At 43.9% G+C, this 72089-nt stretch overlaps 1 protein-coding gene across 1 annotated transcript; it reads right to left on the bottom strand.

Annotated features, from left to right (window-relative positions):
- Positions 1 to 1209: 1209 nt before the first annotated feature.
- LOC147455581 (uncharacterized) lies at positions 1210 to 56410 on the bottom strand. The gene is made up of 3 exons (XM_086515285.1): positions 55008 to 56410; positions 1729 to 1897; positions 1210 to 1608 (listed from the first exon to the last, which is right to left on the bottom strand). The coding sequence occupies exons 1-2, from the start codon at positions 56336 to 56338 to the stop codon at positions 1753 to 1755; spliced, it is 1476 nt and encodes a 491-aa protein (XP_086371411.1). The 5' UTR covers positions 56339 to 56410; the 3' UTR covers positions 1210 to 1608; positions 1729 to 1752.
- Positions 56411 to 72089: the final 15679 nt, after the last annotated feature.

A 72089-nucleotide genomic window follows, 5' to 3' on the forward strand; every position in this document is an offset into this window, starting at 1 on the left:
ATCTGTGTTTTCATCCCTTCATTCCTCTCATATCGAGAGTGCAAATCAACCCTTTGTGGCCATCTGCAATCCCACATCAAGAAGGATCCAAGGTGCATCAAATCAACCCCGGAGGTGCCTCTTTTTGAGGAGTTACCGCGGCAATTGTCATCATTCGAGTCAATAGAGTCTACATTGAGATATTGCATTGTGTGTACATTCCATTTATGCCATCAATAGCAAATACCACATTGACAACAATGTATGGGCCCTTGAGAGGGTTGGTTGGGACCCCATCGAGTGTCGCTCTTCTTCTTCCTCTTTCTCTCTCCCTCTACACATCTCTATTGCAATCTCTTATCCCCTCTCTTCAAGGGAAAGTAAAAAGAACCATCATTCAAGCACAAAGCAATCACTAACGCAAGGAAAGAAGGAAAGGATTTTGTGGAAATGTAAAACTAGATCTTCACCATTTCGATTCCACTATACCTGAAACTGGCATACCTTTTGGTCAATATTTCTAGCATTTTAGAGTGCTTCCACCACTCCTTAAGCCATATGCATACTTTTTCAACTAGATTAGATTCTGTGCACTATAGACAGTGTGGAGAGCACGAAATTTCTTTTGTTTCAATTGATTCAAGTGGAGTTTGTACCCTTCTTCAAAACATCTCTTCGATTGTCTCTTAAAGTTGCCTATGACATGGATGAGCTTTCCTCTCTTCATTATGAGCTCTACTTTGACTGTTTCTGATTTACTGCTTGTAATATTTTCTATGGGTTTTCCTCGATTTCAGATTTCCCATTAGTAATTCAATCCAACATTACTATACAAATAAGATTGTGTGTGTGTGTGTGTGCACGCGCGCGCGTGCGTGTGCCCGCAGTATTGACCAATAATTGGTAAATATGGCATGCTGAATATTGAATTCAAAAAGACCAAAACTTGCATACATAATATAGTAAGACACTAGCAATACATGATTCCTACCTTGGATTGCTTGTAAGGAAAATTGTTTCTTCCCACTTCATGTTTAGCATATGCCTTATCAAAGCCAGAACCCTTATCATTTAAAGCACGTGCGGAAACAGTCAAAGTTACGATCCACTAATGCACCCAAAGAGCACAGCTCGCTCAGTTGAGGGTATTATGGGAGCTACCAACTTCTCCATTGGGGGAGTTGCTCCCACGGTATAACCCGTTGTGGGTGTGGTGTATAACAAGTCCGGTTGTAAATTCACATATATATACACAAGAACAATGTTGTACAATGTAATATTATAACCTATCTTATCTACATCAAGGGACAGCGATTATAACACCATAATATGATGGCAAAGCGGAGCAAAAACTGCCTTCTACAACACCATTGGTCTATTGACAGGCTCTATCACAAAATTCTGGTAGAATGAACATAATAATGACCTTTTGAACTTCATACAATATCAAGCATAACAATCAAAGGAAGCATTGAAGGCTTGATCAAATCCATCTCTCCACCTTACGTTATTGTAACGTTCTTCTAAAGGACAATGGGTGGATGGTTGTAACTGCTGAGCTTTGTCTGCAGTTAGATGACCACCCTGAAAGTCGTCGACATATTTTTGAGCAGACTCCAAAGAAACATGCTAAAACATAGAAAAAACACTCAGTGTCAGCTGGTAATGATCCTGTCTACGAGCACATGAAAGAACCTCACAGCAGCATCCTAATCTCTACACATTACTTCACAAAGCTAAATCACTTGCCTTGAGAACAATTCGACATCGAAGTTATCGCGTTTGATTTACTTGTTGCATCATTTCATGTAAAGTCTCCTCAGCTGCATCTAGATGAAATGGAGTTTGTATGTTGTCCTTCATGTTCTGTTTAATTATCACAATCAACCTCTTTTGTGCCGTTATTGCATCATCAAACCTGCACCCAAACGGTCACTAGGTTCAACATTCGTACTGGAAACATTTCAAACTGTGAAGCATCGACAAGTAACAATCAACTTTTGGCAATATGAAATAGCAATAGCATCCTAAGAACAGAAAATATGGTCAAGCTTGACCTTATTCTTCTGTGGCACACTGTCAATCCTCATATGATGACTATGATGACTTACCTACATCAATTTCAAGAATTGTTTTGAGTTGCCATCCTTGATCAAAGACACCTTTATTGAGAGCCTTGCTTACTAAGTCACCGGTCCCTCTATGCAGAAACTCTCTTGATAGCTAAGGTCTAAATGTTGGGCAGTAGAAAGAGAATAGAAAACATCTAGCAACCACACAATCACAATCCTAATGTTCCCCGAGGCTTGACCTTTAACATGGAGATCTGAAGAGAGATGAATCTGCTATTGAAATCCATCTGTGTGGAAATGATAGACCTGAATATTAGAGAGACAGAAAGATGGGAGCAAAGGAGCTGTGCAAGCTCTGCCTCCATTCAGCCCTAGTGCATGCAGTCCCCACAGCGGCCTTGACCCCACTCCCCACCTGTCGGCGCCCTCCTCTGCTGCTTGCTTGTCTCTCTGCATTCCCCACTGGCCAACCCTCGTTGTCCCCGCCCCCCCCTCGCAGCGATGACATTCGCATGGTGTTGATCATTTTCATAGCACAGCATCTTCTCCTTTTGTGTTGCAGCAGAAAGCTTTCAGACTGTTTGATTCTTCAAGGGTTTTCTGTTGAGAAGACATCAGCTGGTGGCAATCCTGAGGCATAGAAGGGCATAGTCTATGGGCCCCATCCAGTAACTTGCCAAAGTCGTGTCTCCTTGGCAGTTTTATGAATTCTGGGACCTCGGTCCTCAGCTGATTGCGACAGATTCTCTCCAGACACTCTTCATATAATCCATGATTCAATGACTTCATTGGAGGCTTGCTATTTGGTTTGTGAGGTGGTTGATTATAGGCCGTTGGTTGTAGGCTGTCGAACGGGGAAGCTTAGAGACTATCTTAAGGCTTCTTTGGTCAGCAAGCCTCATATAAGGATTGTGGGCCAGTGGGGAAAGGCTGTTTTAGAGCTGGACTCGGAGTCCTTTGGATTGGAGTTGAAATTTCTGCTATATACATAGATGGAGAGAGGGAATGGATCAGTCATATCTGGGAGAGGGTCTTGCACCTATTCACCCAAAGGACGAGTCCATACATGAGGGGCATGACTAATCTCATGTGTCATCTCCTCTTTGGAGTCCTGTCTAACAAGTTCAATCAGTCAGTTCATCCAAGTTCTCAATCTCTGAAGGCTCTTTCTTGTGAGTCTTGATCTTCGAGTTCTGAGTTTTCGAGTCATCGAGTGTTGGTTAAATAGAGGATTAACCCAAATCCTTTCGTTGATATCCAAGAAAGTTTTTTGCTTACCCATGGGCTGTGGTTCCCTCGTCCTCTCCATTGTTATCTCTCCAACCACCCTATCCCCGAGTTGATGAAACCAAAAGAAAGGTAATATTGATGGCTTTAAACCCTTTTCGTATAGCCACATGCAGATGGCTCTTTGTGCCACATGGACATGCTACATCAACTTCCAAAGCCAATCCTGTACATAGCAGTGTCTTAGAGCCTAGGGAATTTAGTACGTGCAATTTTGTGAACATGTTTGCAAGATCCGCATGTCCGGACGAGTCCAGTAGATTAGGTTTCCAAGTTTGGGAACCCTCTTGCATAAATAATTTGTACAAGCTATTGTGCTTCAGTGGGCATCTGGTAAGATGAGTATGTAGATTAGGTCTAGAGGAATGTCTCAGTCCAATCCTCAGGTCAAATGCATCACCGGTTAGTGAGATACAGCAAGAACACTGCAAGAAACTCGGTGTGTGCATTGCACGCACTTCACTTACTAGATGGCCGTTGGCACCAAAACTCAAGGTCACTATTCCCTATCTTCCCTCCCTCATTTCACCTCAGTTTCCAGGGCACTCTGTCACAAACTGCTGGCGTGTCAAGCCACTGAAGAACGGAGCCAACCAGCAGATGCCGGCTGAGGAGCCTAAACCCTAGAAGAAGCAGCAGAAGAAGTTTACCAACTTGCGGGACCCCCTCCAATGGAGTACAAGTAACCTAAAGACATTAGAGTACAGCAGGACCCACAGACACGCGCAGAAGATGATGACGGGGCAGCCTGTATGGATTTTTGTGATTTACGCTGGGCAGCTTTTAGCGCCAGTTTTGGAACCAGATGCTTTTGAGTTTGAAAGCTTTTCATGTAACTGCTTTTCATGGCCAAGGGCCTTAAAATATGAGCCAAGGGCTCATTCTCTAGCATGCTCCGTGTGAGGTGCAGAGTATGGAGTACCGACGTTGTATTGAGTTCAAGCAATATAAAGAACTACCGAAAGGGGCGCCAAGGTTTGACGCCAGTGCTCTATCAGGGTGGAACTCCGCCGCTCCCCGCCTCGTGTGTCGTGCACACACACTCTCTCTCTCTCTCTCTCTCTCTCTCTCATTGTGCTTTACAGTGTGTGGGGTGAGTAGTGGGTGCAGGTGATCACTGCTTTAATGGAAAGCTTGCCTTCTCCCTTGTCTCATGCAACGCGATGACTTGCTCTTGTGTATCTCTCAACACAATAAAACTGATCTCTCTCTCTCTCTCTCTCTCTCTCTCTCTCTCTCTCTCTCTCTCTCTCTCTCTCCTGCTCGCGCAGCACCTCCTGCCACCCTGCCCACCACCCTGCCTGCCCGCACAGCACCTCCCGCCAGCCATCGCCCAGCCTGCACCATTCATACCACTCGCCTCCTCAGCAGCGCACCACTCGCCTCCAGCCCACCCCTCGCCTTCAGCCCACCTCTCGCCCCTGCACACCTCTCGCCTTGTGTGCTGCATTGTGCTGCAGCTCCACCATCACAGCAGCCCCAGAGACGGGCAGCCCAGGCCACCCTCATATCCATTAGTAGCTCAACATTCAAGGGGATGGGCTGTAAACACTAGGCTTCCCGTGTGCTCAGCCTCGCCTCCTCGAGCTCGACCATGGCACCTCTTGACAGGAAAGAAGTGGAGGACATGATAGCCAGAGCTATCACACAGGCAAAGAAAGATGCGGACAAGGCACTGAACACCGAAGTAAGGAGGATGACGGAAAAGATGAAGCAGATGGAGGATAACATCAGAGGCCTCACAGAAGAAAAGGAGGCCTGGAAGAAAGCATTCGAAGAACTTCGTGACACCTCCAACACGGAGATACACCGTATACAACAAAGCATCAACCACCTCCGGATCTCCAGGGAAGAGGGGGAAATCTCGAGCTTCGAAGACATAGAAGTAGAGATCAAAAATAAATGGAAAGCAGACATCAAAGAAGAGATCCAGACAGAAATGGAGGCCAAACAATCGGGATGGGTGGAAGTAGTTAAAAAGAATATCAAGGAGGAGGTATGTGAGGAGGTTCACATGGGAGAGCACTTGAGGGTTCAGCTTACTCTCGAGGAGGAGCGATTGCGCCATATGAGGAAACACAATGTTTGGATCACTGGCCTTAAAGAGGGACCTTCAGCAGAGGAGGATGCACGAGGGCTTTGTAGCCAACTAGGCTACAAAGAGACTATGCCTTTTACAAAGGCATGGCGAGCTGGCCGTGACACCACTCGAGCTCGCCCGTTGATCATGCAGTTACGAGGAGATGAGGACCGCACCACCTTTTTTCGCAAAAGGGTGCTCTTACGAGGCCTCCAGGGCGGCCATATCTTTATGGACGAGGACCTCACTAGGATGCAGATCAAGCACAGGAAATCATGCATGCCCAGGGTCCTTCAGGCACGGAAAGAAGGTAAAAAGGCCTTCTTTCGAGATGGTAGAATCTTCATCGACGGCCGGCCAATCTCATAGGGATTCGGGACCTATGAGACACATACACTAGCACAGGAGACACCACTCAGAGGGGCAGTCTAGAACTGCAATGGTTCTATATGGACACATCCGGAGCGCCTAGAGGAGATCATCAGTGAGCATGACTTTGTATGTTTTACGGAGACACATGAGAGCCCAGAGAGAGGACTACATGTAGTCACAGGATTCCAGTGGGAGTCGACTTACAGGACCATCACCAGACAGAGTACAGCTCGGGGGTCAGGAGGGGTGGCCATACTATTCAGACAGAGCTTACACAACCGGATATAGGTGATGAGTAGAGACGAGGAGGCATGCTATATGTGGGTACGGCTAGAGCTCACCCACGAGAGAGGGCTATACATTGCCATATGCTACTTTTCACCACATGGATCACGATATGCTATCCAGGACCCCTGCTCTCGACTGTCGGAGGACATTTCTCACTACACATCACTCGGGGAAGTCCTCCTCATGGGGGACTTCAACGGGAGGACACAGAGCCGACAGTGTGAGATCTATGATATGGAGCAGCCGGAGATCATGAGGGCACTTGATGCAGAGGACATGGGGGTGAGTAGAGTGTCTGCAGATGGGGGACAGGACAACACTGGATATGGCACTGGATATGGCAGACACCTTCTTGAGCTTGGCAACAGGCACCATCTCGTTATTTATAACGGGATGGCGAGGTGGCCAGATTCTGGGGGATTCACTTGCTTCCCACACAGTGGCGGAGAGAGCACAGTGGACTATTTGTTGGGCTCTACCCAGACAGCAGAGCTTATACACTCCTTCAGCGTTGCACGCACACCGATAGGGGCGGATCATACTTATCTTACATTCTCCCTTTTTGCTACACAGCTTGCTGACCCCCCCGCCTCCCCCCCTCACACTTACACTACCATTTCTTTCACTCATGAGCTCACTCCTGTTTATATACATCACCTGCATGAGCACCTTATACACTTAGACCCCACAGCACCTCTGGACACACTCACCACACACATTACATCCATCTTACACGAGTCAGCCACTCAAAGTTTCCCACATCGCATACACACACACCCTCCACGCACTGGCACTATGCCACAAAACAGGTGGTACGACGACGAATGTCGAGATCTACACAGACACCTACGTATACTGGAGATCAGAGGCGAGATTACACATCGCCAGGCTCAGCGCAAGATGCAGACACTTACCCGTCGTAAAAAGAGGAGATTATATTGCTGCTCGTGGACTTCCGCAAAGCATTTGACACAGTACCTAGAGAGAGACTTTTCAGACGTCTGGCTGCGCTTGGGATTGGAGAGGAGATGGCATGGGGGATCTATGCATTGTATGAGCATGTATCTGGCAGAGTGAGATGCCCGGGTGGATTATCTGACACCCTTGTGAGCACCATTGGTATGAAACAAGGTTGCCCCCTATCACCTACACTCTTTGGTCTATACATTGACGAGATTGTAGACTTCATCTTGCACAGGGGTGGAGAGGGTGTGGATATTGCAGGGACTACTGTACACATACTCTTATATGCAGATGATATTGTCCTGATGTCAGAGACGGCAGAGGGACTACAACTACATTTGCAGGCCCTGGATGATTTCTGCTCACAGAGAGGACTCACGGTGAACCTTGGCAAGACCAAGGTTCTCATATTTCATACATCGGCTCAGATTCGCCGACAGAGTAGATTTACAGTAGCTGGAGGGGATATAGAGGTGACAGGCTCATATGTATATCTAGGGGTTACATTCACCGCAGCATCAGGGACCTTCTCCATGACACAGGCAGCCAGAGATAGACTTACCAGAGGATACACATCACTAGCTCTGATGGAGAGACAGTGCCACCAGGCCCACTTCCAGGAGCCCCGGACGAAGGGGTGGCTCTTTGACACACTGGTCACACCTGCACTCATGTATGCCTCGGCCATTTGGGGACCGGGACTGGCAGACTCAGTATGGACACAGATAGAGAGGCCACAGATTATTATGATCTCCAGGATGATTTGCAGCAAGCCATTAGTTCCACACGACATTATTAGAGCTGAGCTGGCTGCACCACCGATGTTGGTAGAGGCACTCTTTCAGACTGTTTGCCTTCTTCTTCACAGATTCAAAGATATGGATCCAAATAGGATCTCTCATAGAGCCTTCATTGCATCTAGAGAGATGGCACAGGCAGGGGACACTAGCTCATGGTATGCCCAGACAAGAGATTGGCTAGCTCAGCACGGTTTTGATATCGATAGACTACCACCACTCGAGTATGACACCCAAGCCCCGACCTATTCCCTCTCACGCTCTGAGCGGAATAGGGTCATCAGACAGGAGATATGGCATACATATATTCAGAGGACATGGCGCAGGCCCACAGACACCCTACCTCCTAAAATGCTATATTACTATGAGCATTTTCTGAGGTTCTCAGAGCACGGATTCATTGAGATTCCATTATACATGCAGGAGTACATGCCACACCGACTTCGGGTCAGCATTGGCCAGCTACGAGTGTCATCACATCAGCTAGAGATTGAGAGTGGCAGAGCCAGAGGCATACCACGAGAGGAGAGTACATGCCGGATCTGCCAGACGGAGGTGGAGAGTGAGGAGCATTTTGTCATGAGATGCCCACCATATACAGAGCTGAGAGAGAGAGATCTGAGATATGGCATTGGAGACTCATTACAGCAACATATGATAGGCCGAGAGCAGAGGAGGTTTGGCCAGTTCCTGGTTGCGGCTTTAGAGGTTCGAGAGCAGTTGTTACAGCCACGCCAGAGTCGGTATAGCAAGACACAGACTACCATCACACAGTTTTTCCGACGAGCAGGGCCAGACCCCCCCACACTACCTACACAGAGTAGAGGGCTTACCCTTCTGCAGGCAGAGTCTCAGAGGGCACGTCGGAGACCAAGGCTCCCAGGATACAGGACACATGGGTGTCACCAGAGGGAGATCTCGAGGATACTAGCTCTACACCATCAGTATCTAGAGCAAAGTCATGTACCAGCACCAGGGGATCCAGCATTCCAAAGATACCTGAGCAGGCCACCACCGATGTACCACATTCTCTACCCTACATATGTTGCTTGTTTTTAGATACCCTCCCTATCATCTCATGGTGGTATCACCTTGCAGCCCCTAGTTGAGCCTGATGATGCGTGAGCACACCTCGACACGAGGACCCACACTATACATTGTACACCACATGCACCACCCTACCACACCCTTTTGCATAGTATAGGCTCATTTCAGTTTGTACCTTTTTTTATTTTCCGATGCCTAGAGCATCAACACATGTATATGATATTGTCTCATAGGTCGAGTTCGGCCTTTCGAAGACGTTAATAAAGCTTTTTTTCTTTCTTTCTCTCTCTCTCTCTCAGCTCAATGTTATTTGAATTGCTAAAAGTGTTCAGTCTGTTCTTTTCCGTTGGCACGTGGTTCTTGTCCCGTGACACTCTAGCAATAGCAACTCCTAGCATTTTTTGCAAGTGATCACCCTCCCCCCAGTGGCCTAGCGTTTTTGCTAAGGGCTGGTCGCCCCTATCAGCCTCAGCGTTTTCAGCCTGCTGCTTCCCTCTCTACCGTTTGGAGCCATCGATTGCAGCCATTCCTCTCCCTCTCTGTAGCGCTTCCATCGGCCCTTGAAGGAGAGCTTTTGCACCTATCATTCGGTCCCTCATTGTAACAAACTTGGACACTGCAAGTCAAGATTCTATCGCAACACAGCAGAGTTTCACTTCAAAACAGTTCACAGTTTACAATCGATTCGACACGGCCCGGCGGAGTTCCGTGCCTAGAGATATTGGCCCCAAAGACTGGCGCCCCTTTCAATATTTCTTTTTGAATTAAATCTGTGCTCAAAGTACAAGGGAGTGGGAGGGTCTCACTCTCAGACTCTGCGTCCAGATGCCCTGTAGAGTGGGAGGGTCTCACTCTCAGACTCTACGTCCAAATGCTCTCTAGAGTGGGAGCCCTGCCCACACTTATAAAGGTTTACAAGGGATGCCAAAAGCAAAGCCCCAAAAGCTGAAAATCAAAAACTTCATAAAAATAAAGCTATTCCTCTCCCAAGCCTTGCTTAATTAAAGCAACTCCAAAAAGCTTCTCAACGTAGGATTTGCGCAAAAGCTGCCTTTTCCCGTACGTTGTTGCCACGTCAGCACGTCCGTACAATCTGCCGCAAATTGCAAGGGTCCGTATGCTGCCACGTCAGCATTTCAACGCTTCAACCTGCAGCCACAGCCAGCCGGGGTGTGTGTGTGTTTCTCTTGCCCCAAAAAGGCTATGCCATGTCACCAGTTTGTGACATACCCCCTCTTGAAAGCATTGTAATCGCCGTCGATTACACCTGCAAAACAAATAGAGGCCATAAACTGTCTTAACAGACACTGACTTTTAGTACCAACGCACTAGGAATACACATCTAGCACAAGTACCAATCGACAATCACGTCACAAGACATCACTTGACATCACATGACAAATCACATTCAAAAATTTCATTCGGATCTCAGACCATGATTAATCGGCAACGTATTTAGCAATCGCATCTAGATCCACTCAGAACCTCATAGATGCCCGATTAACTAATCCTTAGTGCAATCACGTCTATCGAGATCTTTCAGACCAAAATGCTACAGTCATTTCGTCTATCAGTTCCTGCACTTATACAAGTCAAGAACAAATCAGTATCATATTATCGGGAATTCCAGTTCATAAAGTCATACAACAGAATACTGTCAACTCACAATATCCCTGAAACTCAAAAGAGACATCAGATCTGTTGACAAAGGAGCGGAGCGACTCCCCTCTCGTGCATACCCATTGCACCAAATTCTGCCTAGCTGAGTTCGGGGTTCAATTTTGGAATAGACTATGCTAAACCAAAGGCTTCAAGGTAAAGGTTCACAATCTGAGGAGTATTTGCCAGGTCCTGCTCCATCCACTTCGCATCCAATGCAGGATAGTTCTTGAATTTAACCAAGAAGTGCCTTATCATTTTACCTTTTACCTTTCTGTCTTTAGGTGCCAAAATCTGTTTTGGAACGAGTATCTCCTCGTTTTCCTCCACTTCGGGTTGCTCATCAGGCTCCCCATCATTGGGCACATTGCCTTTAAAAGGCTTCAAGAGACTCACATGAAAAGCATTGTGAATCCTCCAAGTACCAAGCAGCTACGGTTGAAAAGAGACATCATTTATCTTTTCGGAAATCTGGAAAGGTCCATAGTATCTCATGCTAAGCTTTGAAAAAAGCCGCTTCTTTCCTTTTTTCTTTCTCAGGCGTGCCTTCTCAAAACGTAAGCACCCAATCGTTCTCCTTTAGTTTCAAATTGCGACGATGTCGATCTGCTTCCTTTTTGTGTCTTTCTTGAGATTTCTGCAAAGCCTCCCGAACCTTGGCAAAAGCCGTGTCCAAGTCCCGCGTGTACTCGTCGGCTTCAAAAATCTTATCTCTTATCTTTCGTGCTTAGGAAGGGTGGAACCTTGGTAGCACCTTCAATAATCTCAAATGGCGCCTTCCCCGTCGAAGAGTGTATACGCGTATTTTATTTACAACACATGACGTCCCGTATTGAAACGTACAATATGTCTCATAAAGTTTTCTATTCTAACGTTTTTTTGCTCAAAACGTATGTCTTTTTCTAGTTGATCAATTGTGTTTTAGAGCTTCATGGTGCTTGTTTATGTATGCTATGGTTAAATATTGACGAGTCATTGAGGAGGTCCATTAACCGCTTCATTTGTTCTTATTTAAGTATCATATCTAAAAAGTTGACGTATTTTATTTTGATTCTCAAAAATACGTCTAGTACGCGTATTGTACACCGCGTATTAAACGTCCCGTCCTGTAGCGTAGCTGCTATGGTTATTGTAGGCAAATTCCACAAAAGGTAAATACTTTTCCCATTGAGTCTTCTGATCCGAATGTAATACTTCAATAAATCTAGTACCTTTGAATTAGCAATCTCTGATTGCCCGTCAGTCTGCGGGTGGAATGATGACGAGAACTGCAATCGCGTACCAATGTTCTCCCAAATAGCCTTCCGAAACAAACTCGTGAATCTGGGGTCTCTGTCGGAAACAATCGTCTCAGGCATGCCATGTAATATGAAGATTCTTTTGGGATACATTGTCTCAGCAACAGGAGTGCAAATGGACCTGGCCAAGATAGAGACTATCCGTGATTGGCCCGATCTGAAGAATGTCCATGAAGTTAGAAGCTTCTTAGGCTTACGTTCTTACTACCGGCGGTTCATTAGAAAGTTTGCAGAGGTTGCTTTCCCTTTGCATATCTTGACACATAAAGGAGTCCCTTTCTCGTGGGGACCCATAGAGGTGCCTGCCTTTCAGACATTGAAAGAGAAATTGACTACAAGACCAGTTTTGACTTTGCCGGATTTGCAGAAGTCATTCAAAGTATATTGTGATGCTTGTGGTCGTAGTCTGGGTGCGGTCTTAATGCAAGAAGGCCATGTCATTGCCTACGAGAGCCGATTGTTCTCAAGGCCGGAATTGAGAGCACAGATCTATGAGAAAGAGCTTTTGGCGGTTATCCATGCTCTTACTCAGTGGCGACATTACCTACTCGGAGCAGATTTTACTGTCTTCACAAACCATCAGAGTTTACGCTACTTCTTGTCACAGAAGCAGCTATTGGAAAAGCAGATGCGGTGGGCGAACATCTTGTCACAGTTTCACTTCCAGATTGTCCATGTGCAGGGACAAAAGAACTTGGTGGCAGATGCTTTGTCTCGGAGCCGTTGGTTCTAGCTATTTTCGTGATACAGCATAGAAGCTTGGAGGACATGGTCAATCAGTACGTCACAGATCCAGATTTTGCAGATATATTCGGTCGAATACAGAATGGGGAGGTAGTAGCGGGATATTCCATTTGGGATTGCTACTTGATGAGAAAAACGATGTTGTGCGTTACACAGCCGTTGAGGGAAAAGGTTTTAACCGAATGCCACTGTCCACCTTTTACAGTCACCGCAGCATTGCTACCCACCTTGAAAGGTGTGGAGAGATACTTCTTTTGGCCGAGACTCAAAAAGGACGTGGACTATTTTGTACGCTGTTGCTTGGTATGCCAAAAGGTCAAGTTTGACAAGCATAAAGCACAAGGATTGTTACATCTTTTACCCATACTCACCCGCCCCTGGGAAAGTATTGCAATGGATTTCATTTTTTATCTTCCGAGAACACAAAGTGGACACGATAGTATATGTTCTGTTATTGACAAATTTAGCAAGCAAGCTCATTCCATTCCAGTGAAGAAAACAGTCAAGTCGGATCACTTAGAGAGACTGTTTGTGGTAGGAAAAATTTATTTTTCTTTGCATTATTCACCAAATTGTGATCTCGTAATGCCTGAAAGACTTGTAGCAGATGTTCTCTATGTTGTGCCTCATCCTTGGAGAAGACAATAATGTCATCAAAGAAAGTACCAACAAATAGTCTGTACTCTCAAAAAATCATGTCCATCATTCGGTTAAATGTCGTTGGAGCATTGGTTAGGCCAAAAGGCATCACCAAAAACTCAAATAAACCAAAAGTCGTCCGAAAAGCTGTCTTGTAGACATCTCACGGCGCGATTTGGATCTGATGATATCCGCTCTTCAAATCGATCCTGCTGAAACAAGAGAATCCCTGTAGTCGGTCTAGAATATCATCGATCCTAGGAATCGGAAATCTGTTCTTGATGGTGATTTTGTTGAGAGCCATGCACATTCTCCAAGATCCGTCTTTCTTCAAAACCAACAACACCGGAGAGCAGTAAGGTGAAGTACTCCGCTGGATAAGACCCTTTTCCAAGAGGTCTTTCACTTGGTTAATAATTTCTTCATTCTGAGCTCGGCTCACACGGTAAGGTGGCCGGTTCGGTGGTGTGCTTCCATGTATAAGATCAATGGTATGATCCTCAGGACGAGCTGGTGGCAACTCGCCTGGCTGGCCCTCAAAAAAGCAATCGGCATGAGTGTGGAGAAAATATTGGCGTTCTTTATCAAGTTCCAACATGTTTGTCCTACGTTCATCATTCAACTCTTTCAAAAAGATCAAGTAAACAAACAGACTAGATTGCATTAATTTTGAAACGGCCAAAGCCGATACAATAGGGACAAACTCGCCCTTAAGTTTTACATCAAGTACACTGGTTCGGCCCTTTTCTGTAGTCAAAGTCGCTTTCTTTGCTCGATATTCAACCACGGCGTTGTTCTTGTGGTACCAAGGGACTCCCAGGAGGACATCACAACCTTCCAAGGGCATTATGTAGAAGTCCTCGTGCCCCAAATACCCCTGACAATGCAATCGAAGTTTGCCAATGACAGATGTAATGGCTACGTCCGTGCCGGGTGCCGCTAGAACTGCCTTTGCTTGTGGCTCCATCCGATCGGGTGTAATCTCGAGCCGCGACGCCAATTCAGGTGAAATGAAGTTGGCCTTGGCTCCTCCATCAAAGAAAATCAGGGCTTCTTAATCTTTCACTTTGCCCCAAGCTCGACAAAGTTTTGTACTCTCATCAATCGTGCTAGGGTCAGTACCCATGCAATTTGGAACCAATGCTGCTTTCATCTTGCCTTTCCGTCCACGTTCCTCAGCTGCTTTTGAACTCTCTGACCTATCTTCGTCTTGTTCTTTCTGTGTCTTATTAGGGCACTTCGTAGAGATGTGTCCTTGTTCCCCGCATCCAAAACACTTCCCCTCTTTGATATAGTTGGCTCTTTCCCGAGGAGTGAGCCGGGGTCGTGTATCCTTATCTTTTTGAGCTTGGGGGCTCTTCTTCTTTCTACTTTCATTTTTAGAAGTCTGTTCTGTTTTCTGCGTCATGATCTCATATGTGGGGTAAATCAAACTGCCTGAGTGAATGGCAAAGCCCCGTTTCGCATGACTCATCAGCTCTTGAATAGAATCTGACTTTTGCTCTAAGCAATGATCTCGGATCTCCGTAGGAAGTCCCAAGGTAAACCGCTCAATCTGTTGTTTAAACGAGATCTTCTTAAATGAAGAAGCAGGTAGAAAAGAGCTCCAAAAAATCTCTTGCAATATGCGTCCAAGATATCTTTCTTGGTCATCTGAAGATGGTTCCAAGCAGTTCGTATGACACGTTCATACTTCCGAGTCAACCAAGAAGAAATAAAAAGCCTTTTAAATTTCAGCCATTTAACAGGCGCTTTCTTGTTCAATAGAAGAGTGAACCACCATGTTCGAGCATTTCCCTTGAAGTAAGAGGTAGCCCTCCGAATCTTGGAGTGCTTTGAGTAATGCCCTCCAGAGAAAGCTATGTCAAATTGCTGTATAAAGGCCAAAGCCCTCGAAGCATCTCGGAATCCAGAAAAAGTGTCAAATTTAATTAACTCTCCACCTTCTTTAAATTCTCGAACTTTCTTGCTTTTATCCTCCAGAAAGTCATACTGGTTGGCATTATAGAAATTCTTCTTCTTTGCATAGAATCTCTGATCATCGGAGTCCGAACTATCTGAAGACGAGTCCTCTGTAGAACTGTCAGAAACTGGGCGAAACTTAGGCTTCTTTGCCTTTTTCTTGCCCTTTCCAAAGCTTTGCTTTTTGCTTCGCTTTTTCCCTTTTCTGTCTTCTTCGCTCGAGTCAGAAGAGCTAGAAGAACTGTCAGAAGAAGAAGAAGAAGAAGAAGAAGAAGAAGAAGAACTGGATACTCCTTCAAATCTGACACGCTTCTTTTGTTTTCTTGCCGAGGCAAAAGCAGATTGACGACCCAAATAACCCGGGAAGTCAGTTCCTTTCTTCTTCTTTTTGTCGTGCTTTTTGGCTTTGTTGGTTGCGTCAAAAAGCTGGGTACTCCGTGTATCAACCACCTCTTCTAATTTTTGCTCTGTAAACATCCTTGGAGTAGGAGGTTTCTTGTGTGCCGGTTTGAGGGGTGGTTCTGTGGCCTTCTGCCACTGAGAGTGCACTTCGTCGAAGGATGTTTGAGTCAAAAATTTTGCAAATTTGGGATCCTTCGCAATGTTGATCATCATCTTTGTCGTATCGTCAACCAATTGTCGACGCTTCATCTCTTTGACCTCCGCCTGAGTAGACCAAGGCGGGCCATACTCCTCGTGAGAATCTTCTTCGAGATCTCTTCACGCATCCCCAGATGCAGAGGAAGTCGACTATCCTTTGCTTCAATCCATAAGTGCCACGTAAAAAGGATTGGATTTCCCAGTAGAAGAGAAATCGGCTGTGCTCTGATACCACTGTAACAAACTTGGACACTCCAAGTCAAGATGCTACCGCAACCCAGCAGAGATTCACTTCAAAACAATTCACAGTACACAATTGATTCGACACGGCCTGGCGGAGTTCCGTGCCTAGAGATTTTGGCCCCAAAGACTGGCGCCCCTTTCGGTATTTCTTTTTGAATTAAATATGTGCTCAAAGTACAAGGGAGTGGGAGGGTCTCATTCTCAGACTCTGTGTCCAGATGCTCTGTAGAGCGGGAGCCCTGCCCACACTTATAAAGGTTCACAAGGGATGCCAAAAGCAAAGCCCCAAAAGCTGAAAATCAAAAACTTCATAAAAATAAAGCTATTCCTCACCCAAGCCTTGCTTAATTAAAGCAACTCCAAAAAGCTTCTCAGCATAGGATTTGCGCAAAAGCTGCCTTTTTCCGTACGCTACTGCCACATCAGCACTTCCGTACAATCTGCCGCAAATTGCGGGGGGTCGTACGCTGCTGCCACGTCAGCATTTCAGCACTTCAGCCTGCAGCCACAGCCAGCCGGGGGTGTGTGTGTTTCTCCTGCCCCAAAAAGGCTATGCCACGTCACTGGTTTGTGACACTCATCTGCGGAGAATTCAGCGTTGCATTGAGCACGAGACCTGCTGCACTTTTGCATCTCAGATTTACGTTTTTACAGAAAGCATTCAACCCTTGAATCCTTTCACATCAGGTGTGCAAATCAGCCCCAGATCTACCCCTCGATGGCCATCCACAACGCACATCGAGCCGGATTCCATTGGTGCATTGAATCAGCCCCAAAGGTGCTTCATTTCGAAGAGTTATCGCGGCCACATCATCCATCGAGTCGAGCAGAGTCTTGCACAGAAGTATTACAACTATGCACATTTCATTTACGCAATCTAAAGCAAATATCACATCCGTAATGGTGTGAGGGGCCCTTGAGAGGGTTGGTTAATATCCTATCACTGCATCTCCTCCTCTCTCTCGTAAGTATCTAAAAGTAACCATTAATAACACAAAGTCACATTCATTAATGCAAGGAAAGAACAAAGCATATGAAAATGTGACTGCTTGATTCTGCCTATCTCTCAATTCCACTGCATCTAAAATTGCTATCAGAGCTTGTCTTCGCATTGATCCTCTAATCCCCCAAAATCCTTTTCTCTCTTTTGTGTTTCAGGTTTTGTTTTGCACTGTTTTGGGGCACTCTTGCAACTTTTGGAGTTGCACGCCCGCCATCGTGCCAGGAGATCGTGTGCCTAGAGTGTCGGAAAAAGCAAACAATTATCTGGTGTTTCATGTGTGGTGCATCGACGAGGGGGTAGAAAAGCTGCCCCGGAGATAAGTCTACAACACTCCTTTTGCACAAGGGAAGGAATCCTTGCATGGTCAAGACTCGAAACGATATGGAATACTTTGAATATCAAGAAGGCAAGCACTCTCCACCAATGGATCATCTTAACTTCCCCTCCGGCTTCTTCAGTAACACCTCCAACAGCAGCACCCACTCCCAAGGATTCCATGATGCGAATGATGATGGACACGATGATGTGACAAGAGGAGGTTCAACAACAAGAGCATGGGAGGCGGTCGAGTGTGAAGAGCGGTGATTAGCCGTTGAGGCCAAGGGTCGTAGAAGAGAGCATGAGGCTGAGGCTAAGAAGCAAGAGCGAGAGATCATGCATGATCTCATCTTCACTCTAGCTTATCGATCCGATCCAATACCCACCAAGCCGGATTATCAGAGGCTTACCAAGACCATCATGGAGGCTACAAAAGTTATACATAGCACCAACGAATCGATTCTCGAGAAGATCGAGTTCAGTAAGTATGATGGTAAGATGGATGCGATTGTCATTTTATTCACGGTTGCATCGATTCAATTTATATGTTATTGTTTGTGAAAAAGCGATTGTCATTTTATTCACGGTTGCATCGATTCAATTTGTATGTTACTGTTGTGAAAAAGTCTAAAATAATGATGTTCTCACAACCTCGATGCATCGCACAATCACCTAAAATGATGAGTGAACAAAACAAAATCCAAACGCCCATAAAGCAGCCAATGAAGAACTTGCCTCTCAAACTTAGCTCGGGCTTCTTGCCTCCACAATACTTAAAGAGACTGAAAGATGACTTCCAGGCTTTGTCTACCACAAATTGTGATGACGTACCATCAAAATTTTGAAGAGATGCTCGGGCAGTTCGCTACAAATACAGATTTTCCAAATCTTTGACAAGGTACAGTGTGGGGAGATATTTGCAAGGTATTCTCTCAAGGAAGGTTATTTGATGTGAAAATCCATGTGTGTGGCATGTGGACAGAGGCAAAAGGTGTCGACAAAGTGCCACAATTGTCACAAAATTATGACGTGGCATGACCTAATAACAAGACCAGAAGTTATTAGTTGTTCCAGAACAACTTATAGGGGTTCCAACTTATAGGGTTGTTTCAACTTATAGGGTCCCATCCGATGGGGCCCTAGGGACACTCGATAAATAAAGAGAAAGAATTGTGTGGAGCCCCCAACTGTACGGATGTGCCGCAAATTACGCTTGCTGACGTGGCATGGCATACGAACGCTCCGTGTTTTAGGGGGTTGTACGGACAATACGAAAATTCCGCGTTTCATTCTGCCAGCTTTTGGGCCTTGAAGCTTTTGAGTTTGAAGATCTTCATGTAATTGCTTTAAATTAGACCCAAGGGCCTTTAAATTAGACCCAAGGGCCACTCTCTGGCGAAGTTGTGCTAACGAGCCTTAAGCAGAGAGGACCCGCGGGCATTGTAACTTTGCTCAAGCATTAATATAAAAATAAACACCAAAAGGGGCACAGTCTTTGGCGCTAATCTCTTTGGGCACGGAACTACACCGGGCCGGGTCGACTCAATTGAATTGTGATTTAAGTGTGAAGTATTTTTAAGTGATTCTCTTGTGTGTCGTGCCAGATTCTCGACTTGGGGTGCCCAAGTCTGTTACAGTGGTATTAAAGCTCAACCGATTTCTCTTCTACCGGGAAATCCGATCCCTTTTCCACGACACACATGGATTCTGGTGATGATTCTTGCAAGAATCAGACGAACCCTCTTGACACTTCTGGAACTGTAAGGTGCAGCGGAATGATTGTTTGCGCTTTGCTCAAGATGAGAGCTCCGAACTGTGCTCAAGGTTCCTTTTGTTCTTATGGAAGGGAGAGCCTTCCGTTCTTAATGAGAGAATGCTATGATCACAAACAAAGTGAATGGACACTGTGCGTGCAAGTGTATGAGACTGAGAGATAGAGAGAGAAGAGAGATACGACACCAGAGACGTTGTAAAACCCTCCTCCGAAGGCCCCACTCTCGTCGGCGAGAGTGCTCTACTTATGATTGCACAATCTGGTACAAATGGAATGCATGAGACTGATGCAATCTGGGACTATGCCGATGACGATGACGGTGATGACGACGACTTTAGGGCTGAAATCTGTGGTCTTCTAACTGTTGAATTTTGGGGCTGTTTCGGTGGCTGAAAATCTCTGTTTTCGCTGCGTTTTTATGGCTGAAAATGGGGGATCTTCCGCATCCAACTAGGGATGAATCTGCTGCTATGGATACTGCTGAAAAACACTGCTGCTCTGCTATCGCTAAGGCTGAAAATGAAAACGCTGGTCTGGCATGTGTCCTTAGCAAAAACGCTAGGCTTGATGGAGTCCAAAAAACGCTGATGGGCTGAAATGGAAAACGCTAGCAATTGGAGGTGCTGGCGATGGGAGGAATCTGCAAACGCTAGGATGCTGGTGGTGATGGCGATCAAGGCAATGCTGAAAACGCCAGATCTTGGAGAGGCACTGCTGGAACCAAAAACGCTAGTTACTGGAGAAGGTAGTGCCAAGGTTGGGGGGTTCTGTGGTTCTGCTGAGAAGTTGCCTGTTGAGCGGGAAGCTCCTGCTGCCTCTTCTACCATTGAGTGCTAACTTGGGTTTGCTTATATATTAACTTAGCAAAATTGCCCTACCTACTTTTGTTGGAAAGTAAAAAATACCAAAAATAGGCTAAATGCACTGGAAAATTCTCCTAACTGAATCTAATGGATTTTGAAGGGAATTCTGATGATCATGCTGTGTGCAACCAGAGGATATGCATCTATACCAAGTGACTGGGCATGCACGGTCTACGAATAGACTCACAAAAAGTGCCATATCACTTCTAATCTAGACTGACTGGACTGACTGAACCATGATCATGCTGTAGCTTGTCCACGGACACATAGGGTTGGATGTGTCACGTGACAGGAACGGGAGGCGGCATGGAAAATTCAAATGGAACAACGGATAAAGAATACGGGCCACCTCGGCCTACGGAGTGTCAACTAATGGAGATGCAGCGTCAGCAGAGCAGGTTGATGATTGCACAAAGCAGATGCTCTAGTTTTCAAAGGATCCACAGTATGCCAAATTTTTGACCCAGCACCCGATCGATGAAGTGCAGAAAGCCATCGATTCCCCACTAAAGTTTGCCCTCAAGAAACCTCCTGTCCCACGGATGTTTTCTGAAGATGAACTTGATGACGTTGTCAAAAGAAGAGTCAACCAACTTTTGGGGGCGAAGAAGCAACCGAAGAAACGCAACAAGGGAACTAACTACCCTCGTTATTTGGGCCGTCAATCTTCTTTTGCGAATGCAAGAAAACGAAAGAAGCATGTACGCTTCAAAGGATTTTCTAGTTCGTCCTCGTCTTCTTCTGACAGTTCGGATAGCTCTTCCTCTTCTGATTCGAGTGATGAGGACAGAAAGGGCAAGAAACGACGAAAGAACCAGAGCTTGCGAAAGAACAAGAAGGCGGCCAAGAAAAGCAAACCCGATCGTAGATCCCGACACTTTTTTGGCAATTTTGATGGGGATTCATCATCTTCTGAGAGTTCGGACTTCGGACCATATGTTTTATTCAAAGAGAAAGCATTTTTACAGAGCAAATCAATATGACTTTCTCGAAGACAAGAATAAGAAGACCAAAGAATTCAAGGAAGGTGGACAAGCAGTCAATTTGATACCTTTTCAGGGTTTTGAGATGCCCACAGAGTCCTTGCCTTCATTCAACAGTTTGACATAGCCTCTGTGCACTCAAAGATTAGAAGGGTGGCATCTTATCTAAAAGGAAATGCTCGGACATGGTGGTCCACTCTTTTCTTACGAAAAGAAGCACCGACCAAGTGGCTTAAATTCAAGCCACTTTTTATTTCCTCTTGGCTCACCCAGGAATACGAGCGTGATGTGATTACAGCCTGGAATCATCTTTGGATGACTAAGGGAGACACTTTGGATTCATTCTGCGAAAGGATTTGAGATGCTTTTCTACCTACCTCTTCCTTCAAAAAGATCAGCTTTAAGCAGCAAATTGAGCGGTTTTGTTGTGGACTCCCTAAGGAGATTCGAGATTACTCTTTACTACAAAGATCCGAGCCCATCCAGCAACTGATGGGACATGCTAAGCAAGGGTTTGCTATGCATTCGGGTAACTTGAGTTACCCCATAGATCACAGTTGATGCCAAGGACCGCACAAAATTCGAACAATGACAACAAAAGGAAATAAGGAGTTTCAAAAGAAGAAAGATACTTGTCCCCGCTTATTGGAGAATCAGAAATCCGAGTATCTCAAAGAAGGAAAGTGTTTCGACCGTGGCAAACAAGGGCATATTGCTGCATAGTGCCCCAAAAAGGTACACAGAGCACCATCAAAAGATAGGCCAGAGAGTTCCAGAGCAGCCGAAGAACGTGGCAGAAAAGGAAAGATGAAAGCAGGATTGGTACCACATTGTGTAAGGATCGACCCAGATCAGATGGATGAAAGCACAGAACTTTGCCTCGCATGAGGCAAAGTACGAGATCAAGAAGCCCTCATCTTCTTTGATAGAGGAGCCAAGGCGAACTTCAATTCACCCGCGACTTGGCGGCTCGACTTGGAATTACACCCGACAGAATGGGACCACAAGCAGAAGTTGTTCTCGCGGCACCCAGACGGGATGTTGCCATTACACCCGTCATTGGTAAACTTTGTTTGCATTGTCAGGGGTATTTAGGGCACGAGGACTTTTACATCATGCCTTTGGAAGGGTGTGATGTCCTCCTAGGAATCCCTTGGTTCCACAAGAACAGTACAGTGGTCGATTATAGGGCCAGGAAAGCGACTTTGCAGAATGAGAAGGGCAGAGAAATAGTACTTGATGTAAAATTGAAGGGCGAGTCCGTTCCACTTGTACCAGCTTCGGCCATTTCCAAATTAATAAAATCCAGTCTTTTTTTTTACACGATTTTCTTGAAAGAACTGAAAGATGAACAACGATCAAATATGTCTGGATTGGAAAAGGAACGACAAGAACTTCTACACATACAGCGTGATTGTTTCTCTGAAGGCCTACCAAGCGAGTTACCTCCACCTCGTCCTAAGGATCATACAATTGATTTGATTCCCAAAAGTACACCACCGAACTGGCCACTTTATCAAGTTAGCCGAGCCCAAAATGAAGAAATAATGAACCAAGTAAAAGAACATCTAGAAAAGGGTCTAATCCAACCTAGCACTTCACCTTTCTGCTCTCCGATATTGCTAGTATTACAAAAAGACGGATCTTGGAGGATGTGCATTGACCATAGAGCTCTCAATAAAATCACCATCAAGAACAAATTCCCTATCCCAAGGATCGATGATATTCTTGACAGACTACAGGGATCCTCTTGTTTTAGCAGAATTGATCTGAAGAGTGGATATCATCATATCCGAATTGCTTCGGGGGATGTCTACAAGACAGCTTTCCAGACAACCTTTGGTTTGTATGAATATTTGGTTATGCCTTTTGGACTTACGAATGCTCCAGCCACTTTCAATCGAATGATGAATAGGATTTTCAAAGAGTATCGATCTTTTGTGGGCACTTTCTTTGACGACATTATAGTTTTCTCCAAGAATGAAGCACAGCACAAACATCATCAGCTACAGGTCTTTCAAGCATTGCAGAAGCATAGATTGGTTATCAACGCGAAAAAGAGTGAATTTTTCTTGCCCGAGATACATTTCTTGGGGCACATTGTCTCAGCCAAAGGAGCACAGATGGACCCGACCAAAATTGAGACTATTCGCGATAGGGTTGACTTAAAGAATGTTCATGAAGTTTGAAGCTTTTTGGGCTTGTGCTCTTATTATCGGCGGTTCATTCGAAAATTTGCAGAGATAGCTTCTCCTTTGCATTTATTGGCTCAGAAAGGAGTCCCTTTCACATGGAGACCGACAGAGATTACCGCTTTTCAGACTCTCAAAGAGAAATTGACTACCGGACCAGTATTGGCTTTGCCAGACTTGCAAAAGCCCTTCGAAGTTTATTGTGATGCTTGTGGTCATAGTCTAGGAGCAGTTTTGATGCAAGAAGGCCATGTCATTGCTTACGAGAGTAGGTTTTCACGTCCAGAGATGGTAGCACAGATTTATAAGAAAGAGCTATTGGCAGTTATCCATGCTATTATGCAATGGCGACACTAATTACTTGGAGCCGATTTTACAGTCTTCACGGATCATGAGAGTTTACGCTACTTTTTGTGCACAAGCAGCTTTCGAAAAAGAAGATGAGGTGGGCCAACATCTTGTCATAGTTCCATTTCCAAAAAGTCCATGTACACGGACAAAAGAACTTAGTGGCAGATGTGTTATCTCGAAAGCCCTTGGTTTTGGCTATTTCCACGATCCATCATCGAAGTTTTGAGGACATGGTAGATCAGTACGCAACAGATCCTGACTTTGCATACATCTTTAGCCGGATACAAAATGGACAGAGTTATAGGTTATTCTATACGGGACGGCTACTTGATGCGAAAAACGATGTTGTGTGTTACACAACCGTTGAGGGAAAAGGTTTTGACAGAGTACCACTGTCCACTCTTTCAGGCCACCGCAGCATAGATACCACCTTAAAGGGTGTTGAGTGTTACTTCTCTTGGCCGAGGCTTAAAAAGGATGTGCACGACTTTGTTCGCAGTTGCTTAGTATGCCAAAAGGTCAAGTTTGACAGGCATAAGGCACCACGACTTCTACAGCCTTTACCCATTCCCTCCCGACCCTGGGAAAGCATTGCTATGGATTTCATTTTTTATCTTCCCAAGACTCGAAGTGGGTAAGATTGCGTTTGGACAATCATTGACAAAATTAGCAAGCAAGCTCACTTTACTCCGGTATAAAAGACGGCCAAGCCTGATTATTTGGCGAGACTATTCATTTCACAGATTTTTCAGTTACATGACATGCCTAAGTCGATAAGTCTCGGATAGAGATCCCCGGTTCACGAGTTTGTTTTGGAGGGCAATTTGGGAGAACATTGACACATAGTTGCAGTTCTCATCCTCATTCCACCCACAGACAAATAGGCAATCTGAGATAGCCAGTTCAGTGGTTTTGGATTTATTGAAGTCTTACATTTCGGATTAGAAGACTCAATGGGAAAAGTACTTGCCTTTAGGTGGAATTTGCCTACAACAACATGGGTCACTCTTCGACAGGGAAGGCGTCATTTGAGGTAATTGAAGGTGCTAAGAAAGTTCCTCCCTTTCTAAGCATCCGAGACAAGATGTTTGAAGCTGACCAATACACGAGGGATTTGGACACTAGCAAGGAAGATGATTGGGTGCTCTTACGCTTTGAGAAGGCACGCCTGAGGAAACGAAAGGGAAAGGAGCGGCTTTTTCAAAAGCTTAGCATGAGGTATTATGATCCTTTCTAGATTCAAGAAAAGATAAATGATGTTATCCTTCAGACTCAAGTTGCCAGACACTTGGAAGATTCACAATGCTTTTCATGTGAGTCACTTGAAACCTTTTAAGGGTGAGGTGCCAGTTGACAGGGAGCCTTATGAGCAACCTGAAGTGGAAGAAGAGAGCGAGGAGATAATCATTCCAGAAAAGTACTGGCTCATAAAGAAAGGAAAGTGAAAGGTAAAGTGATTCGGCGGTTCTTAGTGGAATTCAAGAACTATCCAGCATTTGATGCAAAGTGGATGGAGGGGGGGACCTAGTAGATTCTCCTCAGATATTGGAACTTTACCTTGAGGCCTTCGGTTTAGTTGCGACTATTCCGAGAGATCCCGCACATTAGTAGGGTTGAATCTAGTGCAAATGGGATTGCACCAGAGGGGAGTCACTCCACTCCTTTGTCACAGATTACCAAGATGCAATAAAGTCACTGAATTTCCTTTGAATTTCAGGGATACGTATGTGCTGAGAGTATTCTGCTGTATGTATGAATAAGAAAATTGGAAATGGGAATTCCCGAACTTAATGTAATTGATGTGTAATCTCTCATGTGATTTTGTTTAAGTGCAGGATTGAAAGGTGAAATGACTGCAACATTTCGGTCTTGAGATTCTAGAGACATGATCACAATAAGAATTAGTCAATCTGACATCAATGAGGTCAGGTGTGGATCTAGATGCGATTACTAAATACGTTTCCAGAAATCATGGTCTTGGATCTAGATGGAATTTTACGTGATTTGATTTGGATATGATCTGAATTTGCACTGACTGGGTCGTCTTTGTGCAAGTGCTAGATTTGTGTCGTCTAGTGCGTCGGTACTTAGAGTCAGTGTCTACTGAATTGGTTTATGGCTTATGTCTGTTTTTGCAGGCATAATCGAGGGCGATTACAATTCTTTCAAGAGGGGGATATGTCACAAAATTATGACGTGGCATGACCTAATAACAAGACTAGAAGTTATAAGTTGGAACAGCTTATAGGGTCCCGCCCGATGGGGCCCTAGGGACACTAGATAAATGAAGAGAGAGAGAGATTGCGTGGAGCCCCCAGCTGTACGGACCCGCTGCAAATTATGCTGGCTCACGTGGCAGGCCATATGGACGCTCTGCGTTTTATAGGGCTATATGGACAGTTTGGAAATTCCGGGATTCACGCTGCAAGCTTTTGGGGCTTCAAGCTTTTGAGTTTGAAGATTTTCATGTAACTACTTTTCCATGGCCAATGGCCTTTAAATTAGACCCAAGGGCCACTCTCTGGCGACGTTGTGCTGACGAGAAAGGAGGACTATAACCGGCCTGTACAACGTAGAGGGCGGTATTATTTCAATTACCTGTTAAATTTACTCAGAGCACTGAGAAGGAAAGAGAACACAGTTGTGTCCAGTGACTAGAATGTCACTGGGCACACGAGACCGACACCCTGTAGGCCCCAAAGACTGGTGCCCCTTTCAGTATTTCTTTATTAATTTACGGTAGACGATCCAACCACTTAGTACAAGCTTTCACAAAGCTGTCCAAACCTGGCGAGGGCTGAAAACACAGGTTTTCAACCTGATTTCAACAACATAACGACGCAAAAACCCTTGTAGGTCAAAAGAACCTGTCTAGGGCGGATTCCCTGCCATCTGGAAGCTTTCTAGTGAGCTGTCACAGAAATTCAGCGGGCTGTAATTCTCTGTTTTTCACTGCCTGGTGCCCAAAAGCCTGTACATTCATCCCAAGGCTCTCACGAGGCTCCCCTGGTGTTCCCTTGCAGTTTAGGTGCGAAACCCTGAACTTGCAAAAAAAAAAACACAGCAGGCTGTAATTCCCTGTTTCGGATCTTTTTTAGCGGACCGAACACGCCTACGTGTGTCCCAAGGGCTCCCGCACACAATGGGACAGTTCCCCTGTGAATTGGACAAGTTTTCACGCGAGAACTCTCCGAACTCGCAATCTTTCGCGATGGAACTATGCGTACCTGTCGAGGATTAGTAATTAGCTAATCCGGTTCCTGTTTAGAAGGCTCTTGCCTTGGCAAACGCGCATAAACCCCCAGAACTATACATGTCCATCTGAGTAGCCCAACTAGTGGGGCATTACCATATGTGCCAAAGGGGGGAGAGAGATGCACAAGAGCAAATCACCGCGCTACATGAGACAGAGGAGAAGGCAAGCTTTCCATTAAAGCTGTAGACCTGCACCCACTACTCACACACAATGTAGGTCACTTATGAGTAAAAAATCAGCCCCCTCTCTCTCTCTTGGACGCCTCCTCTTGCTGAGGTGTCCTGCAGGCAGCTCTCCTCCTGCCAAGTGTCCAGTTTGCCCCTTTGAGTTAATTCTCTAGTTCCCACTGACTTATAAAGTTATAAGTGACTTTCCAAGTGGCCCAGACTTCACTTGGCGCACACAGGCTTCCATACTCATCAGAATCCAGTGCTAACTAGCCCGACCTAGACTCCGGATGTGAGAAACCTATTCGACCGCAGCCGTTTCACACTAGCCATGCAATGTCCACTTGCACCTTTTCAAGGGTTCGGGGCAAAACAAGTAAAAATAAAAATATATAGTACTTATTTATGGAAGGGAACAGGAAAAATACACCTCCTGGTGACACACCCCACCCTTGAAATACTGCAAGCGACCTCGCTTGCATGCCAATAATACATGCGAATATCTCCTAATATCACATATATTCTATGATGGGAATCCAAGATATACATGCTTCCGGAAATGTAGCGTTGGACGATTAAACAATCCCACCAACCTGGCTATGACACATATATCAAGCATAGAAGTCTTCTAGTGTACATCAAAAAGGCTACATCAAGTCACTGTGGGTTCCATCTGAAAGGCTTCAAGATACAATTGCAATAGCTCAACCAATTCAGACTCTTCCATCCATTTGGCATCCAACGATGGATAGTTCTTGACCTTCACCAAATAGCGTCTTGCAACCTTTCCTCTAACCTTTCTTTCTTTATGTGCCAATATCTATTCAGGAACAAGAATCTCATCCAATTTTTCCACTTCGGGTTGTTCCTCATCACGCATATTCTCTGGCACATCACCAACAAAGGGTCTTAGAAGGCTGACATAAAAAGCATTATGTATTTTCCAGCCTTCTGGTGGCTTCAACCTGTAAGCTACATTGTTGAACTTTTCCGAATTCTGAAAAGGACCATAATATCGCATACTGAGCTTAGGAAACAAACGTTCCTTGCCTTTCCTTTTCCTTAACATGGCCTTTTTAAAGCACAAAAGCACCCAATCACCAACTGAAAATACAAGTTCACGACGGTGACGATCAGCATCTTTCTTTTGCTTAGCCTGAGTCTTCTCAAGAGCAATCTTTATCTTCTTGTATGTTTCATCCATCTCTTGCACATACTTGTCTGCCTCAAATATCTTGTCCTTAGTTTGCAAAATGGGCGGGACTTTCTTCCCTCCTTCCACTATCTCAAATGGTGCCTTACCTGTTGAGGTATGCACAATGTTATTGTAAGCATATTCAACCAATGGGAGATGGTGTTCCCAAGTTGCCTTTGTGCTCTGACACATAACATTTGAGCAGATCCAAGAGAGTAGAATTTGCCTCTTCTGATTGCCCATTAGTTTGGGGATGAAACGAAGAAGAGAACTTTAGGGTAGTGCCCATGTTCTCAAACAATGCCTTCCAGAAAAGACTCGTCATACGTGGATCCCTGTCACTGACAATTGACTGAGGCATCCTGTGATATTTAAAGATATTGCTCATGAAAATCTTAACCATGTGTTCTGGCTTTATCTTCTTCCTCACAGGAATGAAATGGGCCTGCTTACTGAACCTACAAATGATAGTCCAAATCAAATCATTGCTTGTTTGCGTCCTTGGAAGATCAAAGATAAAGTCCATCCCTATGCTTTCCCATGGCCTATCAGGGATCGGCAATGGCTGCAACAATTTCGGTTGCTTTTGTCTGTCAAATTTGACTTTTTGGCAAACTAAGCATGATCTTACAAATGTGTCAACATCTTGACGCAAAGCTGGCCAATAGAAGAATGCCTCAACCCCTTTCACTATCGCATCAATTCCACGATGTCCAACATAAGGTGGAGCGTGACTTTCCATCAAAATCTTTGGCCGTAACTGTTTAGTAACGCATAACTTTCCATGCATCATGAGAAAGTCATTCTTAAGCATATAGTGCTCATGATGTTGCCCATCAACAAGCTAGTCGTAAATCCTTGCAAAATCTGAATCTTCAACATATTGTGTCTTCATTTCGTCTAGTTCACAATGGTACGGAATTGACACTGCTGAAATTTGGGGCTTTCGTGACAACGCATCAGCCACCATGTCCTTTTTCCATTGCACATGCACAATCTGAAAATGGAACATTGACAAGATGTTTGCCCATCGCATGTGCTTCTCAGACAACTTCGTTTGTGTGAGAAAATATCGTAAGGTTTGATGATCCGTTTGGAAACAAAATCAGCCCCCAGCAGATAGTGTTTCCAACTAGTGAGAGCATGAATTACTGCCAGCAATTCTTTCTCATAGACTTGCAAGTTCCTTTCGGTTGCTTAGTGAAAGCTTTTCTTGGTTGAAAGCTCGGAATGGTTCCTTCCTTTCTGCCGTCCTACAGCAGGTAACTTGTTTGTGAACTACCGGATACGAGGTCAATAGTTGACCTTCTGGATGGTTGAGCAAACCACTTCAACTATGAAAACAATGTTTCAAATTGATCCTACTCTCATAAATACTCGAGAGTGATTGTCCTGGTTAGACATAACCACACCTCGTGCAAAAGAGCAAACAAGCACCATGCACTTTATGATTTCCTCAAAGATGTAACTTTGATCAAAGACCTACCCTCTCGCTTAAAGTTTGAGGGTCTTCTATTCAAAAACTCAGGAGTTAGATTGAATTCCCTTACTCCAAACTATCTCCGGATAGCAATGTATCCTTCGAGGAGAGGTAACAAAAATTCGTTGTTTCTGTGTTCAATGGTTCTCGTCCCACTGCGGGGATTGTATTCTATGTACACTAAGGTGTACACTTTCAGCTTTTATAGCTGACTCCACCATCTGTTGCAAAGTATCTTGCAAACGGGTTTACAAAATTCGGGCAAAAGTCCTTCGTTAAATTTGTTCATCTTTCCTTCCTCGTAGAGGATCAAGAATGGAGCTACCTTGGCAAGAGTGAACCACTACTTGCTTTGACTCGCTCGTGTACCTATTGGGCAAACCGATCCCAATCTTCTTGGATGCCTTCCTGAAAGCTTAGAGGAAAAAAATTTGTCGGAAAATTCAGCCTTGATTTGCTGTTGTAAGTTCCTTACAGAGCTTTGGTATACCATCAAGTACTTGCTATCCCCTTGAGGTGTTTGGTCACATGCCTCACCTTCGACGCTTTTCAGAAATTGCCGTTTGCAAAGGCAACTTCAAACTGTCAAATGAAAGCGGTAGCTTTCGGAACATCTTCCCTTCTGTCAAAAGTATGAAACTTGACCGGAGTGTTCCTAGGTCTAGAGACCTTCTTCATATCCTTCCCGGAATGACGGGATTTCATGGCTATGGTTCTAGATTGACGTTCATGGATATTTTCTAGATTCTGAAGGATCTCGAGCATTCCGCTCCTTGGATTCTCTAGGTTCTTGAGCATCATGCTCTTATCGCCTTCTCAGAGAATACCAAGTCTTGTGTGGACTTCTTGCACAGAAAAAAAATTTCCCAACTCTGCAAGCTTTTCCTTGCAGGGCTTAGGGTTCTGCCTGCTTACTTCTCTCTTGGCTTGTCATGGCTTCTTCCCGTATCTTCCCAGAGTCTTCCTCCTTTACAGAAAAAGAGAGGAGACCATGCTCTGATACCACTGTCACAAACGGGAGCGCATAGCAATATAAAATATACTTGGATAAATAAAATTTATCACTTAATATTGAAGCCAGAGGATATAGAGAGAAATAGATAGAGAGAGAGAGAGAGAGAGATAGAGTGAGAAGATCGACACAGTACGGGGACAAGAAGATGGGCTGGTCCCCCCTCGTAATAGTATCTTTATTACTAAGGAGAAGTCTATACAAGCACTTGAACCGAACGTATTACCACGTTCGTTCTAGAATAAGACTTGATGGTTCCTGGAAGCCTTAGCTTCCGTTTCCTAGGGCAAAACCCTATTCCAAGGAATTTCCGTTCCTTATTCCAAATCCTTGAGAACCAAGGTTCTCGCCTCTGGATCTCACCTTCCAAACTCAGGGCATGACATCCCTGCAACTCTTTTCTAACTCTGTTTCCAGAGTCCTCTTCCTGCAGATTAACTCCGCTTTCCTGGACACGAAATCCTTCCCTCGGGAATTTCAACTTCCGGATCACATCTAGAGAGTCTACCTCTCTTCGATCCGTGGATCTGCTTCCCAAACTTGGGTACGAAACCCTTGGGCTGATCTGGCTCTAGTTCCTCAGAGCGCTTTTCTCGTGCAGAGGCTCATGCCTTCCTTTGCTCCTACTCCCTCACGAAGAGGAAGTACACCTGCAATCAAATACTCAGAGATCATAACATGAAAATCGTTACCTTCAAAGTCTCGACGCTCGAAACGCAACTCGGTTCTCGAAAAGCAATTCTCCAGAAGAGATCTCTACATAGAAAATCCTCTCTTCCAATCTTACACACAAAAGAGGTGTGTTCTCGGGTTGCTTCTCGTAAATCAGCCCCATCTACGACGTTTATGGGCTGAAAACAGAGAAAAACAGAAACTTCTCGTTATGGAAATACGCTCTGTAGGCACTTCTTCGCGAGGGAACTCGCGCACTGGATCTTGGTGACATATGGTACACTTGGGCAGCCATGGGCATCACCAGCAACGTCGTTCTTTATGGCTGAAATCTGCAGCAGCATCTCCTTGCAAAGATTGGTCTTCTCCTTTGAGTGAGGGCATGTGATGCTTTTATAGCTCCTAGCCACGAGCACGAATAGCACGAATAGCTAATCGCGTAGAGATCGCAGCCGTTTTTTTTTTTCTTTTTTCTTTTTTTTTCTGTTCTGCCAGAAAAAGAGAGAGAGAAAACGTTGGCTGATCTGTTGCCTTATTTATCAGATGGCTGCCCACTTATTAAGTGGGCGGCCAGTGTATTTTAAAAATAGTCTGAACCTGCCCAAAAACTCAATAAAACCTTATAAGTTAAAAACAATGCTTTCACAGCACTTCCCAGGCGTCCCTGGATGCAATCACACGCACAGTTGCAATGCAGACATAGACTTCCTCGCGGGAAAGCATCTGCTTTTCCGAAAAGCAATCCCGCTTTCTCAGAAAGCATCTGTTTTTCCTCAAAGTTTCCTCTGAACCAATCTTCATTCAAGTGCTTGCTTTTTCCTTGTGCACAATTCTAACACAGTTCGGAATTTCCTCCCGACTATGGATATTCCCTTTCCGATGCACCTGTCACCCACCTTGAGACGCATCAGGAATACCCATCACCTAGTCCTTTCCTACCGAACTTACGGTACAATCTCCTTCACGATGCTCTATGTCACCCATCCTATGACGCATCAGAGATGTCCGTTCCCGGATGGTCGGATACTTCTTCCCGATGCTCCCTGTCACCCATCCCATGTGACGCATCAAAAGTACCCGTTCCTGGTGGCCTTACAGATATTCCCTTTCACAGTGCTCCCGTCATTACTCTGAATGACGCACTAGGAATATTCTGTACTCGGATGTCTCCAGTGAGAAAAACCCTCTCACTTAAAATTCCAATAATTCATTTAGAATTATTTTTCCTTGGTGTTCCAAGCGAGAAAACCCTCTCACTTATAAATCCAATAATTCATTTAGAATTATTTTTCTGTCAGATAAAGCCAATTTGGCAACACATCTTGAGCAAAGCGCAAACAATCATTCCGCTGCACCTAACATTGGTATCAGAGCTTTGGCAGTGTTCTGTATCACTCGAGGAAAGAACCACAAGAATCACAAGAATTTTTTTTGCTTGTTGCGGTCGCACGAACCCAAGTTCGCTTGGGCGTGTCGATTCCTAGTCGTGTTTTTTGAAGAGTGACAAGAATCCCAAGAAAGAAGGGCTTGTCCAGCCTCCCCTTGTGTCTCTTTTCACTCATTGAGAGCGGACCGTGCACTTAACGGCCGGCCAATCGACGTGAGGTGGAAAAAAGCAACCTTAGTGTGAGCGCAAGCCCGCCAAGGGGTGCGTCCGCAGAAAGGAGTAGAACTCGGGTGAAGAGAAGATCCTTATCAAACGCGATTTGTAAGCAAAAGAAAACCTCAAGAACCTCAAGATCCCCAAGATCCCCAAGAACCCAAGCACCCAAGACCCTCAAGAACCCAAGTCCCGAACCAAAGATCATAGTGCATGGTCGTCACCTGAAGCGGAATGGATACTTCGCATACAAGTGATGAGCATGAGAGAGGCGGCGAAGATTTTTCCCCACCAGGAGATTTTTTCGACCCTCCCCCTTCCCCATCTACGCCACGAGTTGTACTAACTCCTATGGAGATCATCGATGGTCAAGTCAATGATGGACATGATGCTGGCACAACAAGAACGAAATGCAAGAAATGCAATACAACAACAAGATGCGAATCGAGTTGCGTTGGCACAACAAGAAACCAATCGCCTTGCTTTCAAACGCGAGCGCGATGAAAGAAATGAACGAAAAGCAGAAAGGGAGGCCGAGCGTGCAGCTCAAAGAGAGCTACGCACTCAAGAATTGCTTCGACAAGTGCTAGCCGCGAAGACCGAATCACCCAAAGATCGTGGGAGTTCCTCAAGTGGTGCAAGCCACGATGCGGATTCCAACCATCCAGTCATAGAAAAGTTGACTTTCAGTAAGTATGATGGTAAGATGGATGCTACGGTTATTCATTCTTGGTTGCATCAATGTAATGCTTATTTTGCGACAACTAAGAAGATAGGAAATAGCAAAGTTTTGACGGCAGCTATGTACCTTACAGGTGATGCCATTAATTGGTACCATGCATGGCAAGAGGCACAGCTAGCCGCGCACCTAGAGGAAGCCGACGAATTCATGTCCCTTTCCTTCAATTGGGCTGATTTCCAAGATAAGCTCAAGGCGCGGTTTATGCCACCTCGGTACCTTGCACGATTGAAGGACGATTAAGCAAAATGGTATGCCGGTTATGTCTTTTTCTAATCGTTTTCTTTTTCTACTCGTGTTTTGCAGCTAGGTACCCAATTACGCAAATTGGATGATGAGCGCAAAGAGGCTTTTCTGTTTGGATTGGACGAGTATATCAAGTACGATGTAGAGGTGCTCGATCCAATCGATCTCAACAAGGCGGTAGCGATTGCTCTCGCACACGATATGAAGCACAACAAAGGAAAGCCTAAGGAGAACAAGACTTCCACAAGTACCTCACAGACTTCTCAGAACCATCAGAACTGTAAGAACGGTAAGAATGGTAAGAATGGTAACTCTTCTAACCACTCTTCCAACAGTCTCTCAGAAAAGAATTCTTCCAATGAATCTAAGGGTAAGCCTAACACAATTGCTAAACCTAAGCTTACTCCAAATGAAAAGGTAACACAAGGAATTGTAGGAGGATACGTCACGTCGGAAGAGCAAAGCACTTATTCTAAGGAAGGTCGTTGTTTTCATTGTCACCTTAAGGGTCACATAAAAAGAACATGTCCTAAGCTTGAATCGAATGAATCTAAAGAATCCACAGAACCCACTTCCTCTATCAATGCAATTAGTGACAACATGAGTGTGCCCCATGTTTCTCATGACCCTCCCATTGATGATTCTCTCATTAAATGTTATGGTCGTACGTCGGGGCAACGTTTTGTCATATTGTTTGACCCAGGTAGTATGCATGATGTGATCAGTCCCTCTCTTGTTGAGAGAGCCCGCCTCGAAGTTCGTCCGAGATCTCCTATGGAGGTCTCTGGCTTTCTTCCCAGTATGGACGCTCTCATCACAGAGGAGTGCCTTGATGTGTTGTTTGGAATTCAACAAGCTGCCTTCACGAGAAGATTTGTTGTTTCTCCTCTCGCAGGATGTGATATGATTTTGGGCATTCGATGGTTTCGTGATAATAACCCTCTCATTGATTTTGAGGCTAACACTTTCACTCTCAATGCCAAAAGTGATTCTCCCATTGTCATTCATGGAGAGGACATTGTTCATTCTCCATCTCTCATTGCTAATATGCAGGACAAGATTGAAAGGATTCAGGAGAAGGAGACTCTCTCAATCTCTTTTTCTTCAAAGCATGACACACAGGATTTGCATGATTATGAGAAGCATGCTGAATTGAATGATAATAATAAGCATGATGATTTGATTGACAATGATCAGCATGATGATTTGGATGATAAAGATAAGCATGATGACTTGCATGATCAAGATGTGATTTTTCACGAGCATGATGAGTTGCATGAAGAAGATGTGATTGTTCACAAGGATGATGTGTTAGTTGATGCTTTTTCTAGCGAAGCTAACCTCGTTGCAGATTCAATCAATCACGAAGAATCGATCTTGGCTCTCGAGCCTAGGTCTCAAGAACCCTTACAAGAAGTATTTTGTGTTCGCATGATTGATACGCACGTATTGTTTGAATGTTTCATTCGTGATCGTTTCCTATATTTTAGTCAGCATCTTTATGTGATCCCTTTTCCTAGGCATGACATATTGTATGTTGAGCACGTTTCTCTCATGGATGAGCACGAATGTATGCGGATTTTTCATGAAAAGCTGAAAAGTATGTATGTAAGGAAGTCACATTCCATGTCTCTTCCTTGGTATGACACATTCGTAGAACGAGCACATGGAAGTATGAGCGCCAAGCATGGGCAATTCCGTTGTGTATTACCACAGTTGATTGCTCTAGATCATAAGAGAAAGATTCAATCTCATTGTTTGCGTGTATGTGGTGAACGGTTTGTCACTCCGTCTCTATGTTCATCTACATTGCATGCACAGTCTTTTGAGGAAGACAAGATTTTTTCCACTCACTTTACATGGAATAGGTATGTTCATGGTTTTGTGTTGGAAGTGGTTTCAAGAATTTTCAGCCATGGAGATTCTTGAAGAAGAAAGAACCATGACTCTTGACGAAGTTGAAGCATCGAAGGAGCCACAAAAGACTGTGTCGCTTTCGACGCGGCCCAAAGAAGCAAGCGTTGCAGACCTTTATGAAGTTCAAGTACCGCACGACCCACACATCAGAGTGGGCCAACGAAGAGTCCCTTCCAGGATTCCGGATGCTATTGGCGATCTCCCTCGACGCCATACAGTTCGGTACCAGTACCTCACTTTGAAAAGGAGGGGATGTCACGTGACACATCCAACCCTATGTGTCCGTGGACAAGCTACAGCACGATCAAGGTTCAGTAAGTCCAGTCAAGTCTAGATTAGAAGTGATCTGGCACTTTTGTGAGTCTATTCGTAGACCATGCATGCCCAGTCACTTAGTGTAGATGCATATCCTCTGGTTGCACACAGCATGATCATCGATATTCCCATCAGAATCCATTAGAATCAGTTAGGGGATTTTTCCAGTGCATTTAGCCTATTTTCCCTATTTTTGACATTTTTCACTTATTAATTTAAGTGACTTTCCAACAAAAGTAGGTAGGGCAATTTTGCTAAGAAAATATATAAGCAAACCCAAGTTAGCACTCAATGGCAAAAGAAGCAACAGGAGCTCCCCGCTCAACAGGCATCTTCTCAGCAAGAACCCCGCACTAACCTCAGCACCCCTTGGCGTTTTTGATCTCCATCATCGCTGTTACCATATACATGTGGTAGTGATGTGTGTGAACACACTAGGACCGCCGGGGCATTTTTTCCCTCTTTAGGAGGTTTTTTCCCCCGTGCATTGTATATACGCCCATCACTCTAGGGCTATCTATCTTTCCATTGCACACTAAGGAATACACTCTCTATTGTGTGCCTTGAGCTTCCTTCGTCTTCTCCAAGCTGTGTGTGTTTCTCTGCAACCCTAATTCCAACAATTGGTATCAGAGCAGGTCACGTCCTCCCGGGCTTAGTCGCCAGCTGCTCCAGCACACGCCTGCTCACTTTCTCCGATTTCAGTGAGCTTTGGCAAGCGTTCGCAGGTCGACAAATATTTTGGGAGAGCTCGAAGAGCTTGGTCTGCTCAGAATTTTGATTTGGGCTCATTTCGGCCTCCGTTTCCACTACGGGCAGTACTGCACAGGCTATTTCGTCATTTTGTGCAGATTTTCTGTCAGTGCCGTTTTCTGCATAACAGGTGCCTTATAGTCTTCTACGGTTTGTGCTATATAGCACAAGTTGTTCCCGCCCCATTTCTCCTATTTTCGGGCAGTTTTCACATCAGGTGCAGCATTTACCATGGCTGACAACAACAACACAGATGTGTTCAAGATGTTTGCTGCTGAGGACAGGTTGGATGGGGACAACTACCCTATGTGGGCTTATATGATGCAACATGTTCTTGTGTCAAAAGGTGTCTGGAACATTGTGCAGGGCATTGATGTACGTCCTGGTTCTGAAGATGTAGGCGATGTTGAGGATGTTGCAGGTCTTGCTGCAAGGATTGCAGCTGTTAGAGTTGTTTTGCCTACAGCAGAACAAGCTCGTTGGGATGTTAAGGATGCGCAGGCTCATGCATTGATTGCGTTGTCTGTGAAGCGCACCATTATTCCTCACATCCGTTCAGCAAAATCTGCAAAACAGGCTTGGGATATTCTAGCAGGTCTTTATGCAAGCCGCAATGAGGCTAAAATTGCTTTGCTGCGTAAAGAGCTAGAGTCGAAGATTATGCATGAGGAAGATGATATGGACACTTTCCTTGCTAGTGTCAAGGATATCAATGAGCAACTCATTTCTGCAGGTGAAGTCATTTCTGACAGTTCCCTTGTGCAGACTGTTCTTGATGCCTTACCAGATTCCTACCAGACTTTTGCTAGTACTTGGAGACTGATGACCCAAGGAAATCCTGAAGTTGTCAAGTTTGATGCATTATGCACATTGCTGTTGCAAGAGTCACTTTCTAGAAAAAACAGGACTAGGCAGCGTGCAGTTGAACAGGCTTTTATTGCTTCTCAAAGAAAGGGTGGTAACAGTAATGCAGCCACTTCTTATGGTTCTGCTGCGAGTGGCAAAAATTCTGTTCCTAATGCTTCTGCTGGCAGCACTTCGTCTGGCAATTCTGGTGATAAGGGCAAAAAGAAGATGCGTTGCCATTATTGTAAAGCCAATGATCACTTGATCAAGTCGTGTCCTAAGTTGAAGGCCAAAGAGGCTAAGAAGAAAGAGGGTGGTTCCACTGCAAATGCTGGTTCCACTACAAATGCAGCCATTGTTGAGTCTTCTGTGAAAGGAGATTGTGATGCTGATGTTGATGCAGAATGGGCTTTTAGCGCAGAGTGCACTTACAATCCTGCTGTCCATGATGCATGCTTGTCAGTTGCTGCAGATTCACATGTGTGGTATTTCGACAGTGGTGCTACAAAGCACATTACCTCACATCGTGAATTGTTTACCTCTCTCGAGTCTGTCCCTCATGGGAATTCAGTCACTTGTGCCAACAACGCCTCTTATCCAGTTCAGGGAGTTGGAAAGATTGTGCTCACTGCTGCTAATGGCAGTTCCTTCACACTTGTTGATGCACTTTATGTACCTGGGATCAAGAAGAATCTATTGTCTGTATCCGCACTTGCTAGACTTGGACTTGTAGTCAAATTTGTGGATGACAGATGTACAGTTCATGATCTCAGTTTTGGTGATGAAATTGTTGCATCTGGGCTTTTGTGCCGTGGGCTGTATAAGCTCACTTTGTATGACAAGTGTGGACAAAATTTTGCAAATGCTGTTGCAGATTCAAGGGCTATTTCAGATGCAAAACTTTGGCATGCACGTTTTGGTCATCTGAATTTTGCCAGTTTGCTGCGTTTGCAGAAATCTGATATGGTTGCTTCTTTGCCGCCTCTTGAAGCACCTATCAAACATGTTTGTGAAGGCTGTATTCTGGGTAAAATGCAGCGTTCTAAGTTTCCAAAGGATGGTTCAGTTAGGGCCACATGCAGGTTGCAGCTTGTGCATAGTGACGTTTGTGGGCCCATGCAAACTCCGTCCTTGGGCAATTACCTGTACTTCGTGACTTTCATTGATGATTACTCCAGGCATGCGTGGGTATTTCCGCTTAAAGCGAAGTCCGAAGTTTTTATGTGCTTCAAACAATTTTTGGCTATGGCTGAAAATGTCTCAAAATGTACTATGGGCACCCTCCGTTCCGATCGAGGGGGGGAGTATATGTCTCATGAATTTAATGCATTTCTGGCTAGTCGTGGGATAAAACACCAATGTACAGTGCCTTATACACCTCAGCAAAATGGTGTTGCTGAGAGGAAAAACAGGTCACTAACGGAAATGGCACGATGTATGGTCAAAAGTCAAGCTTTGCCGCATTCTTTTTGGCTTGAGGCCATCATGTGTGCCACTTATGTACTTAACAGGTGTCCTACGAAAGCTTTACAGTCTATTACTCCATATGAAGCATGGCATGATAGAAAACCTTCTATTGAGCACATGCGTGTTTTTGGCTGTTTGGCATATGCTTTGGTGCCACAAGTGCAGCGCAGAAAATTGGATGATAAGGCTGTCAAATGTATTTTTGTTGGTTATAGTGCTGAAAGCAAAGGTTACAGGTTGTATCATCCGCAAACAAAACGTATTTTGGTTTCACGGGATGTAGTGTTTGTGGAAGATTCTGTTCAACCCTTGCTGTCATGTACTAGAGACAGTAATGTAAGCTCACAGGACATTTATGACACTTTGTTGCCTCTTTTCAGTGGTGGAAATACGAATGTAAGTTCCAATGAGGCAAATGTACAGCCTATGGGGGTTTCTGAAAATGTTTTAGAACAGCCTATTACTGATGCACATGTACATGATGTACTTGATGAGGAAAGGGCTGAAAATGAGCAGGCTAGAGGTATGCCAAAATGGCTGGTGCACACTTTGCGTGATAGTAAATTGGATGCACCTTTATCTAGTCGTACTCGTTCAGGCTCTCGCCATGCATCTTATGCATCAGATTGTTATGCTTTGGCTGTGTCTAGTTTACATGATGTTGAGGAGCCTCTGTCCTTTGATGAAGCACAGAATTCAGAAAATTGGATTGCTGCCATGAAATCAGAATATGATGCACTTATAGAGAATGACACATGGACTTTATGTGATTTGCCTACTGGCAAAAAGGCCATTGGAACGAAGTGGGTTTACAAGTTGAAACGCAAGCCGGATGGTGAGATCGATCGCCATAAGGCTCGACTTGTTGCAAAGGGTTATGCACAACAAAAAGGCATAGATTATGAAGAGACTTTTGCTCCCACTTGTCGTATGACTACTGTGCGTTTTCTATGTGCATTGGCAGCTCATTTTGGTTGGGATGTACATCAATCAGACATTGTTACTGCTTTCTTGAATGGTGACATATTTGAGGAAGTTTATGTAACGCAGCCTCGCGGTTTTGTCATAAAAGGACAAGAGGACAAAGTGTGCAAATGTAAGAAGGCTTTGTATGGGTTGAAGCAATCTCCTCGTGCTTGGTATGAGAAAGCTGACACTCATTTGGTTAAACGAGGCTTTCGTAACAGTCCAACAGAAAGCACATTGTATGTAAAGCGTGAGGATGATGTATTTCTCATTGTGGTTCTTTATGTTGATGATTTGCTGATCACTGGACCAAATGAGAGACATATTGCTGAATTTAAGGCTGATTTGAATGCTACTTTCAAGATGAAAGATTTGGGGCTGTTGCATCATTACTTGGGTATACAGTTTAAGCAGTGTGATGGTGGTATTGCCTTGTGTCAGAAAAGTTACATAGAGACATTGCTATGTAAGTTTGGACTTGAGGATTGCAAACCTATTGCCACTCCCATGGAAACAGGTTTGAAGTTGAGTCTACATGATGCTGGCGATCCTGCTGATGTCACTCTTTACCAAACTGCTGTTGGCTGCCTCATTTATGTATGCAACACGAGGCCAGATATTCAGTTTGCAGTCTCGCAGGTCAGCAGATTTATGCATAGCCCAGGGTCTAAGCATTGGCAGGCTGTCAAGAGGATTTTCCGCTACCTTAGTGGCACTTTACATCTTGGCTTGTTTTATCCCAAGGGGGGATCATTGCCGCCAGACTTACATGCTTTTTCGGACTCAGATTGGGCTGGTTGTTTTGACACGCGAGTGTCCACAAGTGGTTTTTGTTTCATGCTTGGCAGTTCATGTATATCATGGTTGAGCAAGAAGCAACCTACTGTGGCCACTTCGAGTTGTGAGGCTGAGTACAGGGCAGTCTTCACAGCTACGGTTGAGTGTGTATGGCTCAGACGCCTTATGGCTGACTTGGGTGTTGGACAGGACACTGCCAACACTATCTACACTGACAGTCAGAGCGCATTGGCAGTTGCGAGGAACCCAGTTTTTCATGCTCGCACAAAGCACATTGAGGTGCATTACCACTATGTCAGGGAGAGGCTCTCAGCAGGAGAGATCAGCTTGGCTTATGTGCCAACACAGGACAACCTTGCAGATCTTTTCACAAAGGCATTGTCTCGTGAGAAGCTTGAAGCTTTCCGCAAAGCTTTGGGCTTACTCCCCTTTGTGGACTGATCCTGTCCTCAGGGCTTGGCACTTCCCTTTACTCATGTGCCAGCTCTCGTTCACCGCATCACTCCAGGGGGGATTTGTTACCATATACATGTGGTAGTGATGTGTGTGAACACACTAGGACCGCCGGGGCATTTTTTCCCTCTTTAGGAGGTTTTTTCCCCCGTGCATTGTATATACGCCCATCACTCTAGGGCTATCTATCTTTCCATTGCACACTAAGGAATACACTCTCTATTGTGTGCCTTGAGCTTCCTTCGTCTTCTCCAAGCTGTGTGTGTTTCTCTGCAACCCTAATTCCAACAATCGCCACACTCAGCCCTAGCGTTTTTGCATAGCGCTAGCTCCTCCATCAGCATAGCGTTTTGGTCTTCATCAGCACCTTCCACAGTTCCTTGGCGTTTCCAGTTGCAGTCATCGCCAAGCTTCCTATATTGCCTAGCGTTTTTTGCTAACGATCCCTAAACCTGCCAGCGTTTTCATTTTCAGCCTAAAGTGACAGTAGCAGATTCAGCCCTAGACATTGCAGAAGATCCCCCATTTTCAGACCTCAAAAACGCAGCCAAAACAGTCATTTTCAGCCACCGAAACAGTCCCAGATTTTCAGCCATAGCGTGTTTATGGACAGCAGTTGGAAGACCGCAGATTTCAGCCCTAAAGTCGTCGTCATCATCGGCATAGTCCCCGGTTGCATCAGCACATGCATTCAGTTTGTACCCGATTGTGCAATCATAAGTAGACCACTCTCGCCGACAAGAGAGGGGCCTTCGGAGAAGGATTTTACAACGTCTCTGGTGTCGTATCTCTCTTCTCTCTTTCTCTCAGTCTCATACACTTGCACGCACAGTGTCCCTTCACTTTGTTTGTGATCATAGCACTTTCCATTAAGAACGGAAGGCTCTCCCTTACATAAGAACTAAAAGGAACCTTGAGCACAGTTCGGAGCACTCATCTTGAGCAAAGTGCAAACAATCATTCCGCTGCACCTAACACTTCTGCACTAAGAGTACATGCGAACAAAAAGGGGATGAACTGGGCTGAATCAGCCCCTTCTCTAAAAGCTCGTTGACTTGACTCATAATCTCGTTCTGCTGGGCTGCACTAACCCTGTATGGTGGTCTATTCGGTGGACTAGAACCTAGCACAAGATCTATGGTATGATCCTCAGGTCTCTCAGGAGGTAACTCTCCTGGCAAAAGAGTCCGAAAAACAATCATTGAAACCCCTCAAAAAAGTTGACCTGTCTTTATCTAAGGTAGACAAATTAGATACAACTTCAGGTACTTTTTTTGCACAGATGAAATAGCAGAAGCAGAAACAATTGGAACAAACTCGCCTTTAAGCTTTACATCAAGGACATGAGTCTTTCCTTTATATACAAGGGTAATCTTTTTGTTGTAAGTATCTACCATAGCATGCAACCTGGTACACCATGGGATACCCAGTAAGACATCACAGCCCTCAAGTGGCATATTATAAAATTTTCCGCATCCACATAGCTCTGAATGTGCAGACAAAGCTTCCCCAAAATGGGAGTAACTGGCTCTGAATGACCTGGGGATGCCAAACCTGCTTCCCCTGTCATACCCATCTCCTCTGCACGAATGCCCAACTCTGATGCCAATTCTGGTGATATGAAATTTGCAAGGGCTCCTAGATCAAAGAAAACCAGCACTGTCTGGTCTCTAACTTTGCCCCAAGCTCTGCACAGCTCCGTGGCATCTGTGTTTGGCTGGTCTCCAACCAAATCTGGGACAAGTCCTGCACTCGACTTTGGCTTCTTGCCTTTATGGTTTGGCTTGTCATCCTTATCCTTTGCAAAATGTCCTTCCTATTCACAAATGTAGCATTTCTTGGCCTCCCTAAGAGCTTTCCTTTCTTCAAAGGTTTTGCCAGAAAAATGCCTTTTTTGTCCTTGTTCTCGTCCCGAAGAAGATTTAGACTGCTTCTTGGACGTATCAGCTTCTTCAGTGGAGGGCTTCTTTGTGGGAGGCTCAGAAGGCTTTGCTGCAACATTGCCCTTGGCTGAAAACTGTTTACCCTAGGACCCTTTCTTGTGGCTATAAAATCCATCGGAATCTCCCTTCGACAGATTGCTGGCCACTCTTGCATTCTCTATCAACTGAAACATATCCATGACAATAGTCTTTGTGCAATAGTCCCTGATTTTCTTGGGCAACCCGCAACAGTACTTCTCAATCTGTTCTGGCAATGGCACAAACCTGTAAGAGGTGACTCGCAACAGTGCGGCCCAAAACTGTTTATTGTACTCTTCCAGATTTGCACACTGTTTAGCATTCAACTCGTGCCATTCTGTCATCACATCCACTTCAAAAGTGTTTGTCAACCATGCAGGCACAAAAAGCTGTTTGAATTGGACCCACGTTGTAGGGGCTTGACCCTGGTTCAACAGTGCGGTCCACCGTTGAAGCGCATTTCCTTTCAAGAAAGTGGCAGCCTTGCGTATCTTTGAAAAAGCTGTTTGAATTGGACCCACGTTGTTGGGGCTTGACCCTGGTTCAACAATGCCGTCCACCATTGAAGCGCATTTCCTTTCAAGAAAGTGGCAGCCTTGCGTATCTTTGAGGATTACGTGAAGTTTCCTCCAGCATACGCTGCATCGAACTGATGTATGAAGGTCAAAGCCTTCAATTGATCCTCGGTTCCTCTGAAAGTTTCAAACTTCACTTCCTGCTCACCTTCCTTGTAATCCTTAGGCTGACTCAAAGGAGCCACATTATCATAAACAGGTGCCTGGAGCAGTGGTGCTTTATTATTGTTCATTCCAGCACTCGCATCAACTGTTTTACCTGTCGTATCTGCATTTTGTACGTATGGCTGCAAGAAACCAGCCATATCAAATTGTGTTCCAGGCACTCGAAATTGGCCATAGGCACCTTGAAAACCTGGTTGGACACCCATGTTTGCGTACATAGGATTACCCATGACTGTTTGCATTGTCCCGAACACATTCCTTGGCATATAACCTGTGGAAGGTCCAGCCATAGCTTGAAACACTGAACCACCTCCAAAATAACCAGGATAAGTATTAGGTAATGGAAGGGTCTGATGCATAGCCTGTTCATTACTCCCTCGACCATTCACAAACGGTTCCTGTCCAGCTAAAGCAAGTTGCTTTGGATCATTGGACACCGCCAATTGCTCAACCACATGGGCTTTCCCTCGAGCATCATGAGTCCTCTGCGCATTGGAAATCTCCTTTTCCTGCAACGGCTCAGTCATGCCCTGTGTAGGAGGCTGAAAACCCTGTGTCGGAGTCTGTAAGAACTCCTGCATCCTTGGGTTGCTAGCCAACTGTTGAAACATGTCCATGCAGCAACGCAGTTGAGCTCTAAACAACCTGTCCTCTTCTTGAAGAGTTGAAGGAACTTTCTCTATGCCATGTGAGAAAGATCCCTCTTCAGGTACTTGGTCTCTCTTCTTTGCCATAACGACAAGCTCTGTGTTTTCCTTTCACCCACAACAATCTACGCTGCACTTTTTGAAGAAAAAGTGACTATCCCGGCAATGGAACCATATAACCGGCCTGTACAACGTAGAGGGCGGTACTATTCCAATTACCTGTTAACTTTACACAGAGCACTGATTGCGTCTAGCGACTAGAATGTCACTGCGCACACGAGACCGACACCCTGTAGACCCCAAAGACTGGCGCCCCTTTCGGTATTTCTTTATTAATTTAAGGTAGACGATCCGACCACTTAGTACAAGGCTTTCACAAAGCTGTCCAAACCTGGCGAGGGCTGAAAACGCAGGTTTTCAACCTGCTTTCGGCAACATAACGGCGCAAAAACCCATATAAGTCAAAAGAACCTGTCTAGGGAGGATTCCCTCGCTATCTGGAAGCTTTCTGGTGAGCTGTCACAGAAATTCAGCGGGCTGTAATTCTCTGTTTTTCACTGCCGGGTGCCCAAAAGCCTATACACGCATCCCAAGGCTCTCACGAGGCTCCCTGGTGTTCCCTTGTAGCTTAGGTGCGAAACCCTAAACCTGCAAAAAAAACAGAGCAGGCTGTAATTCCCTGTTTCGGATCATTTTTAGCGGAGCAAACATGCCCACGCGTGTCCCAAGGGCTCCCGCACACAATGGGACAATTCCCCTGTGAATTGGACAAGTTTCTCCGAACTCGCAATCTTTCACGATGGAACTGTGCATACCTGTCAGGGATTACTAATTAGCTAATCCGGTTCCTGTTCAGAAGGCTCTTGTCAGAAGGCTCTTGCCTTGGCAAACGCGCATAAACCCCCAGAATGTACATGTCCATCTGAGTAGCCCAACTAGTGGGGCATTACCATATGTGCCAAAGGGGAGAGAGAGATGCACGAGAGCAAATCATCGCGCTACATGAGACAGAGGAGAAGGCAAGCTTTCCATTAAAGCTGTAGACCTGCACCCACTACTCACACACACTGTAGGTCACTTATGAGTAAAAAATGAGCCCCCTCTCTCTCTTGGGCGCCTCCTCTTGTTGAGGTGTCCTGCAGGCAGCTCTCCTCCTGCCAAGTGTCCAGTTTGCCCCTTTAAGTTAATTCTCTAGTTCCCACTGACTTATAAAGTTATAAGTGACTTTCCGAGTGGCCCAGACTTCATTTGGCGCACACAAGCTTCCATACTTATCAGAATCAGTGCTAACTGGCCCGACCTAGACTCCGGATGTGAGAAACCTATTCGACCGCAGCCGTTTCACACTGGCCATGCAATGTCCACTTGCACCTTTTCAAGGGTTCGGGGCAAAACAAGTAAAAATAAAAATAAATAAAACTATCTAGTACTTATTTATGGAAGGCAAGAGGAAAAATACAGGACAATCTCTCTATAAGCACGAAACTACGTCGGGCCGTGTCGGCTCAATTGAACTGTGATTTAAGTGTAAAGTATTTTTAAGTGATTCTCTCGTGTGTCGTGTCAGATTCTCAACTTGGGATGCCCAAGTTTATTACAACAATCCTCATTTTATTAGGCATAGAGGCATCGAGGGCACATTGAAGGGAGTGGAAAAGTATTTCTATTGGCTTCAACTCAAGAAGGACATGGACGAGTTTGTGCACACTTGTTTGTGTGTCAGAAGGTAAAGTTTGACAGAAACAAATCGGCACTACTCCTACAACCTTTACCTATTCTGGATCGACCATGGAATAGTAAAGCAGTGGATTTTATCTTTGATCTTCCGAAGACTCAAAGTGAGCATGATGGTATTTGGACCATAATCCACAGATTCAACAGCCAATGTCGCGTGCACATTGTACTTGAGCCACGCAGACAAGCTACCGCTACAGGTCAGTGTCAATATTAATTAGCTTGGGATCTAGCCTCTGACTTTGTGAGCCTTTAGAAGAATGTCCATGATCAGACAGGTCATAGTTACATACCTTCAAAAGGAGAAGTATTTGTCATTGGTGGAGTTTGCCTCCAGCACCATTGTTCAAACCCCTACCAGGAAGGCACCATTTGAGATTGTCAAGGGTGTCAGAAAGGTTCCACCGATTCTATGCACCAAGGACATGATTTTTGAAGCACATAAATACACACAGGACCTGAAGGCTGCTTTTGCTAAGGTGAAGGAGGCTTTGGAGAAGTCTCAAGCACCGCATAAGATGTGGGGGAGCAGGAGAGAGAGCCCACTTGATGTCCTATGCAATGAGAGTGAAGGAGAAGGGAAGAGTGGCGCAGAAGAAGCTTGCACAGGAAAAACGTGAGAGAGAGAGAGAGCTCGTTGAATTTGGGAGAAGTCACGCTATCTTCTTTTGGGCTTCACATTTGAGTATATGAGTAAGTGACTAGGGGGCCATTCACACTTGGGCCCCCTCACTTATAAGTCTTTTTAACTTATAAGTTATAAGTACAAGGCACTTAGGCCTTTATTCCCTAACAACCTCCCACCTAAAGGCAATGTACCTTGGGAGATCAAAGAATCAGCTAACTATGATACAACAGCTGATCATGCACTTACTCATCCAACACCCATCATCTGACGGCAATATGCAAACCGCTCTGCTGGAAGACTCTTGGTCAAAAGATCTGCAGGATTGTCATCTGTGTGCACCTTGACAAGTGTAATGCTCTTGTCATCAAGCACACTCCTGATAAAATGATACTTCACCTCTATGTGCTTTGTCTTGGCATGAAAAACAGGATTCCTTGCAAGCATAATAGCACTCTGACTATCACAGTGTAGCACAGGAACCGGTGACTTAATGCCAAGCTCTTCTACCAAACGCATGAGCCACAAAGCTTCTTTGCATGCCTCAGTGGCAGCCACATACTCAGCCTCAGTGGTAGACAAAGCAACACATTTTTGCAGTTTAGAAATCCAAGAAACTGCACCTCCTGTGAATGTAAACACATATCCAGAGGTAGACTTCCTGCAATCTGGATGTCCAGCAAAATCTGCATCTGTAAAGCCATGCACAGATGTCTCACTCTTCCCAAAACAAATGCACAAGTCTTTAGTGCCTTTCAAGTATCTCAAGATACACTTCACTGCTTCCCAATGCTTTTTGCCAGGATTGCTCATGTACCTGCTTACTACTCCCACCGCAAATGCAATGTCCGGACGTGTAGCAACCATAGCATACATCAAACTGCCAACGGCTGATGCATAAGGAATCTTGGCCATTTCAGCCCGCATATCATCTGTGTTTGGGCAGCCATGTGCAGTCAGTTTTACATATGGAGGCAGCGGAGTACCAAGTGCCTTTCCCCCATCCATATGAAAACGATGTAGCACCTTATTAACATAATCTCGTTGAGATAGATACAGACGCCTGTTGAGTCTATCTCGAGAGATACGCATGCCCAAAATATGATTAGCATTACCAAGATCCTTCATGTCAAAGTGATTCTTTAAGCTTTGCTGTAGTGCATCCAACTCCGTGACATTGTTACCCGCAATAAGCATGTCATCAACATACAAAATCAGCAATAGAAGAGATCCATCACTTGCCGTTTTGATATACAAACAGTGATCAAAATTACTTCTTTTGTATCCTTGAGACCTCATGAATGTATCAAACTTGTGATACCATGCACGGGGAGACTGTTTCAAACCATACAAGCTCTTCAAGAGTCTACATACTTTCTTCTCTTGCCCCTTTGACACAAAACCTTCTGGCTGCATCATATAGATCATCTCAAGCAAATCGCCATGCAAAAACGCTGTTTTGACATCCATTTGCTTTAACTCCATATCTTCAGAAGCAACCAGGCCTAAAACAAGACGTAATGTGGCAAGCTTTACAACAGGAGAAAAAATCTCATCAAAATCCACACCATGCTTTTGCTTGTACCCTTTAGCAACCAAACGTGCTTTGTACTTAGAGGAAGCATCAGATGTGACCTTGGTCTTGTAAACCCATTTACATGGCAGAGCCTTATGCCCTTTAGGCAAATCAACCAAGTCCCATGTATGGTTTTTCTCCAAAGACTGCATATCCGAAACCATTGCTTTGAACCATTTCTTACTGTCTTCCCGTTGCATAGCCTCTTTATAGCAAGACGGCTCACCACAATCAGTAAGCATGACATAGTCCAAAGACGGTTCATATCTATCGGGGGGCCTTGTCACCCGAGTAGACCTACGCACCCAATGATCCATAACAGGTGGATTTTCAGCCTGTAAACCATCAAAAACAGCAGGCTGTTCAGCCGGTTGCATCGCAACAACGGGCGGTCTAGGAGCATCAACCTGTTCTCCTACCTGTGGTGCATCAATGGCAACTTGTTGGGGCTGATTTTCAGCAGCTAATGGCTGATTTTCAGCACCATTTTCAGCATGTAAAGGCTGCTGAACATTGGGCCTTCTTGGCTGTCCATATGTAACATCTTCACCAAAAACAACGCGGCACACTTCCTCGACCTTTGTGGGCTGTTTGTGCATGCAATCCTCATTGAAGATGACATCATTGCTGCGTATGATTTTCCGTAATGCGGGATCCCATAATCTATACCCCATTTCACCATCCCCACCATATCCTAGGAAAATACATTTATGAGACTTTGGTTCTAGTTTGGTGCGCAGTTCACTCCGGATGTGAACATAGGCCTCACAACCAAACACTCTTAAATGTGCATATGAGGGTGGCTTGCCAGACCACACCTCCTCAGGCACCTTTCCACCCAAAGCCTTGCTAGGTGAGCGATTAATCAAGTGAATAGCTGTTTGCACAGCTTCTGCCCAAAAACCATGAGGTAATGCAGCATGTGACAGCATACTCCGAACTTTCTCTTGGATAGTCCGGTTCAACCTCTCTGCAACTCCATTTTGAGAGGGATTAAAAGGAGCCGTGAGCTCTCTTTTAATACCTTTAGTAGCACAAAAGTCAATATATGCTTTTGATACATACTCCCCCCCATTGTCTGAGCGCAAAGACCTAAGCTTCTTGTCAGTTTGATTCTCAACAAACGCAAGAAACTTCTTGAAAGTATCCAAAACATCGCTTTTAGCACGTATTGGATACACCCACACCTTACGTGTAGCATCATCGATAAACGAGACAAAATATTTCTTTCCCCCTAAGGACAACTGTGGCATTTCACATACATCGGAATGCACTAAGTCTAACCTGTCAGACTTCAAAGAAATAGACCTTTTGTGCGGTGTTTGACTGTGCTTACCATAAATACAGTGCTCACAATGAGAAAAATCAGCATACCTCAAACACGGCAAATAACCACAACGAGACAGAGTTTCCATTCCTCTTTTACTCATGTGTCCCAACCGGCCATGCCACAAAGAAACACTTGGCTGCTTGGTTACGGCGACAACATGGTCACGCACACTAGATACATGCAAAGGATACAAAGTGTCCGATTTACAACCCTTGGCTACAATCCGGGCCCCTTTACAAATTTTCCACTTGCTATCACCAAAAGTGGTGTGATAGCCTGCATCATCTAGCTGCCCTGTACTAATCAAACTCTTCTTGAGTTGTGGCACATGACGCACTTTGTGCAAAACAAAAGTCATACCATCAGCAAAAGAAAACTGGACACTGCCAATACCTGCAATGTCACATGCATAGTTGTCTCCCAAATAAACAGTGCCCTGCACCTCACCTGAGTACTGTGTAAACCAATCCCTATGAGGTGTTACATGAAAGGAGGCACCTGAATCAAGAATCCAAGTATGCATGTCCACATCAGAACCCATAGCAAGGGTATGTGCATCCACAGAAGAGGCATTGAGTACATCAGTGCTGCTGTCACTGTCACAACTACTAGCAACATTGATTTCCTCAATCAACACAGTGCTCTTCTTGGCATTTCCCTTGTTCTTTGCATCAGTTTCAGCACCCTTGTTCTTCTCTTTCTTCCACTCATAGCATTCCCGTTTATAATGCCCTTTCTTTCCACAATGATGACACACAACATCTTTCCTACGAGATTTGCTGCGTGCCCTGTCCTTACTGTCAGATTTCTCCCTCTGTTGAGACCTGCCTCTCAAGTGCAATGCATTAGAAGACCCACCTGTGGTGTTCTTCCTGTTCATCTCTTCCATCAAGAGAGAACTCTCTACATCTGCATACTTAAGTGAAGCACTTGAGTTACTAAGAGCTGTCCGGAATACATCCCAACTCTCGGGCAATGTGCATAGCAGAAAAGTAGCTTTGAACTCCTCATCAATCGTGAATTTCATCTCTGTCAGTTGGCTGAAAATAGAATTGAATTCATTGAGGTGCACTGACATGTGCGTGCCCTCCTTCATGCGGAGATCCATAAGCTTCTTAAGCCAATACACTTTACTGGTAGCACTCTGCTGTGCATACAACTCGTCTAAACGCTTCCACATGCCCCATGCTGTCTGCTCATTCTCTACATTGAAGAGTAAATTGTCAGACACCGAAAGCATGATCGTGGAACGAGCCAACTCGTCCACTTCTTCCCATTCTTCAACCTCCATATCAACCGGTTTCACACCCTGTAACTTAATAGGTTTCGCCTGTTTCTTCTGCAACATCACATTATAACATTGCTTCTTCCATATAGCAAAGTTATGGGCACCTTCAAGCTTGCGAATGTGCAACAAATTGCCACTTTCATTGCTAGAAGCCATTCTGAGTGATTGCAAACACTGAAACCCTGTTTTGCCGACCTAAACACGCCCAAATGTGCGCAATCGGGCAAAAAACAGCTTCCTGTTACAGAAAAACAGCGAGCAAATTTCACGCGAAATCACCCCAAAACAGCGTACATTCACTGCCAAACCCTTACCAAAGGTTTCCACAAGGTGTATACATCATTTGCTTGCTGAAATTCCCTGTTTTAGGGCAAAAATCAGACCTGTAAACACTTGTTTTGCTGAATTTCAGAACCTCGTTGGTGGAAACACCTGTAAGATTGACTTGTGAGACTTGCCCTAATGAAATTGCATCAAATTGACCCCGAAATTGGTCAATTTCAGCAGAAATAGGCTGCTGTTCGCCAGTTTTTGAAACCCTGATTTTGGGGAAACTGTCACCGGAGGTCGATTCTACACGGTGAGAGGATCCCTTCGCGACAGAGTTGATCGAAAACGGTTGAATAGAGAGAGCCCACTTGATGTCCTATGCAATGAGAGTGAAGGAGAAGGGAAGAGTGGCGCAGAAGAAGCTTGCGCAGGAAAAACGTGAGAGAGAGAGAGAGCTCATTGAATTTGGGAGAAGTCACGCTATCTTCTTTTGGGCTTCACATTTGAGTATATGAGTAAGTGACTAGGGGGCCATTCACACTTGGGCCCCCTCACTTATAAGTCTTTTTAACTTATAAGTTATAAGTACAAGGCACTTAGGCCTTTATTCCCTAACATAAGAAGGCAACAGACAAGCATCAATGCGACTTGCAGTTGAAGGAGAATGATTGGGTACTACTCCGATTTAAGAAAGCAAGTCTACGGAAGAGAAAGAATAAGGAGAGGCTTTCTCCAAAGCTTAGTATGCAATACTATGGGCCCTTCCACAATCAAAAAAAGATCAACAATGTATCCTTCCAACTGAAGTTGCCAAATACTTGGAAGATTCACAATGCCTTTCATGTGAGTCTCTTGATACCTTTCAAGGGTGAGGTGCCAGAGATCAGGGAGCAAGAGCAACAACAAAGACTAGAGAATTCTCCTTCTAATAGAGGTCCTAGCACACAACAAAAGTAAAGTGAAAGGTAAGTTGGCCTGCCAATATTTGTTCTCCTTGGTTACTAGAGTTGTACCTTGAGGCTCTTCGTCTAGCTCCGACTATTTCAAAAGTGCACATTAAAGCAATGGGCTGAATTTGGCACAGTGCGTGCTACACGAGGGGAGCTACTCCACACCTTTGTCACAGATCACCTAGAAGGAATGAAGTTACTAATTTCTCTATGAGATTTTAGGAGTATTAATAGGCTAAGTATTCTAAGAAATGATTTTATGAAAAATGTACATTGAAATGGAAATTCCTAAAAACTTTGTCACAGATCACCTAGAAGGAATGAAGTCACTAATTTCTCTATGAGATTTTAGGAGTATTAATAGGCTAAGTATTCTAAGAAATGATTTTATGAAAAATGTACATTGAAATGGAAATTCCTAAAAAGAACTTGTTACATGTGCATTCTCATGCATGTATGTTTTGAGTGTTTCGAAAAGATGAAATGACTGCAGCATTTTATCATTTCACATGAACAGTGATGTGAATATGATAGTAACGAGATTTAGTAGATCGACATCCGTGAAAAGATCAGCACGGTCTAGATGTGACTGCAAAATAAGTTACAATGATCATGATTCGTATCTGAGATCTCAACAGGGATAATGACGTGAATGTATTATGTAATGATAATTGTTCATTGACTGGTGTCTTTGCGCAAGTGCTAGATGTGTGTAGTCCGGTGTCTGTGTGGTTAAAGTCACTGTCCACTGAGCTAGCTTCTGGCCTTTGTCTGTATTGCAAGCGTAATCGAAGGTGATTATTCTTCTTTCAAGAGGAGGGGCGCGGGGGGAGGGGGGGGATTTGGGGATATATGTCACAAATTGTGATGATGACGTGGCATGACTAGACACTTAAAACAAACATGCCAGGCTAATAATCCGGCATACAGATGACATGGCAACTACTTCCGCAAAACGCACCGCAAATTGCGGGCTGCTGACATGGCAGCCGTCGCCCAGTTTTTCTGCCAGCTTTTGGGGTAGCTTTTGGTACTTTAGCAGATGAAATGCAAACTGGGCACTTAATTTAGGGGTGCCTTGTAGCCTACATAAGTGTGCCCAGGCGGTGGCTCTAGTAAATCAGCTTGGAAGCGATTGCAGAGCTCACCTCCCAAAAAGCAAGTTCTTCTTAAAAAGAAACTTCTTGTAAAGAGAAGCTTCTTCCAAAAGCAACTCCTTTTAGACCGTTTTGCTGGTCTGGATCCATTTCTTATTTCTTGTGGCTATGAGAACACACACATCCACAAATACACACACACACACACACACACAAGATATCCACATACATAGATACACATAACCATTGGACACCCCCAAGAATGCACACACCCATAGTCACATCCACCTTGTTGTCCAGGAGGCATGTGAAGGAAGGGGGGCCATTTAAAGTCCTCGAGTATGATGTGACTCATGAATATAATGACAATGCTGAAGGAATCTACACTCATGGACATGGGTCTGTGGTCAATCTTGCATTAGCTCCATTGTCTCTCTTTCCTCTATTTACAGCTCCAATCCGACAGAAAATCTTCTACAGCGATGACAAAGGGGGCCACCTGAAGTCCATCAGTCTGGTGTGTGCATAAAACACCGCTGAAGGAAGCCGAATCCTACAGCCCACGAACTTGTGTTCTATACATTGCTTTTCATCCCATTGTCTCTCTAACTCATCTCTACGCTCCAATGCCTTGCTTTCCTCAACTTATGCACTCTAACCGGTCTTATAACTCCAATGTAAAACCAAATCTTCTAACCAATGAGAATGGAGCCATTTTAAATTTTACAGTCTAGAGTGTGTGCCATCAAAACAATATGAAGGAATCTCAAATCTTTTTGCGCAGGGCATTACATTTAGAAGGCAACAGCTTGCATTGTACAATTCTTTCTAAGGCAATACTCTCACAAAAAGTTACAGATCCAAAAATAACTGGATTTTAGATGTGGGCCACCTATACCTAAAGAGATCAAAAAGCACCTAGGGTTAAAGGTTTAAGATGTCCTTAATCCACTTGTGCCGAAACACGAGAGCCGGAGTTCCCTTGAATGTATGAGTTAACACCTAGATGTATAATTGACATTTAGAAAAAAAAAATTAACGTCAAGAGCTGACTAGTGTTCTCCGTGTTCTGCTACCTAACTGGAATTGACTGGGTCATGTCACGCACACGAAGTTTGTGCACAGCAATACCCAATCTCCTTGTGTTTGGGACTTATTTGTGGATGGCAACAACTAAGTGTCAAACTCATTGTATAGTTTAAGCCATCAACTGTGGTTGGCCTATGTGTCTCCTGTAAACTCTCCCTACCTGATATATTCGAATTTCATAGGCAGCTTGTGACAAGCTTCCCTTGACAAAAATTAAGAGTTGGAACTGCTACCCATACAAAACTGTGGCTTATGATGCTATGAACACATGTGATGTGCCTGACAACAGGACAAACTTAATTACCTGCCACGAAGGGCATACACCTGTGCGATATTGTTGTAGAGGGTCACTTCTGTCCCATCTCCTTTCTCGAGCGTGCATTTTGATAGAATCTTCTTGGCTGATTCAAAATGTTTCAAAGCATCATTGATTTTGCAGAGTTCTGTGTATGCAACTCCAAGGTGATTATGAGCTATCGCCACCTTCGAGTTGCCTTGGCCATGTACTCTTGTGATCTTTGAGAGCGAATTCTTAAAATGAGGCAAAGCTTCATTAGCTTGCTGTGATTGAAGATAGAAAATCCCCAGACAATTTTCATGCTCTGCAGCCATAGCCATCGAATCTGGGTCTGTCTTTGCGTTCACAAGTTCTAGCGCTTCTGTCACTCTTGAAAGAAAGGGTTGAGAGTCTTTGTCTCCACCCAGGTAATCCCGAACGCGAGTACAAAGATGCTGGCCAAAGTGAAGTTTGGCATCCGGTAAAAGAATGTGTACCGCATTAACCAGCTGAGTCTGCTCTGGATTGGGCTGTCCCTTGGCCTCCAAAGCTTTTATTGTTGAAGCTGCTTTCTCAAGGTGGTATATTGAATCCTCAAACCGTTTTGATTCCATATAAGCATGACCTAGCACATAGCAGCAGCTTACAATAGTCCAAACTGGGGTTTGTAGAGCTTCAAGAAATTTCAATGCGTGATGTCCGGATGCAATCACTCTGGTTACAGGCTCCTCGATAGCATTTGGAGCATCTGAGTACAGCCAAGCTAACTTCAACCATGCTGAACCCATTTGCCAGTACTCATGAAGCGATGTTTTGGACATGACTGCCTCCATACTGCTTAAGGAGGCTTCAAGAGCATGCAACTGAGTCTGGTCCATTTTATTCAACATTCTGGAGGCTTGCAGCTGAGCATGAAGATTGTCAAAGGCTTGCAAGGCCTCCGCGAATTCAGGGCTCATTGCATCAGCGCCCTGCGCTTGTGGGCGCCCGACCGAATGCCCTGCGTTACGTCGCATGTTCACATGGTCCTCTGTATAATCAGGGACCGTGGCGTGAGTGCCTGCTTCACTTGGCGCTGCGATGGATGCTCTACAATGGAAGTTTTGGATGAAAGGCGTAAGCCTGCATTCAAAACTGAAGCAGGGTAGCTGCGGCTGTGCATAGAAGTCAGGGCGAAGAGACCGTAACAATGAAATGTGCGAGGATCGGCACATGCCATTTGAAATAGAGGGCTCTAAAGCAGCCCTTATCCTCGTTGGAACCTGCATTATCATCGCCCTGTAGTGAGCCATTCCGCTGCTGCTACCATGCAAAGCTGTTGATGTATTTGGCTCCACGCCACCCGCCACCACCTGCATGCTGAAGTGGGAAGCTCCTTAGGCTAGGCTAAGCATTGATACTAAAAATCTGCCCACATTGTTAGCAAGTGGATGAGAAGAAAGTGTTGGGTCAAAAGGGCGTACCAGCTGGTGTAAAATAGGCAAATGGTGGTAATAGTTTAAAAGGGCAAAGGGAAGGGTTTTTTTTTTTAAAAGGAAAGGGAGGGGGGAAAGAGAGCCGGCATGTGCACGGCATGGCAGCAGAGGTCGAACGAAAGAGGAGAGGTCGGTGTCATTGTTGCGAATTTTGAGCGAATCTGATCAACAAGTGATGGCATGAACCTGAGCAGCAGGCGATGGCTCCAACCTAAGCATCGAGCTACAGGGCACATGGACGAGGGGTAGGGAGGGGGTCGAGAATTGTTTTTTGTTACATTATATAGCGATGATATGGCAACACAAAAAGCACCGGGTTGAGGTGGTTAGCGTTGAGAACTCATCAAGCTTCTGGGTTTGAATAGGAAGGTGTGATAACTGGTTTTGCGGTTCTATGTGCACCATCAGCACGCAAGGAATGAATCTAGAAATATTCGCATGCAATAAACTGTAGAAGCTCAGTAGACCAAGATGCCGTGGTTGAACATCACGTGTCGGGTTGCTCACTTACTAGCATAATCATTCACTTACACACCAAACATGAACAAGAAAAGGTCACAACTTCCAAGTTCTTATGTGTGCATGCACCCTACAACTAGGACTCATTTTTTAACAGAGGCACTCTAATCACTTGCATCAATCCAAATGGAATGAATAGGACCCAATGGTTCCATATGGGAAATTACTAGCAAATATGCTTGCAACCTTGGAGAGAAAACACCATTTTTTCAAAGTTTTTGTGTTGACGCATCTATATCCATTAGCTCAGCCGAGTTGTACCAAATTATATGAGCACCCAAAGTGGATAGAAGGGTTATGTTCCTATTTATCACCGCACTCTCTACACGATATTCCCAACAAGGGCACATGTTAGGGAGAACTGCGTTGTTTTTAGCATTTTAATGCGAGCTCTTTGTATGGCATGTCACCTCTTTGTCTGCAATAGTAGTAGGGTATGTCCATGGGCATGGGAAAGAAGCTCTAGATTCTTTTCATTTGATTCAAAGAGGAGGCATCCTCCCAAATTCAATCATCCATGCCTTCATCTTGAAAGCATGTGGCATTATGCAACAATTTGACTTGGACGCCCGAAGACGACCAAATGGCCAATGCAATAATGGCAGGAAAAATTGCATGTATGCCACCAAGATGGATTTCACTATTCTAAGTCTTACATGTAATGACCAGGTAGACAATTTTCAATAATGGAATTTAGACCTAATTTTATTCTCAACCCAATCCAAGCATTTGGCATCAGATATCCAAGATGTTGCACAATCTGATCCGGCTTCACTACCTCACTTGGCCATAATATAGAATGCCAATCCATCAGGTGCAATGGCAAAAGTTTAGACTTTTGGAAGTTGACGTGCATACCAGCAGCTATTTCATAAATGGGAGCATTTCTAGGAGCAAGTAGACAAGAAATGCTCCAAAATGCTAAACATGAAAGCTCGAAGATGACGAAGTGGCCAATGCAATAATGACAGGAAAATTGCATGTATGCCACGAAGATGGATTGCACTATGCCGAGTCTTACATGTAGCGGCCAAGTAGACAATTTTTTATAATGTAATTTAGACCTAAATTTATTCTCAATCCAATCCAAGAATTGGGCATTGTTCACTGACCACCCCAACATAAATCCAAGATGTTGCACAATCTAATCCAGCGTCACTACCTCACCTGGCCATAATATAGAATGCCAATTCATGAGGTGCAATGGCAAAAGCTTAGACTTTCAGAAGTTGACGTGCAGACCAGCAACCAATCCATAAAGCTGTAAAACTTCCATGATGCATTGAACATCATATTTGGTCAATTTCTAGGCCAAAACATGGAGTCATTAGCATACGCTTGCGCCACAAAATGATTGTGAGATGGTAATTCCAATCCATGTAATTGGCCAAATGTCGTCAAGGAGTCCAAGTACATCAACACACACACACACACACACACACGTGCATGCTCGCCCACACACATACACACCTCAAGGCAAGGAAAACCCACAGAAAGGATCATATACAAAAGAAAGAAAACATTAATGTTTAGCTGTGAAGGGGGGCTAAAAGCATTCATAGGAAATTTGGTGTATCTCAAAGGTGATATCCCCAACTTCCATGGCGTAATGTAAGGATTGCATGAGGGAAAGCTTGAAAAATGGAAAAGAATTTGGATCAGAGCAATGGAACATGCAGCCATTACGCTGGCGCCACAGGGTCCAATAGGCCCAAAATCTCACTGCTGCAAATTTCACATGAAGAAGACTGGAAATCGCTGCAGGGAAGGCGGGAAAATGCCAAAAGCCTAGAACCGCATGTGAAAGACTCGAGTAATGTAGCAATCCTATAACAAGTGACTGATAGCCCCTTCCACATTGAAACAACGGACACAACGAGAAGAGCAGATATGATGTGCACTAAGAAAGATGCCCATGGGGAGAACACCAAGCAAGCATCACTAGAGAAATAACCGCTCCTTCAAAGGCAAGTGACTCTTCCAGATGGCAGAGAGTGACTTCCTTCACCAAGTACCATATTTATGCATAGACCACAAGGTATTACAGTGATCAGCAAGCCAAGGCCGCGGCATAATTTTTCCATACATCAAACACACAAGACCATATTAGGTATTTTGGTAAAAATCTCACATTATGGGAATCTCCAAATCGACCGAATTCATGTAATTTGGGAATTTTCCACTTAAAGTGGGATAAATTGAGGTGTGTGGCTAGTAAATAAAGTGAAAATCTCATAGGATTGTGGTGTTGATAAACACCAAAAGTCAAGAGGATGTACAACACATGGATTTGAATAATAACTATAAATTACATAAAACAAAGGAAGATACAAAAAAGATTTTGTTTACAAATTGACTAGTATAGTCACAATAGAAGCTCCACATAATTCTACTCCACATTTGATACCATATCTGAACTTTGATCCAAGTGTGGCTGATGTGCACGAGTGAGGCCTTCTTTGGCTTTTAGAGCATGTCTTTCTGGAATCTTTATTCTAGAAAATGGTCCTTCTTTGTTGGGTCTCCAGGACCAAACAATTGCATCTATAGTTTCCCACACTTGTGGGTCCTTATAGTTGACAGCCCAATAACCCTTCCAACAATTACTGTAAGCTTGAGTATCTGTCATCCCACTTTTTCTCGCGCAAGGTGCCCAATATTGAATCAAGAGTTTTCTGTAGTTTGGTGATGTAGGCTCATTATCAATGTCAGATAAAGCCATTGCAAGCCACACTGGATAGATTTCTGTGTCACTCGGAACAAGCATAAGAAAGTCACCTTGGTGCACATCAGACATAGGGTCAAACTCTTCCCTTGGCCTATCTCGTTGAGGCCCACAAAAATGATCGTTCAACTCTTCAAGGCCTAGGAATCTTTCTGCTCCTTGTTGCAAATTCATTGTAGTGCTTTGTAGATGAGAATATTCTTGAGTTTTTGGCCAAAACATTTCATACAAGACTCCCTCTGATATGATTGCTTTTCCAATCTCTTCAATTACCTTACTCCAATAATCTATCACGGGTCTATAATATCGCGGAATACTTGAACCATTCCCTAAATTTTTCCAAAATTTTATATAGTTCTTTAGCCCCAAAATGACTTCTTCGTGGGCCTTGACATACTCCGCCATTTGTACTAGAGGTGGATCTCCATGTGGTAACATTGGCTTGCCTTCTGTGTCTGTTTTCCAAAGGCGAATACTTCCACTCCAACTTGATACACCTACATGTGCCTTATATTGCATCATTGGTGTCTCATCCTGCATAAAGAACCTGAACTGAAGCGGTTTGGAATGTCCAACAAGTATGTCTTGTCCATCACAAAGATAGCCATCACAATATTGCTTGAAATCAGGGATCTTTGTGAGAAAAAATGGAGCTGGAGATGAAGATGAGCTGTTTCGTAATGTATCCATCAAATGTGGCAAAGTATAGGTTTGTGTAACTCTCAACTTCTCTGAAAACCTACTAAACATGGAGTCTATGTCCTCATGTGTATGCCCAACCATTAAAAATCCCAGCTGGATGGTTTTGAAAACACCCCTTGCAACAAGCATTGACAAATAGGCAAATAAGAATCGATTTTTGTTTTCCCCTGCACAATTATCCAATTGTAGCAACAAGTTCTGGCAATCTGCGAAATGTTGACCCCAATTCCTCTTCTGCAATTTCTGACGACTGCACAATGGGCTCTTTTCCATCACTCAAGTTATGGTAGTCCAAAGCATCCCTTGAGTTCAAAGCATGTAGTAGTGAAATATTGCTCCTTGGAAGTCCATTTGTTACTAGATCACCAAGAGGATGCTTATCTATCCTCTCGAGGTTATGTAAACAATTAGCAATTGAGCCAATTGTAAGATTTGGATCAGCTGGCCACAAACCATTCAAGACAAAGTGTCCGTAATGACCTTCTCCATGTCCATGAGTGATCATGCCAATCAATGCCACCTGCAGATTATATCCTGAATCCACACCCTTGGGAACAATGCGTAATCTAGGAATGGCAGTCTTCTTTTGATCCATCTTATCATGGATTATGCATACATATTTTTGTGGTTGAGTTTCTGAATACGTGCGCCATGCATAATATAGGCTTCTGCAACTCTTTTGTTGTGCCATGTGAACTTCTCTCTCCCTCAAGAGAAGAGCTCTCTCTTCAAGAGAAGGTTTAGCTTCTAACCTTGCCTTGATTGAGCTACAAATATTGCACTTAGAGAACTCACTCGTCTTTGTTAAAGTGACATGTGGGTACTCTTTGTTCCAAATTCTACCAAAAGAAGATTGGGATAGCTTCTTCTCATAGCCCATTTGGTCAAGTGTCGTGTTGATTTCACATAAAATATCCACTTGTTTGTATGTTGATGGAATCACCAATTGAGTCTCTCTTGAGCCATCTAGCAGTGTTCTACTTCTATGTGGCATCTTCTCAGAGTTATTTTCCACAAACTCGTTTAGTAGTGCTCTTGCTAAACTAGTATGTGGAAGTCCCCTTCTCAATGTACATGTGTTCCCATGTACATATTGGCGCACACCATTTTCAAAGTTCTCCTTGTATCGATAAAATGATGTCTTTGGTATTCCATGTAGCTCATACCATGCTCTACAACAAACAATAGAGCCATTTAGCCTGAATTGGTATCGTGACTTCTCATCTTTCTGATAACATATAGAAAGAACATCATAAACATAATTAGTGCGTGATTTTTGAGACTCTCCCCAAAATTGTTGTCGTAACCTTGTCACCATATCACGATCTGCAAATTGGCAGCATTTTTGTGCACAACAATCAATGCATGATACCCTTTGAATTGATTTTTTTGAAAGGTAAAAAGTCGAAGCTGGTGCTGCTTTTGATTTTTGAGTCCTGTTCATGAAAGTGTATCGTCTCTTCCTTGACAACTGGACAACATTACTCCCATCAAGTTTTTTTCCAACATTGCCATCGTTGGATACATCCTCATATGTAGCATGCATGCCATCAACAGGAACAAAGTGTTGTAATGGGCTCCCATTCAACATTGTTGTCTTCTTGATGGGCCACTTTAGCAAAGTGATGCTACCCACTTCAACCACATCATGAATGCTTGCATTTTCTCTTTCAATACCCACACCCACACAATCAGGACCAAGTTCCTGAAAGTTGACATAATCATGTGGAAATACATATAAGATGGTCCCTTCATTCATGGTTTGCATCATTGTGTCATCTTTTAAAAGGACCCTCTGATTTCTCCAAGACTCTCGAATCATTGCTTCAAATTCTGGGCTTGTCATAGGTATTGCATCTGTAACTAGAGGATCAGAATGATCATGTTCTTCATCACCATTGTAGCTTTCGTGTGGATCAATTAAGTTCCCATTTAATACAAAAGATTGCAAAAGAAGCTTTGACCATCGAACAACACTCCATAATGAGCCTTGGAGAGATGAAGTATCCATTGTAGGAAAAGGTAGGACCACATCCTTCAAGCATTCCTCCACTAGTATGGAGACATTTCCCAGCCCTATCTTTGTACCACCACAAGTGGAATCTGGATCTGTTCTACACACACAACCAATACCAACGATTTCATTGTCAAGTATCATATGTACTTTCTCCCCAGATTCGAAGTCCATCCTGTAAGTAAAAAGATTACATTGTTAAATCCATAGTTATAGAAAAATACTCTTCAAACCAAAAATCATGCTACAACATGAAAAAGGTTTGCATAGGTTGGACAAGTGGTGAACCTTGAGACCAAATCCTCCTTGCTATATTAATGGAAGCAAGGTTGGACAAGTGGTGGACCTTGAAACCAAAGCCTCTTTGCTATATGAGAGCATAGGTTGGACAAGTGGTGGACCTAGTTGTAATACCCACTGCCACCTATCAACTACTATAGGACTATGCTTTCCAATGTCCAAGTATCCCTTGAGTCTTTCAAGGTTGAACACGTGGTGGACCTTGAAACAAAAATCCCCTTTCTATATCAGAGCATAGCTTGGACAAGTGGTGGACCTAGTTATAATGCCCAATATCCAAGGTGAAATACCTTAGGACTTTGCTACCTTGCTTGCCAATGTTTACGTAGCCCCTCATTTCTTTAATGAAAGTAAGGTTGGACAAGTGGTGGACCTTGAAACCAAAGCCTCTTTGCTATATAAGAGCATAGGTTAGACCTAGTTTTAATACCCACTGCCACCTATCAACTACTATAAGACTATGCTTTCCAATGTCCAAGTATCCCTTGAGTCTTTCAAGGTTGAACACGTGGTGGACCTTGAAACAAAAATCCCCTTTCTATATTAGAAAGGTTGAACACATGGTGGACCTTGAAACAAAAATCCCCTTTCTTTATCAGAGCATAGCTTGGACAAGTGGTGGACCTAGTTATAATGCCCAATATCCAAGGTGAAATACCTTAGGACTTTGCTACCTTGCTTGCCAATGTTTACGTAGCCCCTCATTTCTTTAATGGAAGTAAGGTTGGACAAGTGGTGGACCTTGAAACCAAAGCCTCTTTGCTATATAAGAGCATAGGTTGGACCTAGTTTTAATACCCACTGCCACCTATCAACTACTATAAGACTATGCTTTCCAATGTCCAAGTATCCCTTGAGTCTTTCAAGGTTGAACACGTGGTGGACCTTGAAACAAAAATCCCCTTTCTATATTAGAAAGGTTGAACACATGGTGGACCTTTAAACGAAAATCCCCTTTCTTTATCAGAGCATAGCTTGGACAAGTGGTGGACCTAGTTATAATGCCCAATATCCAAGGTGAAACACCTTTGAACCTTGCTACCTTGCTTGCCAATGTTTACGTAGCCCCTCATTTCTTTAATGGAAGCAAGGTTGGACAAGTGGTGGACCTTGAAAGCAAAGCCTCTTTGCTATATGAGAGCATAGGTTGGACCTAGTTGTAATACCCACTGCCACCTATCAACTACTATAGGACTATGCTTTCCAATGTCCAAGTATCCCTTGAGTCTTGCAAGGTTGAACACGTGGTGGACCTTGAAACCAAAATCCCCTTTCCATATCAGAGCATAGCTTGGACAAGTGGTGGACCTAGTTATAAAGCCCCTCCTTTCTTTAATGGAAGAAAGGTTGGAAAAGTGGTGAATCTTGAAACCCAAACCCTTTGGCTATATATAGAGGATATCTTGGACAAGTGGTGGGCTTAGTTGTAGTATCCAATGTCCAAGGTCCAAGGTGAACTATGTAAAGACCTTACTTCCAAAAACAGAGTCGTACAAGTGGTTCTCCTTGAAACCAAAACCTCCTTAGTGTATTAGAACATAGCTTGGAGAAGTGGTGGACTTAGTTGTAATGGTGAATGTCCAAAGCAAACTATTATAGGACCTTGCTTCCCAAATCAAGTTTGGACAAGTGGTGGATCTTGAAACCAAAACCCCCTTACTCTATTAGAGCATAGCTTAGATAAGTGGTGGACCTAGCTGCCATGGAAAATGTTCAATCTGAACTGCTGCAAGACCTTGCTATTAAATGTCTAAGTAGAGCTAGCTTCTTTAATGGAATCAAGGTTGGGAAAGTGGTGCATCTTGAAACCAAAAGCCCTTTATTGTATTAGAGCATAGCTTGGACAAGTGAGGGACCTAGTTTTAATGTGTGATGTCCAAAGAAAAGTATTACAAGACCTTGCTTTCCAATATTTGAATTGGTCAAGTGGTTAAAACTAAGTATAAAACTTTGACCATTTTCTTCTCGAATTGCCAAAAAGCTAGTTTTAGACACCCCTAAATGAAAATGGTTTAGGGTGGCCTTAAACAATGTTTTTTCAAAGACTTGAACAAAAGGGTTGTCGAAGAGTAATGACAATTTATTGTGGCTTGAAGTGCCTGAGTATGTGAAAACAAGCCTAGGTTTTCCACGAGGCAAAAGGTGACATAATAAGAACATTGGAAAGTTAGGATTGACCATGTGGCCTAAACTTTGGCAAGTGAAGTGGTGGCCAAGTTTTGTGGCACAGTGTGCACTTGGTCCTATATGTGTTGACCACTTGGCTAAATCTAGGACCATAAGGCCAAACCTTTGGCACCTTAAATATAGTATGGGACATAATCTAGAACTGCTATAGTAAATTAGTAGTATAGCTAATATGTTAATATTTGTATTATATTTAAGTATATGCTAATATAATTTATGTTCAAAATTTCACTAATGAAGAATGTTCCCATTTAGCACTCCAGATGCGGGGTCTTAGGGCAATGCCACAATGGGGTGACAAGGCAGCGCTTCCACGTGAGGTTTGGGGGTAGCGCCCTTGATGGGGATGTGGAATATAGCGCTCTCGATGGCGGGGCTTGGGAGGTTGATTTTGGGATATTGTTCTGGGCGGGGTCCGGGGCAGCTTTTCATATTTTCAACCATGATTTCTTTAATTTTGGCCGTGTGAATTGGTTAATTTTTTATATTGCTTTTGTTTTTTTTAATCCTATGATAAAACATGGACTTGTAGCATACGTGGCATTCTAATAAACCCTATCAAGATTAGGCACACAGAGAGCGCACGAGAAACGCACACAGAGAAAGCAGGCGAGCAGCAAAAACACAGAAAGTGCACACGGATCGCACACAGTTGGAGTATACGCGCGCGTAGAGGAGCAAGCTCGGCATCGTACACAACACACAGGTGGAGTGCACAGGATTGAAAGTTCGCGCACAAGACAAAGAAACAGCAGCGTACACAACGCTTTCCAGAAGGGCAGGATCGGGCAGTCTTCTCAGGAGAGTTCTCTGTAACTCTTCTTGCACACACACTCTCTCGTCAAAAGACAGAGATACATAGTTTAAAAGTATCCCCGCACACATACACATATTCCCACACATCGTCTTCCTCTCTTCCACATACATAACCACAGTGAAATCTGTTATCTTGCTGTCTCTCTCTTGAAAATACATGCACATATTCCCACACATCGTCTTCCTCACTTCCACATACATAACCACAATGAAATCTGTTATCTTGTTGTCTCTCTCTTGAAAATACGTGCACATATTTCCATACATCGTCTTCCTCTCTTCCACATACATAAACACAGTGAAATCTGTTATCTTTCTCTCTCCTCTCTCTAAAAAACAGTTTTTATCTCTCTCTCTCTCTCTCTCTATCTATCTCTGTATTTGCTATCTCTCTCTTGAAAATACATGCTCATGTATGTGTGCGTCTGTGTTATCTATGTGTATGTATGTATATTTGTGTTATTTCATTGTAATACTCATACATAATGCAGATACACAATTACACTTAATTACGATATGCACACATAGTATATATACATACATAAATATCACAAATAACTAACACATTGTAATACTAGTAAAATTGAATGGAAGACTTACTTGCGTGATCTGTTAAAGTCGATTCTTGTAGCGAGTTCTGGATGTATGCTGAGCTGATTTTCCTCTAATCCATTTGTAGATATGATTGTAACTTCTGTTTCTCAAAAATAGTAGTGTTGTTTAGTGATACACCTAATGGACATAAATGGTTTAAACTAGGACATGTAGACCAAAAATACGTGTATTTCTTTGGATGAATATATACACTTTTTGGTGACCCTTACCACAAGTGGTGGACCTTGAGACCAATGGACTATAAGGACCTCCAAACAATACCTTGTACACTCAATCCTTCTTGGTATCTAGGTTGGACAAGTGGTGGACCTTGTTCAAATTCTCTAACCACTCTCTCTAACATGGTGACATAATTTAGGTGTGATAAATTCATATCTATGCAAACTAATATCAGTTTAGGCTTGTTAATTTGAATTTGTTTGAATTTATGTACAATATAATGATTTGAGGTTTGCATATTTGAATTTAGGTGGTATAATGATATCTTTTTGTGGTAAACTTGAATTTAAAATCAATTTTGCGTGGAATATTTTAAATTTAAGTAGTAAAATTTAAATTTTTATAAAAAAGTTTGAATTTTAAAATTTGGGCGGGATAGTTTAAAATTTAGGCGGGATATTTAAGATTTGGGAGGGATATTTTAAATTTAGGCGGGAAGGTTTTGAATTTATAGCGAGATCTCCCTTACATAAGAGAGTATAGGTTGGACAAGTGGTGGACCTTCAAGCTAGAGCATCCATGCTACTGGACATGATAGGTAGGGAATCTAGTTGAATATTGTATGTATAATATATATGTAATAGATCTAGCTTGGACAAGTGGTGGACCTTGGAATAAAACCCCATGTAAAACATATCATGCACATTCCAAGTGGTCAAAAAAAATATCATTTAGAATATAGCCTTATAGGTTGGACAAGTGGTGGACCTTAACACCCAGATATTCTTCATATAATGACATAGAGTGGAAAACTGGTGAATCTTGAGACCAAACCATGCTACTAGCGATAATAGCTTGGACAAGTGGTGGACCTTGAAAGTAAACCCCCCATCTACGAAATATCGTGGGTTTAAGGTATTTCGATGGAGCCTAGCATCTTGGAGACATCGTGCATCTTGCTTCTCTTCATGTTTCAATGGAGCCTATCTTGGACAAATGGTGGAGCATCCTTCTCTCCATGTTTCAATGGACCCTAGCTTGGACAAGTGGTGGACCTTTACTTCTCTCTATTATTCAATAGAGTTAGCTTGGACAAGTGGTGGACCTTGGAACCAAACCCCCATTTAAAACCTATCATGGTCACTCCAAGTGGTGAGAAAGAATAACCTTTAAGATATAGCCTTATAGGTTGGACAAGTGGTGGACCTTAACACCCTAATATTCTTAATATAATGACATAGAGTGAAAAAGTGGTGAATCTTGAGACAAAACCACTCATGCTACTAGCACTAATAGCTTGGACAAGTGGTGGACCTTGAATGTAAACCCCCATGTTTCAATGAGCCTATCTTGGACAAATGGTGGAGCATCCTTCTCTCCATGTTTCAATGGACCCTAGCTTGGACAAGTGGTGGACCTTTACTTCTCTCTATTATTTCAATAGAGTTAGCTTGGACAAGTGGTGGACCTTGGAACCAAACCCCCATTTAAAACCTATCATGGTCACTCCAAGTGGTGAAAAGAATAACCTTTAAGATATAGCCTTATAGGTTGGACAAGTGGTGGACCTTAACACGCGCATATTCTTATTTAATGACATAAGTGGAAAAGTGGTGAATCTTGAGACCAAACCACTCAGGCTACTAGCAATAATAGCTTGGACAAGTGGTGGACCTTGACTGTAAACCCCTCATCTACGACATATCGTGGGTTTAATGTTTTTCGATGGAGCCTAGCATCTGGAGACATGGTGCAACCTTGATTCTCCTCAATGTTTCAATGGTGCCTACCTTGCACAAATGGTGGAGCATCCTTCTCTCCATGTTTCAATGGACCCTAGCTTAGGACAAGGGGTGGACCTTTGCTTCTCTCTATGTTTCAATAGAGTTAGCTTGGACAAGTGGTGGACCTTGGAACCAAACCCCCATGTAAAACCTATCATGGTCACTCCAAGTGGTAAGAAAGAATAACCTTAAGATATAGCTTATAGGTTGGACAAGTGGTGGACCTTAACACGCGCATATTCTTAATTTAATGACATAGAGTGGAAAAGTGGTGAATCTTGAGACCAAACCACTCAGGCTACTAGCAATAATAGCTTGGACAAGTGGTGGACCTTGGACTGTAAACCCCTCATCTACGACATATCGTGGGTTTAATGTTTTTCGATGGAGCCTAGCATCTTGGAGACATGGTGCACCTTGATTCTCCTCATGTTTCAATGGAGCCTACCTTGGACAAATGGTGGAGCATCCTTCTCTCCATGTTTCAATGGACCCTAGCTTAGACAAGGGTGGACCTTTGCTTCTCTCTATGTTTCAATAGAGTTAGCTTGGACAAGTGGTGGACCTTGGAACCAAACCCCCATGTAAAACCTATCATGGTCACTCCAAGTAGTAAGAAAGAATAACCTTTAAGATGTAGCCTTATAGGTTGGACAAGTGGTGGACCTTAACACCCACATATTCTTAATAAAAGTGGTGAATCTTGAGACCAAACCACTCAGGCTACTAGCAATAATAGCTTGGACAAGTGGTGGACCTTGAATGTAAACCCCTCATCTACGAAATATCGTGGGTTTAATGTATTTCGATGGAGCCTAGCATCTTGGAGACATGGTGCAGCTTGCTTCTCGTCATGTTTCAATGGAGCCTATCTTGGACAAATGTGTGGAGCATCCTTCTCTCCATGTTTCAATGGACCCTAGCTTGGACAAGTGGTGGACCTTTGTTTCTCTCTATGTTTCAATAGAGTTAGCTTGGACAAGTGGTGGACCTTGGAACCAAACCCCCATGTAAAACCTATCATGGTCACTCCAAGTGGTAATAAAGAATAACCTTTAAGATGTAGCCTTATAGGTTGGACAAGTGGTGGACCTTAACACGCGCATATTCTTAATATAATGACATAGAGTGGAAAAGTGGTGAATCTTGAGACCAAACCACTCAGGCTACTAGCAATAATAGCTTGGACAAGTGGTGGACCTTGAATGTAAACCCTCATCTACGACATATCGTGGGTTTAATGTTTTTCATGGAGCTAGCATCTTGGAGACATGGTGCACCTTGCTTCTCCTCATGTTTCAATGGAGCCTACCTTGGACAAATGGTGGAGCATCCTTCTCTCCATGTTTCAATGGACCCTAGCTTAGACAAGGGGTGGACCTTTGCTTCTCTCTATGTTTCAATAGAGTTAGCTTGGACAAGTGGTGGACCTTGGAACCAAACCCCCATGTAAAACCTATCATGGTCACTCCAAGTAGTAAGAAAGAATAACCTTTAAGATGTAGCCTTATAGGTTGGACAAGTGGTGGACCTTAACACCCACATATTCTTAATAAAAGTGGTGAATCTTGAGACCAAACCACTCAGGCTACTAGCAGTAATAGCTTGGACAAGTGGTGGACCTTGAATGTAAACCCCTCATCTACGAAATATCGTGGGTTTAATGTATTTCGATGGAGCCTAGCATCTTGGAGACATGGTGCACCTTGCTTCTCGTCATGTTTCAATGGAGCCTATCTTGGACAAATGGTGGAGCATCCTTCTCTCCATGTTTCAATGGACCCTAGCTTGGACAAGTGGTGGACCTTTGTTTCTCTCTATGTTTCAATAGAGTTAGCTTGGACAAGTGGTGGACCTTGGAACCAAACCCCCATGTAAAACCTATCATGGTCACTCCAAGTGGTAAGAAAGAATAACCTTAAAGATGTAGCCTTATAGGTTGGACAAGTGGTGGACCTTAACACGCGCATATTCTTAATATAATGACATAGAGTGGAAAAGTGGTGAATCTTGAGACCAAACCAATCAGGCTACTAGCAATAATAGCTTGGACAAGTGGTGGACCTTGAATGTACACCCCTCATCTACGACATATCGTGGGTTTAATGTTTTTCAATGGAGCTTAGCATCTTGGAGACATGGTGCACCTTGCTTCTCCTCATGTTTGAATGGAGCCTACCTTGGACAAATGGTGGAGCATCCTTCTCTCCATGTTTCAATGGACCCTAGCTTAGACAAGGGGTGGACCTTTGCTTCTCTCTATGTTTCAATAGAGTTAGCTTGGACAAGTGGTGGACCTTGGAACCAAACCCCCATGTAAAACCTATCATGGTCACTCCAAGTAGTAAGAAAGAATAACCTTTAAGATGTAGCCTTATAGGTTGGACAAGTGGTGGACCTTAACACCCACATATTCTTAATAAAAGTGGTGAATCTTGAGACCAAACCACTCAGGCTACTAGCAATAATAGCTTGGACAAGTGGTGGACCTTGAATGTAAACCCCTCATCTACGAAATATCGTGGGTTTAATGTATTTCGATGGAGCCTAGCATCTTGGAGACATGGTGCAGCTTGCTTCTCGTCATGTTTCAATGGATCCTATCTTGGACAAATGGTGGAGCATCCTTCTCTCCATGTTTCAATGGACCCTAGCTTGGACAAGTGGTGGACCTTTGTTTCTCTCTATGTTTCAATAGAGTTAGCTTGGACAAGTGGTGGACCTTGGAACCAAACCCCCATGTAAAACCTATCATGGTCACTCCAAGTGGTAATAAAGAATAACCTTTAAGATGTAGCCTTATAGGTTGGACAAGTGGTGGACCTTAACACGCGCATATTCTTAATTAATGACATAGAGTGGAAAAGTGGTGAATCTTGAGACCAAACCACTCAGGCTACTAGCAATAATAGCTTGGACAAGTGTGGACCTTGAATGTAAACCCCTCATCTACGACATATCGTGGGTTTAATGTTTTTCGATGGAGCCTAGCATCTTGGAGACATGGTGCACCTTGCTTCTCCTCATGTTTCAATGGAGCCTACCTTGGACAAATGGTGGAGCATCCTTCTCTCCATGTTTCAATGGACCCTAGCTTAGACAAGGGGTGGACCTTTGCTTCTCTCTATGTTTCAATAGAGTTAGCTTGGACAAGTGGTGGACCTTGGAACCAAACCCCCATGTAAAACCTATCATGGTCACTCCAAGTAGTAAGAAAGAATAACCTTTAAGATGTAGCCTTATAGGTTGGACAAGTGGTGGACCTTAACACCCACATATTCTTAATAAAAGTGGTGAATCTTGAGACCAAACCACTCAGGCTACTAGCAATAATAGCTTGGACAAGTGGTGGACCTTGAATGTAAACCCCTCATCTACGAAATATCGTGGGTTTAATGTATTTCGATGGAGCCTAGCATCTTGGAGACATGGTGCAGCTTGCTTCTCGTCATGTTTCAATGGAGCCTATCTTGGACAAATGGTGGAGCATCCTTCTCTCCATGTTTCAATGGACCCTAGCTTGGACAAGTGGTGGACCTTTGTTTCTCTCTATGTTTCAATAGAGTTAGCTTGGACAAGTGGTGGACCTTGGAACCAAACCCCCATGTAAAACCTATCATGGTCACTCCAAGTGGTAATAAAGAATAACCTTTAAGATGTAGCCTTATAGGTTGGACAAGTGGTGGACCTTAACACGCGCATATTCTTAATATAATGACATAGAGTGGAAAATGGTGAATCTTGAGACCAAACCACTCAGGCTACTACCAATAATAGCTTGGACAAGTGTTGGACCTTGAATGTAAACCCCTC

This window comes from Adiantum capillus-veneris, chromosome 6 (genome assembly GCF_014529385.1).
Source record: "Adiantum capillus-veneris isolate H3 chromosome 6, ASM1452938v2, whole genome shotgun sequence".
Classification (NCBI taxonomy): domain Eukaryota; kingdom Viridiplantae; phylum Streptophyta; class Polypodiopsida; order Polypodiales; family Pteridaceae; genus Adiantum; species Adiantum capillus-veneris.

Bases quoted from the DNA above. Each gene is read 5' to 3' on its own strand.
- LOC147455581 (XM_086515285.1), bottom strand. From the start codon at position 56,338: ATGCAGGTGGTGGCGGGTGGCGTGGAGCCAAATACATCAACAGCTTTG. The intron at 1,898-55,007 runs GTAATTAAGTTT...GTTTGGGTGCAG, and splicing joins GTGTATGCCCTTCGTGGCAG to GTTTGATGATGCAATAACGG.